At 40.6% G+C, this 72,089-nt stretch overlaps 4 protein-coding genes across 4 annotated transcripts; 3 read left to right on the top strand and 1 right to left on the bottom strand.

The window, feature by feature from the left end:
• The first annotated feature begins 25,976 nt into the window (after positions 1–25,976).
• LOC119652140 lies at positions 25,977–26,612 on the top strand. Its single transcript, XM_038056080.1, has one exon. The coding sequence runs from the start codon at positions 25,977–25,979 to the stop codon at positions 26,610–26,612; it is 636 nt and encodes a 211-aa protein (XP_037912008.1).
• A 25,509-nt stretch (positions 26,613–52,121) lies between these two features.
• Positions 52,122–52,562, bottom strand: LOC119652139 (the record flags this gene model as incomplete). The annotated part of the gene is made up of 1 exon (XM_038056079.1): positions 52,122–52,562. A coding segment is annotated over one exon (417 nt), but the record flags the coding sequence as incomplete, so codon positions are not given.
• A 12,133-nt stretch (positions 52,563–64,695) lies between these two features.
• LOC119652138 lies at positions 64,696–65,331 on the top strand. The gene has a single exon (XM_038056078.1). It carries the CDS (start codon positions 64,696–64,698, stop codon positions 65,329–65,331), a length of 636 nt encoding a protein of 211 aa, XP_037912006.1.
• A 3,691-nt stretch (positions 65,332–69,022) lies between these two features.
• On the top strand, positions 69,023–69,658 carry LOC119652137. The gene has a single exon (XM_038056077.1). It carries the CDS (start codon positions 69,023–69,025, stop codon positions 69,656–69,658), a length of 636 nt encoding a protein of 211 aa, XP_037912005.1.
• The last annotated feature ends 2,431 nt before the right edge of the window (positions 69,659–72,089 follow it).

The raw sequence follows: 72,089 nt of genomic DNA, 5'->3' as shown, positions 1-72,089 counted from the left end.
AATCTGATGATTTCGGGGAAACAAAATTCTAAAACTTTTTTTGAGTCTCAGGATAAATTATAGTGATATCCGAGAAGCAGCCAGCGGCCAACAGGCGACACCTCAAAACGGGCTTGGGGACAGGATATCCGTCAAAAACCAACAGTTGAAGGGGAACTCAGGCCTCCTATGCCAAATTCAAGACCAAAAGCCTTCATGGCTCACCAGCGTGAGCACCAGCAGGCACTCATCCTTCAACTTCAAAAGGAGTTACCAATCATCAGAGAAGAGAGGATTCAACCGGGGCAGCAATGCCACTAATATGAAGACCATTAGCAACTAGAACAAGAGAAGGATCTATAATAACATCAACATAGAGAAAGCAGCAACGGAAGATCTGTCCCTCGAAATAGTCCTAGACGTGGATGAAACAACTAATGAGGATTCATTGAACTTTATAGTAGTTCGCCGAAACAGAACTAAGGAGCAGGTTAATGTGTAAGTACTCCACAAGCATCCCCTTCCTAATCCAATTCGAAGTAGCCCTCTATTCCGAAACACAAAAACAAGATTCCTCCCATATACTCGATGTATTATTTGAATGTATCGCAACTTTTGCGGGATTTGAAGGAAAAATAGATTGAAAGTAACGCTTAAAAACACGAGAGCCGATAGAACTTCCATATTCGCGGAGTCTCTTACGCTCAAGTCGCCCATAAGACTTTCCGTCGTCTCTGTCTATATTAAATGTAGCTCTAGCACTGAGCAACTCGACCAAGACCTGAAAGTCTAGGGTAATCTTAAGTTAAAGTCTAAATACCTTATTTTCAGTGGAAATAAAGAAACCCTACTAAAATGGATCCACGACACTTTCGCACCAACCGACCTAGACCTCTAGTAAATTCTTCCTTGAGTACTTCACGCTATCTGAACAACCGAGACAAAGCTTTCATTTGATCTCCTGTAAAAATGTGCCAGGAATGTACGGCCACTATGTAATAGCACTCTGCACTACAAAAGCGAGTAATGACAACCGAAAGATCTTTCTCCCAAACGAATTGGGAGAAATTCAAGTCAGATTTAGTACCAAGGATGAATTTAAAGAAACACGCAACCATTTATCGGATAAAGGAATCGACGAAGTAATTATTTTGGGGACAGACGTCATTAATACGGTTACACGGAGAAATATGATGTTTGTTAAAATCGATTGTTGTTCCAATGAAACTCACTTCCCTATGACATAATGCTACACTTGAAGGTCAGACAGATTTCGCGCAGAAATCTCAAGTGAATGTTCCATAATTAGGAAAATAGAGTTAATGCTGAATATAAATCATTGCTCTCTTGGTTCAACTGCATTAGTACGCTAATCCGGGAAATGGTCACGAATTTACATAACAAAGAGCTTACTCACGAATTGTCAGACAGGAAGTCCCGGACCTATAGTAGAAAAAGAAGACGAGGCAGACCCTGCCTGAGATATAGCGATGGCGTAGGTCAGGATGCCAGACAGCCTTTAGGGATATCAAATTGGTGGACCTCGGCGCAAAACTGGGGTGTGTGGAGTTCCTTTTTAAGGCAGGCCTAGACCAGATACCGGTTGTTGCGCCTTTGATGATGATGATGAAGTCCGGGCCAAATATGTGTACTAAGGCTAACCGGGAAGCACGAATCCTGCAACTTCGGCCTGACTAAGAACAGAGAATCCATCTTCAGTAGTGCTGCAAAAGCAGCAGACGTTTCGGAACCTTTTGAGCGACAGCTCAAAATAACTTTCCCATTGAAACTCCCAACCCCGTGGAGAAATTGTTAAAAGCTCATCACTTCACCTAAACGACCGGACCATTCGTCAACCAAATCCACGGATACGCGAAATTTTCCGAATTTACCAAAACATATCTCCTTGGTGGAAAACCTAAACAGGAAAAAGCCAGCCGGGCCTAACGAAATTCCAAACTTCGTCCTAAGAAACCTCCCCGCGGTTTCAATCAAGTTCCTACTTTCAGTCTACAATAGCTGCGTAAATAACGGCTATTTCTCAGCCACCTACAAACTATACAAAGTTATTCGTCATTAGCGAACCAGAAAGTTATAGGCCCATTTCCTTGCTATCTAACTTGGGCAAACTATTTGAGAGAACATGGATTATTGAGTTGGTCTAGCATTGCAATCTCAATAGCGCAATTCTCAACCATCAGTTTGGATTCCGATTCGAACATTCTACCTAACACGCTCTAAAATACCTTCACAATATGGTGAATACGCAATTAAACGTCAATAACAAACCTACAGTAGCCTGCACTTTTGATTCCATGTGGGCAAACGGGCTCATTTACAAATTAATTGATCATAACAGTTACTATCAGCTTTTCAGCTTTTTAGAATGTAGGCACTTCTATGACAGAATTGGAAATGAAATTTCCGATCTCTTGTCGATGACATCTGGAATGAACATCTTCACGACTGACTTTCCGTCCCTTGAAAACGGTTCCTAACTGATACAGTTGGCCAAGTATTCTTCAGACTTCTGATCCAACAAGACAGTTATTGCGATAGAGAAGTACCTCGTACTTCTCTGCAAATACTATCAAAAATGGGGAATAAAAATAAACGAGGCAAAGGTGCAAGCCTGCATCCATCGGTGAAAATCTACCTACGCTAGTTCTAAATTCAGCCACAAGAATGCTAGACGGCTAAAGCTGAAAGTGGGGAATACCACAGTGAACAGGTTAGAATCATTTAAGTATTCAGGAATCCAACTCAATCAATTCCCAAAGCTCAATCGTCACCTTAAGCTCGTCATCAGTAAGGCATGCGGTGCATTGAGTAGAATCTATAATATTTTCTTGTTCGTAAAAAATTAGGTCTAAGCACAGAGTGGATCACATGCTCATTGGAAGCCATGGAAAAGTTTATGACCTTCGAAAGCCGGATATTACGACGCTGTACTGGAATGTCTCACAAATGGAAGACCAAAAAGTGTGACCGGAATATCGAAGTATATCGGCGAGCAAATATCAGACCACTTAAAGAATTCGTTCTCAATCCTATGGAAAGGTTTTTCGAAAGAACGGAAAACCATTCAAATCGTAACATTAGAAGACTGCATCAACAGGGTAAAATAACCCCGTTGGCCAGATTTCTTCGGTCCTGCCAAATGGAGAATTTCACCCTTAAATCCCCAACTCTCTTCCAATTTGCCACTCCTTGCCTGGTATTATAGCAGCATAGAGAATAAGCACAGTAAATGTAATATGATAATTATAGAAAATAGTTTTAATGTAGAGATCGATGTAATAAGCACGCAAAAAATAAGGTAAATTGCAGAGAAGGTTGGGTTAGCTAGGAATGTAATAGCCATCCACTTGAAACAAGTTAAGATGGTTTTCTTTAGCCAATCATAAGCTTAAGATAAATCAGGTCTAGATGTAAGTCTTGATGAGAAATCCCTAAAATATAAACCTCTTCTGTAAGCCATCCATGCTCCTGAACCAAATCCTATTGTAAATTTTCATCTTTCCCTCTTTAATTATAGCGGAAAATCCGCGGCGTCACACAGGTCTCTGGAAACTGTCTTGGCCTACTACCTAGGCAAATAAGGAATTCGGTCTAGACGAATCAAAACACAAATCCAAAACAATCCCACATCTCGAGCCGCTCGCATGACTCGGTGGCACGTCGATCGAAGGTTAAGCAATCAACTATTCCAGCCATGGGGGTCTTCTATTGAAGAATATAAACCTCCCTAAAATATACGCATCGGATGTTTTGGCTATACATGTGATTGTGGATGAAATACATAGCTACCGTAATGTACGTTGACGGGATGCTCTTGCAAATAGTAGAGAAATTACCACAGAAACGAAGCCGCTGGGTTTGATGACTGATAACTGCGTTGATGATATCTTCTGTTAATTGAGCGGCACGAAATTTGCACTGTTGATACGATATGCTTCCTGCTTGCTCTCAAATTGAAACCAGCTCATTGCATATAAAGCGACTGAAACTTTTCCATATTGTGCACCAAACAAATGTGGGGTATGGCTCACCAGGTTGTACTTTTCAGCACTAATACCAGCTCCTACTTCCTTCAATGACTCGGAAAGGTGGCCTCTTCGAAGAAGGTAAATGAACCATGCTGATTTTACCTTTATGACTGCCTTGTTATATTCTATGTTAGATATTCCATCTAGCCCAGTTGTTTTATTGGCCCTTAATTTGTTTTCTGTCTCAATTGCAATATTCTCTAGTAGATACTTCATAGTACGAGTACCTAGCCAAAAAGAGCCGTCACTGTAAAAAGGGAGGAGCTTGACGTGCGGGGTCTGGCTACTTTCCTCTTTCCCATTGTCACCTTAGCATGAGTTAATGTTGGCTTCTTCGTATAGTTCCTTGAAAGAACTTCATTCGCTCTGGCGGACTACTTTTCGTAATTGTCTCCAGCAAGCTTTTTATGTTACCTTTTTCTATGCGGCAAGCTGCTCAGACCTAGCACGTTTGTGATTCCTTCTTATTTGCAGGCACTAAACCCGCCATTGCCTAGTTTGGTCATTCTTTCAGCTTCGGCAGCCTATAGGCACTACGCTTTCACGCGGATTTTTCTTCTACCATACCTAACCGTGTCCGGATAGCTGAGTGGTTAGAGCGCAAGGCTGTCGTACGGAAGGTCGCGGTTCAAATCTCACTGGTGGCAGTGGAATTTGTATCGTGATTTGACGTCGGACACCAGTCGACTCAGCTGTGAATGAGTACCTGAGTCAAATCAGGGTAATAATCTCGGGCGAGCGCAATGCTGGCCACATTGGCTCTAACACACTTCAAGTCCCTGATCCAACATGGATTGTTGCGCCAACGATTATTATTATTTTACCTAACCGCGCAGAGTTTTCCTTAAATATGTTAGAGAACTTTTCTATATCAACCATCTTCCTCAAACCCGAACGTCAGCATGATTTTATATTCCCCGGATGCATCATTCTCGAACTCTCCATTACACGCTTTGTGTATTTCATTCACTAACTTTCCAAATTATTTCCTCCATCAATATACTACCTCCTGAGGTAATATCTATCCCGAAGGTTCTCCTGCTTTTGCTGAACGTGTACGTTATTATCAAGCGCAATGGTCAGAAATGAAAAAGCTCATTCAAACATCAGTCTTCTGTTGTTTGAAGCCCTACTTCCCCATTTGGTAAGCAACATATTGAAATCGTCGGAGATGACAATGGGCTATGCGCTAAAATCTCTCTTAACCAGAAAAATCATAGGTCCTTAGTTGACAATTAGCAACATCGTCAGCAAAACCAATTCAGTTTCGGAGGAAAGTAATGCTGTATGTTTGGTGGGACCAAAGATCTGTAATGTATCATGAGCTGCTGAAGTTTAAAGAAGCGGTAAATGCTGATCCTTACGAACTGCAAACGACCAACTTAAATCAAGCCTTGGTCCCTTCATATTCACCAGCTCCTTCCAACCACCATTTATTTTTTTCAATGGGGCATGCACAAATTTAACACAAACAAATCAGGAAGCTGCAAGCTGGATGCTTCAGGTATGAAAGGTTTTCTGTATTTCTTTTATAAAAATATTTGGGTGGATATTTGTTCCATTTGTACCAAATACGCAAAGTATATGCATATATTATGTTAGAAAGTCGTAGAATTTGCACTGAAGTGACAATTTTGACCTAGTATAACTTTACTAATAATAGCCCGATTTCCACCAAACTTGCTGCTTTATATTGTACGACTGTATTACTGCGAAACCTTATAGTTCTAAGATGAACTCAAACGGATTTTGCAATTAATTAATTGAAATTATAATACTTCAGTTGGAACCCGATAATTCGTATTGCCAAAGGACTGAAGATTTAGTACGAAATATCGGGATTACGAATTATCGGGAGTGCAAAATAAAGCAAATGACTCTGACTCTGGAGACCGGCAAAATTAGCGGAGTATACGAATAATTGATGTATTATCGGAATTCCACTGTATGTTATCGCATATTAACTTTATTTGTACAGATATCGGCATACAGGGTATTTCAGACCGGTATAATATCAGCTTCGTGCCCTCTTTCAGATTTTTGGTTGAGTAGGTTCTGAGAGTGGTTCCGTGAAAGAAATGCCCAATTTTCAGCCCCCGCTCTCCTCCCTTTAGCATCAAATGTTAGAGCTGTAGCGTTGAAAAGTACTAAGCGCGACCTTTAATTTGATACACCCATATGAATATATTTGGTGAAAAAAGTGTTACGCCCCCGTTTTCATGTATGGAAACCCCCTTAAGTTCTTCATAGAACGATGTAACTCACTACACTACACTATGTTCATAGTTCTTAAATTTGGTGCCAGTTGGGACAACCGTTCTCACAAACGATGCCTGTGGAAGACAGACAGACAGACGGACAGACAATAAACCGATTTTACCAAGGTTTTGTTTCATGTGCATATATCTTGCATGCGTTGTCTTTTTAAACTCCCTACTTACTTGATGGACTGTTTTTCCTCTACAAAGTCCCTTTTTCTACTATAATTTTGAGCCTATGCTACTTTTTCCTCTTAGGAATATAAATAAAAGAGTTCGTTACAAATTCCAGAAGCCGAAGATAGAATATACGTAGAAATGATGTTAAGAATGGAAATCCAAGTAAACGGGAATGAGAAATTACAGTGAGGCGAAAGAAGCTCCACCCGATTGATTTCATCATTATTCTGACGTAAGCTAATCTTTTCCCTTGAGGACCACCTTCAAATTTGGTACAAAGTTAAACTCTGCGATTTTCTCTCTTAATAACTACAACTCTTGAGGAGAAAATCGACTCCATCTGGATAATCGCCCATAAAAGTTATTTAACTTTTAGAGAGTGGCTTTCCCCTAAAAACACAGACACGGTAGCAGGTCCTGCTTCTCCACTAAAGTGTTTCTCTATTTCATAATAACCTTCATTTTATGTCACTTTAGGCAGCAATACCTTCTGCTTGCGGCCGACTACTTGCACCTACCTGCAAAAGTCTTCATTTCAGCAGTAATATGAACATCATCCAATGGCAGCATCAATATAGAATTCGTGATTGAAATAGACAAGTAAGGAAGCGACGGAATATGTCCTGCCCAAGCCACGTTCAATTTCTTTATTTAACGACCTGTCCTCTCTAATTCCACTTAATGTAAATATCCCATCATTTCTTAAAGCTTTTAAAGAGAAAGGTCTTCAAGCGTCATTCAAAAATACAAAGCCAGATGTGACCCTTTCCTTCCTGACAGAATCAAGAACATTGACGATGTACCGTGCTTTAACTGCCACTTCAGGCACATTGCCCACAAATGTTCAATCGTATACAGGTACGCTAAGTATGCGAAAAGTCATCCTCGTGCGAAATATCGAAGACCAAATTCAGAGACGACACACTACTAGAACTGCGATCAACTGGGATATCCCATTACCGCATTTGACCGGCATATAAAATCATGGTTGCCAGAAAGGAAGCCGGCAAAAAAAATAGGCCAAGGAAAGAGTTTCACCAAAAGCGGGTGTAAAACTAGAGAAAGCTTTTAGATGAAATCATACAAGCCGTTATCAGAAATGTCACAAATATGTTATAGTTGATGAGGGGCCAAACACATAAGTCGTAACAGAGAAGCAAAAATTCCTGAATTTCGTTCTCACAAAGAATCTTGTCCTGTGAGTTGGGGCTTAAGAGTTCCCTCCACCTCTTCCCCGTTTCTCGCACAAGGTAACTAATAGGGACAGAAATTTGTGGGCCAGTAATTTGCTATGACTACGATTGGTTACTGAAATGTGAGCACGCTCCTCGACAACCATATCGAGAGTCCCCGAAAATGAGCGAGAATTCCAACGATATAAGCTGAATATTCTAGGTCTAAGCGAAGTAAGATGGTACTGGGAAGAGTACTCCCCTCCCTCTTGCTACACTAATTGCAATGTGCTTGCACTCTGGAAAGCCAAGTGGCAGCAGACGTGAATTTGGTATCGGAATGTTTCTAATGGCTACTGCAATTCGCTCTCTCTTGAGCTGAGAGCTGTTTTCTGACAGACTGCGATTCCGGTCCAGGTTAAGGAGCACCACAATTATACAATGCACCAACAGAAACTTCCAATATAGTGGAAAATTAAAATGACATTGTAATCGTGATGGGTAATCCATGATGGGAATACCAAGGTGAGCTTTCATAACACCTTGCTTCCACCACCTCGTCAGTAGGGCACATAGTTTGAGCACAGAGCATGGCCTAAGGTCAGTTGTATTTCAACTAACCCTCACCATACGAGCAATCAAATTAACCACTTCGCGATCAGCAATCGATTTAGGAATTGTTTTTTTAGGATGTGCGTAACAAGTGAGGCGTGGACATCGACATTCAAAGGGATCATTGATGGACACTTATGTTTACTTGCGTGTTTCGCTCGCCACTTCTCAAAGGATTGGAGAGCTGCGACACCCCAAGTGTAACATCGACCGCTTGCATGATCCAGCCGTGACTCGACAGTGAAATAGCTATTTTGTTGATCTCACGGCAGATATGCTGAGTAACCCGCCTGAGAATATCGATGAACATTAGACAGATGCTGCGCATGTCGCTGGTTACCTCCCGAAGGGGCGTGATAAGATCTGGCTGAATGTGGAATCGTGGAAACGGATTGAAGAACGGAAGAGGATAGAGGCTCCAATGACCGCGATGGCGAGCGTGCCGCGTTCAAACTCCGAGTCCGAGTGAAATCCCGGAAAGTTCAACGTAGTGTGCGCCATAACAAACGGAATTTGTTATTGTACTGGTCATCGAAGCAAAAGATGCCACAGAACGTGCCACAGTGGTATATACAGCATGACGAAAATACTTATATGTAATCGCAAACCTTTCGATGATCCCGTGAAGGACGTTAACGGTCTACTCCCGGCGATCACAACCAGCTGAAGAGGGGGAAGGGAAACTTCATGAGGGTTCTTAACCATATCACATTCGGTTTCACCTCTTGTCGATGAAATGGCTAGTCACCACAACATGCGGGTACAGACTGATCGTCCAAACCAAAAGCACTGCGACCATTAGTGCACTCAAACGGAGTAAATCCGCTCATGTTATTCATGGCTACACCTGCAGTTTCCGCTGATCTGCTACTCTCAGTCGTACGGAAATTCAGGGAATCCGAGACCTTTCCCAGGGGTGGAAGCAAGGAATGATCGTTAAGATTGCAAGGAAGAGTACCCATTTTGAATACGATAATTGTAGGGGTATCTAAGTGCTCCTTGCCGTGGCAAAGATAATGGCTAAAATAATCCTGGAACAAATCGAGAGCTGGATCGACAGAAAGCAGGTTAGTTTCCGATCTGTATTCTCCTGCATCAATACCTTATAGATCATTTTGAAGCAGTGCGCGGAGTTTAACTCTTCGCAGCACATGCTCATCATTCATTTCCTGAAGGCTGTCAATAGCGTGAAAAGAAAGGGAATCTTGCGTGCTCCAAGCAGAAAGGGCATTCCGGAGGAGCAAATAGATATTATCAGAGCGATATTATCAGTGCGCAGCGAGGTAAAATCTCGGAGAAATTTGAAGTCGAAAGCGGAACCTGCCAGGGTTACATGTTCTCACTGATGTTATTTCCTGTTGTTATCGGTGACATTCTTTGCGCTGCTTGTCCTGATGAATTCAATGGACTATTACATCTTTCCTCAAATACCTCGACTACGCAGCAAATGTCTGTTTCCTCTAGCGGGTCATAGGCAAGTAGAGTCGGGCTGAAGATTAACTAAACCAAGGTTCTCAGTCTGACGAGTTTTCGCACTTTCCCTGTCTGCATTAATGGGCAGTGCATTCAAGGCATTGACCAATTTGTATATTCTCCGAAGCGTGGTTTTTGCAGATAGTGGTATGGAACTCGTTATCACTCGACACATTAACAGCGCTAGATCCGCTTTCACTGTGTTGCCTAAAATCTGGAAATTTGGTTATCTCAACACCAAGATCAAGTTGAAATTATTCTGTCCTAATTTTCTTGTCGACGAATAAGTCGCCAAGGAGAGAAGTTCTGGGGCGGAGTTAAGGCGATTCGCTTAGAATCGTTTCCAATGGCGTAGTTAACGCAGTGTTCCTTACCGAAGGGTGAATGGAAACTATATATGTATGACTGCAGTGATGCTAGAAAAGCGAAAGTCTTTAGGAATACGGAAAGTAATCATTAGGGAAAAAAGTCGAGAAAATGTTTAGAGAAAATATGAAGTATGGAGTGTCCAACACTGTGATCTCACCACCAGCTTAGATTCCGGTTTAAAATGAAACACAGCGCATTCTTATCTTATTTTGAGCCTCCGATTCAACATCAACAATAAATCAACGGTAGCATATGCCTTAGGCTTAAAAGAAGCCTTCGGCTAGCCATGGGTAAACAGTCTTACCTATAAATTAGGGGAAAACGAATTAAAGATAGGTACTTTTTTGCCAGCGTGGGAAATGAAATTTCCAATCTATGGTCACGTTTACGGTTACAGGACAAAGGCTGAAGAAAAAAAAGGTCAGTAACCTCGGGCGTACCGCATTGATCTGTTTTCGATCCAATTCCATATAACATTTTCACGACTAACATCCAGACTTCTTTTCGAACCTTAATCGAAATATGGCAGTTGAAACCATTCTTTTCGAGAACATGTTATCCACTATTGAAAGGTTTGCAAAGAACGGAAAACCATCCAAACTCTAATATTAGACGACTACACCAGCAGGGTAAAGCATCGTCGTTGGCCATATTCCCATAGGCAATGCCAAAGCAATGACCTGTAATCCTCTATCTGGTCTCTTTTCGGTACTCCTTGTCACAAATGTATTTGTTATTAAAAAGTAAAATCACTACTGTCAATGCTGTAATAAATTTTAAATGCGCTTTTCTCAAAACAACATTTTTTGGGTTAGCGAGGGGGATTAAAAAAAACACTTAATCATTCGCTTTGAAAGTTTAATATGTTATTCTACACATTCAAAGCAACAGAATGAACCTCGGAGACGGTGATAGGTGCTAAATATTTTGAATTATATGGAGAATTTTACGCTGATTAAAACCCCATTTTTTGTTTTCTTTTTTCTGGTGGTCTCAGTGACCCGAAATCACCCACACCGTGAATTTTGACATTTTATTAAAAAGTTTGTAGTAAACAAAAATCAGCCTGGAAAATTTGATAAACCCTTTTTTGAACTTTAGCATTATGACAATATATATGCAAAATTTCATCCAAATATCTGTCTTTTTTCTCAAAAAATAAACCGTTTGAAATCAAAAAATCAGAATGAAATAATTTTGACCCCCCGCCCCTTTTCGTCCTTGTAGAGCACACTCAATCTTTGTAATTGAAAATCGACGAATATATAATTATACCAACATAAAGTAAAATACTGGAAAGAGTGGGTAGGCCATTATAATTGATAGTAGACTGACATTTGTAGAGAACGGACGTAAAATTAATTCTAAAATTATTGACAACGATTTCAACGAGTGAGCCTTGGACAGGGGAATCCGGTTGAGGAACAACGACGAGCTAGACATCGCACCAGCTAACGTTGGATGCGTGCCACCTCCAGAGAGGGTTAGGTTCGATCGTCGATCTAGCTTAGCTCAGTAGGTCATTGGCATGAACACTACACCCAGAGTGACCACCAGGGCATATTTCTCTATTTTAGAAAAGAGGAAAGCGACAGTCGAATGCGCACTAGAAGTGGGAAAACCCCGGTTGACCTCCTGGTGCTTTCGAGGAGGAAACATTCGTGGGAGCTTTGGAAGGAGGTCACGGCCCAAAGGGTTGGCTGCTAAAATTAGGCTTTGGAACATAATATATGACGGAGTGTTTGGTCTTCGCGTACCAAAGGAGGCGACGTTAATTGATTCTGCAAACAACCTGATGGTGGTGATAGCTGTGAAGTACCTTAGCTTGGAATTTATGCAACTGATATCATTCACGAGGTCGTTCAAAATCGGTCATTAGATATCTGGGGGTAATGATCGATGTCAAGTCGAGCTTCAAGGGGCACTTGGGGGTAATGGTCGATGCCATGCCGGGTAATGATTGATGCCTGGGGGTAATGATCGATGCCATCTGGGCTGTGGGCCAGAAAAAGCAGCAAAGGCTAGTTCATCTCTATTAAGGATGATGCCTAACATCGGAGGGTCGAAATAAGGCCATCGGTTGCTTTTCGCAGGAGTCGTGGAATCCATCCAGCTATACGCCCCTACTATCTGGGCAGGATCTGGACAACACGGTGAACGAGAGAAAGGTGACGACACACCGGCCAATCGCGCTGAGGGTGTGCAGCGCATGTAGTACAGTATCGGGTGAGGTGTTGTATATTATCGCGAGTATGATTCCCTTGGATCTTCTAGCAAATTAGCAAAAACCACTAGAAAAGATGGCAGCACGGATGGGATAATTCCGGAAAAGGCTGTTGGACCTCAACACGAGTGAAAACGCGGAGAATTGAATTACCATCTAATAGAGTCCCTTACTTAAATGGTTAAACGCCACCCTCAAACTAGTTATCGGACCCCATAATCTCATGGAGGAGATACTGAAATAGGAACAAATTGGAGGACTTATTGGAATAACGGTCCAGGACAGTGTGATAGGGTGCGTGATTTAATGGAGGTTTTGGGCCAAGACCCTCTCCGCAAAGTATACTTCATAGTGTTCCCGCGCAATAATATAAGAATATTTATTGTTTATATATAAGTTATTATTACAAAAAAAAATTAAAATTGATATTTGACTTAAGCAGCATCACTCAAATTAGATTGCTCAGCATTCATTTTCCCAATATGCCTTCGGAAAGAATTACTGAATCGTCAGCTACCGGTCAAATGAAGCTCGGAAAAACGGCAATAAATAGGCAATATACTGGTACTGGTAGGGATTGATATACAGTAGTTGAGAAAGGAGACAAATGCTATGAACGTCATGGGAACAGTTGACAGATTTTGGTAAAGGTCAAACCCGATGGCATAATATGCTCCTCTTTGTGGTTTATTTCAAATGCCCTTTCGCTTAGGCATCACCAATGCACTGCAAAAGTAATTTGTGGCTACCGTTCTCTCGGATACTCCGGACACTCGGTTTGAAGTTGTATTCTATCTAATTAATTTCCGGTTTTTTTTTTTCGATAGATGGTGTTCTATGTTTTGTGTCGCTCTTGGTTGCACATACCTGTCATTTTGTTTAGTTGTTGGCGAGTGTCTAAACTGCGATGATGTTTCCCCAAAAAGTTCCTCCAGCAAATTTTGATTGCGCTTCAAAAATGTCGGCGTACGTACCGAATTATGAGCATATGCGCCATACATTGTTTTTCATATTCAATCAAGGAAAAAAGTGTTCGAGAGCCACTGTGCACTTGTGGAAGTTTATGGCGATCGGGCATTAACACTTCGAACATGTGAAACGTGGTTTCGACAATTCAAAAATGGAGATTTCGACCTAAACGATGCCGCACGCTCCGGCAAGCGAAAATCGTTTGATGAGGCCGAATTGCAAGCATTATTGGATGAAGACAACACGCAAATGCAACGACAGCTTGCAAATACGTTGGGAGTTCAATTTTGAACTGCTGAAACCCGGTGAAACTGTGAACGCCGTTCACTATTAACAACAAATGAAAGATTTGAGCCGAGCGATTGCGGAGAACCGACCAGAATATCAAGAAAGACAGAAGAAGGTGATTTTGCTCCACGACCATGCACGCAGTTTCTGAGAAGCGCTTCGACTCCTACGAAAATTTGTCGAAATGGTTCACTGAGTGGTTCACCTCCAAAGACAGTCAATTCTACTGGTGTGGTATTCACAAATTATCAGAAAGGTGGACACAATGTGTAGAAAGCGATGGAAAATATTTCCAATAAAATAACTGTTACGATTCCCTTGGAATTATGTGTTTTATTCACAAAAAAACCGGAAATTAATTAGGAATACACCTGGTAGATAGTATATATCATTTTTCGTCCTTTCAGGATTCAAAATCTGGAAATCTGCCCCTTTATATGGAGTAATAAAAAATTACGAAATCAAATATAACTGTCCGAATGGAATACAATGGTAAAACGCAGGATAAAGGGATTTTGTATTGAAAAATCCTCAGTCAAATTTTGAAATATGAAAAATTTGTGAAAGTAGGTTTTATCAAGTCATCTTTGAAAGGAATGTCATAAACCTCACGGTGAAGTTATCTGTACATCTATCAAAATCTCGTTGAAAATTTTTAGCAGTTGATTATTGAATTCCTCATCGTTATGGAAGTGAACAGTTTTATTTAACAATTGGGATGTGTTGCAAAATGAGAATATAATCAAAAGTATTAGTAAATCGCGGGCAGTCTATTAGCAAGTTGCCGAATGTTGAGCCTATCTAAAATTTACATTTGCCTGAGTTTTCACCTTGTGTTTTTGGAATGTGTCACTGGTGGTGCTTTGCTTGAAAACGTTAAAATCGACCCTAGTAGAATCTGTCGAATTCGAACGCATATCAACGGGCATTGGGAAGATTCATGCTTATGCGTTCGAATATTTACGCATAAAGTTCTTACGATAGAGAACTGCTACAACGCGACGCATTCTATACGCAAACAGGACTTGCTTGTTGTAAAGTGGAATAAACCTATCGTTGAGGGATCTAGATCCCAGAACCCGAAAAACTTCCTCAGCGTAGTTCACATTGAGACATTGGAGTTGACAAACGGTACAGTTCTTGCGATATTCACATTGGGCAAGCATGCGAAGCGTGTTAACTACTATCAGCTGGGTCATGTTGAACCACAAATAGGCGAGAAGTGCAATGGAATTGGCGTAGGAAGTTCAGATCCAAATAGATTTTTGTCTAATGTTTTGTACGTCACCGAGTTTGAAATAGTCCCTATAGCTATTTGTCGCAACAAATCCATTTTGGGGAACACATGTGGAAAAATGAATGGAGGACCGGAACCGGTTACGATATCCTCTGTATCTGGTCCATTAATATGTCACCGGAAATTTGCTGCTTTGGCAGTTTATGCGCCTAGGAAACCACGCGAAGGGCCGTTAATAGGATTTGAATCGTTCGCAAAGCCACTACCAGATATACTAGAACTGCTTTTAGAACATGGTTCCAGTGAAAATTACAGTAAATGTCCGTGGATTCTAATCATATCAATAATGATAGCCTGTAAACTATAAAATTTGTTTTAAAGTAGATTTTATTGTTTTCTTATAAGCAAATAGAATAGATAGTCGTATAAGTGAAGAGGTGGTTCCTAATTTTTTCTCCGAATATAACCGAACGTAATGTACTTTACAAAGCAGGTATCAGTTTCGAGGTGGGCGACCTATTAGCTTTATACAAAGATTGTTATGTAACGAAGCATCCTGGCATATGAAATAAACAAAGCCTTTACGATCTGAAGCACCAAGGCAGCCAAGAACGAGTTAACAGAACGAGCGAAAAGAAAGCGTCCCCAACTTCATTCGACGTAAACCAAGGAAAGTTCAAATAAGGTTATTGAAAGCAAGCGGCGGTACAATAGTAAATACCGAAACTGTTTTTTCCCATGATAGTCGGGAAACCGGAAGCTGGCCGCTTCAGGTATGAAAGGTTTTGTGTATTTCTTTTATAAAGACATTTGAATGTACATTTGTCCCATTAGTACTTAGCAAGTAATATATGCATATATTATGTGAGAATAACCGTTTTCAAGTGACATTGACACTCAAAGTCTGAAATTTGCAAGGAGGTGTCAACTTTGACCCATTATAACTTTGTTGGTAATAGCGCGATTTTTACAAACTTGATAGGATCATGCTCTATATCATAGCCTACATCACTGCAAAATATGCAGGTGCTAGGCCGAACTTAAAGGGGTTCTGCAGCCAATTACTGAAAATTATAGTAATGTATTATACTATTATTAACTTTATTTGAAAACACATAGGTATGGAGGGTATTTCGGTGCCTAGGCACCATATAGTGGCATCCTTTTGATTTTTTCAGACTTTTTGGTTGGGTAGTTTGAGATAATGGGTCCGTTAAAAAAATGATCACTTTTAATCACCCCACTCCCCACCTTCCCAATAAATGTCAAAATTAAGGCCGGCGTCGGAAAGTACTAACCGCGACATTTCATTTGATACCTCTCATGACTATATTTGGCAAAAAAAAATTTTGCAGACAGACAATAAACCGATTTTAATACGGTTTTGTTTAACACTGTTATTTTACACAAAACCTTGCAAGCCAAAACGAGCAACCTCTCTGTTTAGGGAGCTGATTTCACAATAATCCGCAGGCTCCATCAGGGAAACGGGTCCTGTTCACATGATGGGCGAGGAAGATCCCCAACCAAAAATGAAGTCAGTAGCCTATTTCGTGGCAAGTAAGAATAAGCCACTTCGCAAGGATATTCCATGCAACTAACGAATCCTCAATTGGGGCTATTTGGGACTATTGACCTTCGAGCTCCCAAAAGAGGCATTCAATGTAAGCTATATACTTCAACAGACATTTGCCCGTGAAAAAGTCAAGTTGGTGGAAGAAGAATAATGCTATAACTTCCAAAATTTTGCCACATCGCCTACATATCTCCAAGCGCACGAAAAAGTCATGTATAATCCACGCCCTCACTCTGTCCTTTTGGCTTCCGCTAGCATTAAGTAGTCCCCAACTGTCAGATTTTTAGTTTTTGACTTGAAGATTATGAGGTCAGTAACTACCTTAGGTGGAAGGTTGATAGATAGTTTTTGCGGATTATAAAAAACATCTGGCTCGAAATATCAAATGTGTCACCTTGTTAATGAGAAAGGGCTACACATTTGAAAAAATTGTCGTCGGAAATCTACTAGCCTATTCCCCTACAGCAGCATTAGGTAAAAGCTACGAACGCTGATAGTCTCCATCCATATCAAATTACAATCCCTATTTGAACAACTGAACAACCTAATTACCTCCACTTTAGTGGCAACTTTAACTCAATGCGGAAGTTAAATGGAAAGCCCTGGAAAATGGATTTCGAACTATAGTTCATTAAACTTAGAATGGTCGCATGAAACGAAGCTAAACTCAAATTGCAGGTGTTAATGGGCAAAAGTTGACCAAGTATATCCAACTATTTTGCTGCTTGTTGATATCTGCTTGCAACTGGGAGAAAAAAGGAAACAATAAGATCATAACAATAAGATATCCAGTTGTGACATATTTCGGTTAGATTTAACACTAAAGCTAAGCCAGGAAAAATCGACGAGACTATAATATTGGCTATCCATGCCACCAAGACTGTTATATGTAGAGGCACAAAGCTCGGATAAGTCGTTGCCATGCATATAGGAAATTGCGCTGAAAATCATGAAACACCTGAGAATCAGACATACGAGCATTTGGTGCACCGAACTGATGATACGCAAAGTATTAATTTTCCGGACAAACTGCCTGAACAAATGGTTAAACAATTCCGTAACAAAGAATTCACCGACAAGTCAGCAGACATGAAGCACGGACCCAATGTATTTCAGCGCATGAATAGACAGATGGCTCAGTGGTTGTCAGTGGCACCAGGTTGTTGTGCTGAGGATTGCGACACCGGATACCACTCGACTCAGCTGTGAATGAGCACCTGACTCAAACCAGAGCACCGCAAATCCAATAGCGAGGTCACTGAAGAAGCTTCCAAGAGAAAGACGTCCAAAGCGCCTCAAAAACTCTCATGGAAGCTACCTCAAGCAGGACCAGTCGTCGTCGAATTGAAAGCTGACAAGAAATTAGAGGAACCAACTTGGACGAGAGTTGAAAACAAGAAAAGGTTTGAAAAGAAGGCCTGACCCGACGCACTCAGAAAAGCTTAGGAGGTACTCAAATTGCGACGATATACTTACCATTCGAAGCAGCGAAAAAGCCACCTCCGTGGGTAAAGTACGACTTGGTTACGCAGCGAAGAACTGCGCCAGCATACATGACATATCTGACCGATTTCGAAATTTTGGAGGGAAAGGATATTTTGCCAACGATAACAAAGGGAAGACCAATTGTCTTCTCTGTAGAAGCTAGAATCGTAATGACTGTGCTCGCGTCACAGGACGCGTCTAGTATCCAATGTTTAAGAAGGCGCTATATGCAATGCGGGAACAAGCTTCATACAATTTAACCTTAACCATTGCCAAGCGGCACAGAATTCGTTTAGCCAGAGCATATATGAAGACAAGATCGACGCTGCCATTGTTTGTGGACAATATAAGGACCTGCGATTCGGCGTATGGACAAGTGATCAGAGTATAAAAGCTACAATTTACAACACAGAATCACACACACAGGATGAACTTTCAAGGTACAAATTTGTCAGGGAATGCAATGGATATGACTTAACAGATTCTAGAACGAATACAGCCCCATGCCATGACAAATGGGATCCTTGACGTGAAGACCATATTTCTGGTGGAATGCTTAAATCGATGAACATCATAAAGTATACTTAAATGTGAGAAGGCGATGTCAACGCCGCAGAAACAGGCCACAATATGAAGAACTAAACCAACCAAACCATGCATTTCAAGCAGCTCTGCAGGGAAGCTGAAGAAATGACGCTGGGACTCATAGGATCGAACATCGAATGCTGAACTAAACGGAGGCATGTAACGCTGTTACTAGGGCGGAGATGACGGTTACCTTCACCGATTTGGTCATGAGTATGTAACGGAGGATGCAGAATACTCTTCCACTGCCCAAGATTCTCATCATACAGAACGGAAATGGAAGCCAGTGTCCTCTTATCAGCTTCTCCAGGATAAGTTTAATACGAAGATAGAGAGGGGGAGAGGATCACCATCACGAATAACAATTAAATACCAATCCAGTCCCGCGACGTGTTACGTGTTATGGGGAGAACGAGATGGTTTTAGTGGGTAAAAGTCGCGAAGCTTCTCGTTTATATAATATGGCAGGTTCATAATGATATTGTAGTTAGGGGATCGTGGAAAGGTAGCTTCAGATTGTGCAGAGTAGCTTCGGACAAATGAACACTAAAACATACGCACTTGAATATCTCATATTATTAGTAAGTAAGTAATGTGGATCAAATTAAACGTGGAAAATTAAACGTATTTGTGTCACAGATATCGTGCATTTATTACACCTATTTTCACCCATGATTCACGTAGAAGGATAACGTGCAAAATTAGGAAATTTAGTAGACAGTCTCACTTTGAATGTGAATTTTTTAGAGGGATACGAAGAGTTGACATTGGGAATACAAGAAGTTAAAGTTTAACGCTATACATCGATAGTTACAACCACTTTGGATATTATCGTCAACTTACAAAAATTAAATCATTTAATGCAAAACACACTGCGATTTACAGGGGATGTCCGTTATACGTTCAAGTGAATCAAAGATCCCAACTACCAACCAAACGACCTTTAAAAGGTGATTTAAATTCAAACACTGTTTTCTACGTTCGGAACAGAATTGTGTCTACTAAAACCCAGTCGAGCTTATTTTATGCAGATGCTGTGAAATTCAATCGTCCCGAATCAACACAGCGTACCGAATCCGCAACAACTGATGCGGAACTCGACTCTGATTCCCCAAACCCTTCACGCAAAAGAATGAGGTCTGCTACAATCTATAGTACTTGTCAACATAAAATGGAATTACACGTACTCCTTGTCAACATTGCCATCGAAATCCTCCTTATATCGGAAACGCATCTCACAGGGCTTGAAGTTTATTAAAGCACTACACATAAGATTGTAACGGTACACGACAGTAACACTGTGGGAGGGAAAACGGTGAGATTATTACCGTGATTTAACTCAGGTATTCATTCACAGCTGAGTTTACATCTATTCGCATAGTAGAATAAGGGGATCCGGTTACAACTTCTTGCTGTATACTACCCTCTGAGGTCGGTTGGAATTGTAACTGGCAACTTCAATGTCAAACACACGTGTTTGAGTTCGAGATAGGCAAAACTCTTCGGGCTGCCATATCGACGAACTGGTAAATCAATGTATTATCGAGCGGCCATCAAACTGGCCAACTAATCGCCGTAAAATACCTTATGTTCTCGACTTTGGTATAACAACAAAAATAAAAATTATTTATTTTAATATAGGCCGAGAGGCCTGCTTCCCTCACTCGAGAGTCACATGAAAGAGATTGATCAATGCTTGGCCCACTATAGAATCAGAGTAAATAAAACAAAATGTAGTCATGCCATTTTCACATTGAAGAAATGAACATGTCTCCCAGTTAAGTTTAACGGCGTATCCATTCCTCAGTCTAAGGAGGTAAAATACTAAGGAATACACCTAGACAGAAGGCTTACTTGGAAAAAACATATTGAGGCCAAAAAACTCAGGTCAACCTAAAATTCAACAAATTTTCGAAGCTGCCCTTTGAATTCAAAATCCTGATATACAAAGCAGTTATAAAGCCAATCTCGCACATTTAACATCGAAATCCTTCAAAGGATGCAGTCTAAAATATTGAGAACGATTACTGGCGCACCGTAGTATATCAGAAACTAAAATATCCACAGTAACTTGGGGATCTTACAAATAAAGGAAGAAATTAATCAGCTGAAGTTAACATACTTTGATAATCTTGTTTCACATAAAGTAGCTTAGCCAGGAACTTATCGCATAAAATTCATTACCATCACCTAACGACGAAAAATTTTGTGCCTTCATGATTTATTTATTAATATATAAAAACTAAAATAATTAGGTGCCAACTATTTTATATTCCCGAACGTTGGTGAAGGATCTAGAGGTGAAGGATCTATTTAAGATTTGATCAATTTTGGTTATTTTCTATGCAGTAGAAAAGTCCAAAAATGAATGTAATGCAATAAAAAAAAAATAATGGATAGAATAAACTATGGTTACATTGTATTCTTTTATAATTTTATGCGGAAAAAATACAGTAACATTGAACGCACTGAAACTGTAGTGCCTTTACAGAACTTGCTGTGTAAAATTACGATGGTTTTGGTTTATTGGTGTAGTCCGGAGTTATACGAAATTTTATGAAATATTACTCAAAAAGTTATCAATTCCCAATAAAACAGTAATTTTGCTTTCGTACCTAGCCACTCACATCTTTATAAAGTTTTTTTTTATAGTTCTTTTTAGAGTGTACGCATGTAAATTGCCGTTTTGTTGTGATTGGTCGTAAAAGTCACGTCATTTTAACGCAAATGTCACTTAGCATGAAAGTTAAAATATTGCAAGGTATTGCAATGAAGAAAGCAACAAGTTGTTCCCGAAATACTAGCATATACAATTATAAAAGGCTTTACTTACGAGAGACACGCCACGTATAATTAAATTTCTTTACTTTCTTCGCTAATCTAAATTTATCTTCGGAAAAATTAAACGCTCGGCTTGGAGTCTTACACTTGCAGCAGTAATTATCATCTAAGCGTAATTTTGCGGTGTCTCTAGCAATTAAATTATTAATTAAGATTGCTTTTTTCAATTCGCTAGTGTTATTTACTGGTTTTACAAATCCCGACATTTTGGGAACCACTGGTTCCCTTATCAGTACTAACAAGTCTAGTTAAGACTTGACCATTTGTTCCCTTCATCAGTGCTAACAAGTCTAGTTAACACTTGTTAACACTGATGAAAGGAACAAGCAGTTCCCGAAATATCGGGATTTGTAAGACCAATAAATAACACTAGTGAATAGAAAAAGCAAGTCTTAATTATTTCAAGATCAATTCGCGAACAATAAGGTAATTTGTAGTCCATTTTCGTGAACGTTTAAGATTCGTGGTGCAGCAGATAGTATCCTCTTTATTCTTTGTAAAACAGTGGGACTAAAAGACTGAAACTTAGGTGACTCTGCACAATGTCGCTATAAGCTCCTTTTTAAGTTAGGGAGCCTCTATATGGAACATTCGATTCACAAGAGCCATAAAAGTTCGAGCTTCGAATCTTTTCTAGAATTCGCTGTCGACCTGATAAGGAGATTCTTTGAAAAAATTATCCCGACGCACATGTAAAGCATTGTACTCGCCGTCGATACCTTATCACCCTTAGACATTATTCACCTTATCTGTTGTTTGAAAACTTGTCTGGCCTCAGCAAAATTTTAGTATATTTTACGCGCTATAACCACGAAAGTATATTATTTTGTATATTTTACATGTTTGCAATGTTTTGAGCTTAAAATACATTCGAATTTTCGAACACTCATGAATTCAATTAGTATGAAAAAAATATCGAAATTGTTCCTCCGGGGTATAATTAGTCGATAAGGTAGTTCACATGATTGCATACTATCAGGCGTTTCAGTTACGAAGTGCCATCTATTGTACAACACTTCTTAACTTTTTCGATTTACTGAACTTAAACATCTTGGAACCGGTAAAGTAACATGTTCTGAAAATTTGCACAGTAGAGTTATGATTACATTGCACTATTCTTTCAAGACAAGGTATTGAATGAAGTGCTCTAACACACTTCAAGGCCCTGATCCAATATGGACTCTTGTGCCAACGATTATTATTATTATTCCTTCAATACCTGGGGAGGGTTCAATAACTTATTGAAATAAGGCTACATGCCCTACATTTGGCAAAATTTACGTCAATAGGCAGGACATTTTGTTTTCATTTGGAGACTATGAAATTCCAGGTAGGCAGCAAATCGAAAAAGGTAACAACCATGAGCATTATGCGACAGTTGTAAACGAGTCAGAAAACCGGAAGTTAAACGCTTCGGGTATGAAACGTTTTGTGTATTGCTTGTATACAATTTTTACCTATTATAACTCCATTAGTAATAGTGCAATTTCCACCAAACTTGGCAGTATTATGCTCTATAATACAGTCTTCATTACTGCAATGGATGACTGTAGGGCAGGTTCCAAGTCTATTTAAAAAAAATACACCCATAATAAATATGGTAATATGTAATTATTAACTTTATTTAAACAGGTATCGATATTTAAAGTAATTTGAGACCTGGATACCATGTGCATGGACCACCATATTTCTTTTCAAATATTGGGGATGAGAAGAGAGAACGGGTGCTTGACGTAACTAGCAAATTTCGGGTACCTACAATTCTCTCCTTCTCCCCAATGTCAACACTAATATTACTTTCGGAAAGTACTAATTGAGACCTTTCATTTGATATTCCACAAAGTGCACTGCATGCAACGGAATTCGCAGGCTCCACCTTTCTACCAAATTTCATATCAAAAGAAGTAACCATTTCTGAAATTGTAGATATGACAGAGAAACGGACAGACGGACGGACAGACAGAAAACCGATTTTAATGGGGTTTTTGGTTTTCACAAAATCTTAAAAATGGCTGCCCAAATATTCCCCACTTTATCTAGATAAAATTAATGACAAAAAATCGATTCCTCACACCCGACACATGATATGATCCATTAAATCAATATTTAGTTTCAATATATTTGCCGCTTCTGGCTCCACGTGTGGATATTTCGCAACGAAACGTAGAAATGCATATATACACCTGAAGCAAGGGATGGGTATTTTCTTCAATTCCCCAGTTTGAGTGTTTAAAGCATTCAAACATATTCACTCATTCTGCTTCTAGTTCAGAGAATACTCAGTATTCATTATATATATATATTGTATTCGAAAATTAGAATTCCACTCTTGAGTACAATGAATATAATAATTTTGGAGTATATTTATGCAGCCCTCCAATAACTAATATTTAAAATTAATAAAATTAGAGAGTGCTGGGAATTTAATTTCAAAACTGTATGAATATTTTTTCGTGAATTTCAGAATTGTATGAATATTTTTGGTGGGTTCTACACTTACGGTTTTTCAAGGTATGCATTGAGTTGTTTAGAATGATGTTGTCCTTTGTTATGTTCGACCTGTTTTACCTTTCCGTTAGTTTATTTGCAATTTTTGATAGTAGATGCATACCATCTAATGTGTTGACATATCATATGTGATGGTTATTTTCTCAAATGTCCTATCTCTGCCGTTACGGATGTTTCTGATCGCATTTGTGTTTGTCTTCTTGCTCTAAGCTTATCATTTGCATCTTATGTACTGAATCATAGTCTCAATGAAAACAGAATAGGGACAAAGTACTAATATCAATGAAGAAACTGTGTATATGACCTATGCTTCACAAAGGAGTGAACAGGAGACATACATAAGTCATCCATTACATATATTTTTGCTTACTTAATCCAAGCCGTCTGTACTATTTTCCTCCTATGAGTTAATAGCTATTTTTATGTATGAAGTGGGCAGAGGCCTAGCTTCTGAGCACTCAGATCGCCGTGGCCAATTGTACTTGACTCTTTAGTCTAACGAAATTTCCCAAATTCGTTTATGTTTTGCAGGACCTCCAGTAAAAGACAAACAACTGGAGCACATTGATTTTTCGATGTGATCAAAGGACTGCCCAACCATATCAATACAGCTTGAATATCGTTATATAATACGGTGCACTTGTCCGTTAGCCGTTCATCCATCGATCCTAAGGATCATATACATTTCAGGCGGAAGAACCGATGCATACTGTTCCAAGGAAAATCCGTTCTAATCCGAAAAGCTCCTGACCCAGAACCCTGTTCTGCTTTCGAGTCATCGATCTAGAAGACTTGAGTATATTCTTCGGGCAATCTACTGGTTTACCTAGTTTTTATCTCTTCTCAGCATAACTTCATATTTTGTACCAAACCGATGTATGGGGATCGGAGAATCGAAGACATTAGAAGATCTAGATTTTGTTCTGTTTGTTCTGAGTAATGATAGGTGTTTATTTGTAAACTATACGAAGCCTCCTTTGTAATTTTTACTTTCCTAATTGTCCATGGTCAGCAGCAGGGATAAAGAATCTAGATGATCGCTGCTCGGTGTTGCATTCTTTTGACTATCATACCGTATACGCAGTCTTTGCATTTAATGAAATTATGGAAATTACCTATTTAAATTTCTTTGGAAAGCTTACTTGAAGAAAATTCCTCATTCCGAGATCCCGTATTTACATGGAATAGCTTAATTCTTCCACCCCGGTGCATCTGTAGATGCATGATATCATCTTTACTTCAATATTTTCCATCCAAAATTATTCTGTAAACAGAGTAAATAATGCAAAAGCGAGTTTACTCAGAAGATAGTCTAATGAGCCACCCGAATTAGACGAAGATTTTTATAACAAAAGAGCGATTCAAGGACCGCGAAGGACCATTGTGTAAAATAGAATAAATTCATATACACTCGTAAAGTTGCATCAATGAACATATTACTACCTGGAACCTAACAAGTTGTCTTATTTCTAAGCTAGACCTTCTGACCAACTTGGGCTGCCAGAGCCGCAATAACCTTAGGAGCATCCGAATACGATTAGAAAGTCTCTTCCGCCTAGAAAAAAATACATTTGAATTTTTAACGCCATTCACTGGATATCAATATTACCACTATTGTCATATGGAAATTTATAGTTTCTTTAAGAACAATATGTTTCTACTTTGACAACAGAAAAGAAATAATTCCCTAAAAGTATAGTAAGAAAATTGGATATTTTAAAAAAGTCATATTTCAACTGATTATTTCGTTAAAAATTTTAGCAGAATAGCTCATTCCAGTGGGATAGGGACATTGAATGCAACTTCTTTCTTTAATTACTTCATCAACAAACGAACAACCTCTAATGTTCGTTGCGCATTGATCTATCAATTACTTTAAATCTTCAGTTACCGAAGTCATAAAGCCCCCACATCCGCTTATAAATTAAATACTAATACTCATATATAAAATTGGTTGGGGACAGACAATCGATTCAAATCTATTTCTTGAAAATACAGCTAATCGAATCTGCATTAATTGTTCAAAGTGCGAAGAAATCAACAGCTGCGTTTATCAAAATAATCTTTTTATCGCATGCACAGACCTGCCACTTGATTTCATATAAAAGTCAGATCATTACGGAACAAATATCACACTCAGTTTTTGATTGCCTTACAAGAAGTAGTAAAAAATGAAAGTTTTTGTTTTCCTAACTCTCTTGGCTTGTGGTGCCTTCGCCCAACAAGGACCTCAATGTAAGGCTCCAAATGGAGGAGGACTTCAACCGGTGTTGGAGGAGTTCGTTGCTTTGATTCCAACTGACAAAGTTTTGGAACTCGTGTTGACTGCCATGACTTCCGATCCAGAAACACAAGCCGTCATGGAATTCTTGTCATCATCTGAGTTCTATGAAGTTGTCGCCTTGGTTCAGAGTCAACCAGCTTTCAAATCACTTTTGGAATTCGCCTGCAGTGATTTATATCTCGATGCTGCCTACTACTTCAATATCCTGGCCGGTATCTTTGGATTCCCAGAAGTTCACAATCAAGCTCGTGTCGCCGCTCGTACCGCTGGATTCCGTGGTCTCTTGCTGGACATCCTTGAGCTTATTCCAGTTGATGAACTTAAGGCTCTTTTGGACCAGAAGTTGAAAAGCGATTACTATCTGCAAGTGGCTTTCCAGAAAATCAACTCAGATGAATTCGGTAGTATAATTGAAGCACTTCAGGGAGATGCTGCTTATAACAACATGAAGAATCGCCTCCGTGGATTGGGTGTTGACGTTGACCTGATCATTGATACTATCAGCAAAATATTTAAACCCTAAATTTTTGTAGTAAAATAATAAAGTATTGCATCTGACTAAAATGATTTTGAGTAATTTTTGGCTATATTCAACAAGATTTACTTTGTTGCAATTTTGGGGCTAATTCGCGAATGCAGCACCTATAAGCTACGTCGTCCCTCCTTTTGATAGCGACTATGAACATGAAATTATAAATATTGAGCAAGAATTGAGATGTTCCATCATAAATGGTTAAGATAGGGAAACGTAAAAACTTTACTGAATCAGCATCTAGGGGACCTAACTTAGTTTCCAGCAAAAGCTTAAAAAATTCAAACATCGAAACGCGATCTTTATATGAAGCGCGGGTGCATATGTGTGGAGAATGCTTGAGACACCTGGTTGGGGCAAGCGAGGAGAGAAGGGAACCATGAGGACAAATGGCATCACTGGGTCCTTAGGATCCTAGCAAGATACCGATAAGTGAAAAGTAGCTGAGCCAGCGAAAATACCAGCCACTGTAGCGGCGTTGCCAAATGGTGATAATGGATAACATGTTGGAATACCGGAAGCTTGACGCTTCGTGTATACAGATTTTGTATTCATCTTGAGTGAGAAGCTCACCCAAACTCAAACTAACAAAAGTTTTCCATTCCTTCATAGCTTAGAATGCAAGATATTCTTCATATATTGCCAAACTCTAAGATGTAAATATGTACATACATATTAAAAGAAACAGGCATTGCTTATTGCCGTATACTACTACATATATATATATACGAGAGAGGCGTCTTCGATGGTATGGTCACGTAATTCACGCTAATGAGAACTCACTTGCCAAGATTGGTCTGGACATCGAAGTCGATGGTAAACGACCAAAAGGCCGGCCAAAACAACGCTGATACGCTGGATGAGGATTTAAAAGCCTCAAGATTGCATCCAGATCAGGCTTTCGATAGAGCCAAATGGCGAAATCGATCACGACGAGTCGACCCCGCTTGTCAACGGGAAAAGGGCCGAAAAAAAAAGAAAACGCATTTAAATTGATCTAACGCATCTCCGCAGATTTCTACTTCTCCCCTTCCTCAAAAGCATACATTTGTACGTAAATTAAATACCGCTGGTACTAACATACAAACATGTCAATCTTATTGTACACTAACCGTAAACTTCATTAGCACATACATATGCATACATATGTCTGTTTCCAATAATTGATACTGAAAAACAAAAGCTAAAAACATGGAACTCGCTTTCCATATAAAATCACTTTTATGTTATTATGACGTCACACACGTCTTAGAGAGCAATAAATTCACTTGGAAAGCTAAACTTTGACCTTTTATAACTTTGTTAATAATACAGGGTGCGGCAACATAACTTCCTTTTTTAAAATGCGCGCCACTCAGTTAGTTGATGTCACAGCGGAGCGCCCTCTCGTTCAAGAGGGGATACTGTAAAGTTTTGTCCCGACACGGTTCAGTCGCCATCATGCGTTGGAATAGTGAGGAGCGTGCCTTTGCCGTTGAGGTTTACTTTTCAAGCGGATGTTCGGTTATTGCAATACAGCGTGCATTTCGGAATCGCTTTAATTTAGCCCCGTTGGCTCCCGTCCCAGACCGCAAATCAATTGTTACATGGGTCACTACATTCAGACAAACTGCAAGTGCGACAAAATGAAGAACTGGAGTCCCTCGGCCCGTTAGATCACCTGAGAACATTGAAGCAGTGAGAGCGTCAATGTTGCGATCGCCACGGCATTCTGCGCGCAAACACGTATCTGCTCTTGGACTATCCGATCGTTCTGTGAGAAGAATTCTTCGTGATGATCTTCATTTTCATCCCTATAAGATGGCGATAGTGCAGGAACTTTCAGAACGTGACTTCAATTCTCGGATGAATTAGAGGCGATTTGGAATGGCCGGCACGCTCTCCCGATCTGTCCCCTTGTGATTTTTTCCTATGGGGTTTTTTGAAATCCCGTGTTTTTGTGAACCGTCCAAGAACCCTACAAGATTTGAAGACTAACATCCAAGAAGAAATTGCCAACATAACACCTGCTATGCTAACAAGACATGACAAACGCCAGAAATCGGTTTACGCAATGTATGGAGAATGGGGGACGTCACTTAACAGATTTGATCTTCAAAACAATGTAAATGAAAACTTTAGACATGTACCTACATTATAAAAAATAAATAAATATTTTCCGATGCATACAATAGTTTTTATTGAGTTTTGAAAAAAGGAAGTTATGCTGCCGCACCCTGTAGTTAGATCGAGTTCAAATTTCCAGGGATTGTCTTCTATTTTATCGCATATACTGCTTTGCATTTCCAGGACGAACTTAAGGGGATTTTCTGTCAAACTAAAATAAAATATGGTAGTATAATATTATTAAGTTTATCTGTGCAGATATCGGAACAAGATGTATTTTGAAGCCAAGATTTCGTATAAATGCACCAATTTTTTCAGCTTTTGCGTTTGAATAGTTTCTGAGAACGAGACCTGTTTCCCTTTCTGACAGACATTTTGCGCCTTCACTCTTCTATGTTACACCCAATTCAAAAATGAGATCAGCCCTTTCATTTGATACCCCACATGACTGAAATGAATGAAATGAATGAAAATAAAAATAACGTCCCCCTTTCGCATATATAAGGAGCTTCCTCTTAATACCAACGCAAAATGACAATAAAGGGACACATAGACCACATGCTCTCACCAAATTCCATGACAATCTGTTCAGCTGTTCCCGAGTAAATCGGATGTCAAAAACAGACAGACAGGCAGACCAGCGGACAGACTGAAACACTGAATTGCTTATTTCATACAAAATCTTCAAAAATAAATTTTGTATAACGTACCTGGACTCCTCGAAATTCCCATTGAGCATCTATAGGGAGATCTAAAACAATAAATGAGTAAAATTAAAACTTCAAAATAAGAACAATATGCGTAAATTCATATTGGCAGAATGGAATAACTAAATAATTATGTGTTTTTTATTTGTGTTTACTAATATAGATTTTGAAATATATGCAGTGGCTCACACCTTATTTAAAGCGGCACTTACTCAAAAATTTAAGTAATTAAATCTTTTAAACAAACAGAGGTATTAACAAAATTGAAAGTATCAACAAAAATAAATAATTATTTTATGGAATAAGCTTTCATTTTGCAAGCTAAAATCTTAAAATATTGGAAAATAACAAATCACAGCTTGAGCTTTTTCCTTGTTACAACAGTTTTTCAAGCTGAAATATATGCGCTACTAAGGACGGCATCCTGGAATATTGACGAATGATTAAAAGGCAGATACATTGCAATCTGCAGCAATAGTCAAACTGCACTGAACGCGATGAGTAGTATTTTAATCACATCGAAGCTCGTTGAGGAATATAGAAACCGATTGAACTCTATTTTTAGGTTCAATACGATAAAATTACCCTGGGGATGGAAGGGAGCGTAATTTCAGATCTTTAGTAAAAGAAGGGTAATTTCTCCCACGCCGGGACGGAACAAGCAATTTTAGTATCAGAAGCATCGAACAAAGCTGCTATCAAAAACTGGGAGCAAGCTTTTCATAAGGAAAGGTAAAGCTAAAATTGTGCAAGGCAGATCAAAATTTTTCTATCAGCCACAAGTAGACACTGCTATTAAGTTCCTCTTGTCAAAAGCATTAAGATTTGCAGAAATATTGTGGAGATTTCCACTGGCTATAATTCATTAGCCGATTATATATTCAGAATAGATAGATGATACGTGTCTATCCTATAATGAGGCAGCAGCAGACAACAGACAGCAGCAGACAGCAAAGTTTTGATGCCGATGTGCTCTATCTGCAGAGAGTACCATAACATCCGCTGGCGGAAATCCTGCGTAACATAAACGAACCTAGAAATCGATAAGATCTGCATTTAGCCGGCTTTAGGACTAAATCGTTTGGTTTATGAACAGAACTTATAAGAGCAGCTAGAAGTATATTATATATGGTTGCCCTTCACTCTTAATAAGACAACCCTGCCTACGCGCCATCGTGTAAAGTTCGCTAAAATGCGTTTCAGCTCTCCTCAAGGCTTGCCCGGTGGTCCGTTGCCCTCCGCCTTTTGTTCCTGGGGCGACGCACTCATCGCTGTCTTGGTATAGTGGATCCCACTGCCTCGTGTGGCCAACAATGGGATTGTTGCCCTTACTTAATACCTAATTTAATATATCTATGATCACTTCCGCCTTCTCATCAGCAAACCCACGGACAACTGGTGTATGCATCATCGAAGCTCTCCGTTCGAAATTTTACCAGGCAAACGTACCCCAATGACACGTTGGAAACAAGTGTCCAGGAAGTCTTGGAGCTTTCGGGTGACAGTGGTGGTCCCTTTCCATGTACTACTATCATATAGCGACAAAGCAAAGTACAAATTTTAGCGCTGCTAACGCGTCGAGTGACAACAAGGAAGAAAGCCAGGGCGCGACAGATGAACTGACTTTGTTGGTATTTATCTTTAGTCCAAATGTACTTGCCTCTCATTCCAAATACAGGGCCATTTGTCCAAGATCTATAACCCGGAGAGGGCAAACGAATGTCGTCAGCGCAGTCGAGGTGTTTGAGGAAAAAATATCATATTCAGTAGAAGTATGAAGTCGCTCTAATACTAGCTTTTATTTTCTCGGGAATGCTACTCCTGCATAGAGCATTCCAAATACACTCCCTGTTCACGTTGCCGAAAGCCTTCTAAAAATAGATGAACAAGGAAAGCGAAGATCTGAACCCCGCTCACTGTTCCAAAATAATATGAAGGATGTTGATGTGGTTAGCGCAGCAGGATACAGAGCAGAAACCAGCTGGTTCTCTGTCGATCAAACCTTCGAGATGTCTCTTGATACATCCCTTGATTATCTTAACGATGACAGTTCTCTAATCTTCTCTAATCGCTATAGTAAGAAGGATTCCATTTTTCCGAATTTTAACAATCTTTCATTCTTGTTCCCACTCGGAAAGGTCTCGCGGACTTCCGCGCGGGTGGAATTAGTAGTTCTGCACAAACTGCAGCAGCTGCGATGAGTATGTTGCAACACCGCATTTATCCACAAAGGTCTGAAATTTAGCAAATGTGAACTTTGCCGGATGTGGATGAGGAGTCGACCTTTAACGTCCCTCACAAAACCAACGAAAGTTTTGTAACCACAAACACGTGCTTTCATCATTTTGAGGGCATTGGTATCTGTAGCAATTTCTGCTTAACTGATTTCACAATAGAGCTTTCAATCACTTACGTTCCTTGATGCGTTTCCCTGACTCCGCTAGATTTTGTGTCGTGAGTATCGAAAGTGGAAAGTGAACCTCATAAATATTCAAGGACGGATTATTTAAGATCGTGTTTCCTCTTCACATGTCCAAGCAAGGTGTTGCCAGAGAGATGTGCTCCGTGGAGTTCCACCATCTAATTTCACTCAATCCCAGAATGTCCAGCTTGTTACGCTCGAACTCACGCTCAACTTGAAGAAGGCGAGCATTCTGGGGGCCCTCGATACCATTTGCAAGGAGAGTATGCAATTTCCAGAAACTAGCTCGTGTTCTAATATGATTGTTGAAAGTTGCTATCAGTAGGTTCGTCCTTATCCGAGGCATTGATAGCATTAACAATAACGAATTTATATACGGTTAATGTTGCCTTGGTTTATGGCAGATTTTACACAATATAAGTTTCTTACTGCCGATCATGTCGAGCATCTCCGCCAGTTTCATATTGCTAACTGAGATAACATGTTCAACACCTACCAATGTACGAATCTGAATATCTCCGTTTTACTTTCGTACGCGAGAGCCAATATCGCTCACACTGGAAACATACATACTTATGGATATCTACTGGAATCGTCAACTTTATACGCATATATATATGTATATTGCGTTCAAGATCTGTTTCAGTTTTTTTAGTGTACATTTTAAGTGCTCCCTCCTCTGTATTTCTCCTGATATTAAAAATAAGATCAGTTTCGAAAAGTACTTATTTGAAACCACAACCACCTTTTGCAACACCACAAATTATACCACTCATTGCATGTACAGGATAAATTTTAAAACCTGTAATGTGGGGCGAACACAGGAACAAAGGTTATAAACTACTTTACTTTGGCCACCAATTAAATCAATAGAAGTTATCAGATTCGATGAGCGCCTGATTGGATAGACAGATGCGGAATACAGCCCTCTGGGAGCCAACTTATCTCCCTCTGTGGTTGATGTCTGGCACTCCAGGAGCCAAATCTCTCGTGTCTATCAAGACCACCAGTGGGTGGTGGTAGCCAAACCCTGAACGAGGTAACCCTACTATTGATAAAATGCTATGTATCTAGATTGAGGAACCGAAAAACACCTCCCCAAAGCCAGGGTGTTCTGCGAACCGTGCTGATTGGATAGTTTGCAGTCAAGATTAACTGAATATATTCGCATGGAACCGTACTGATACGTGGTCGCTTCAGTGAGTAAACATACCGGACTTCCTATGAATATATAACTATGCGAGTACCATAATAAAACAAATCAACAAATCAAACAATAGGCGGGACCTCGTACCACACACAAATTGGCCCATCAAGCTGAAACTCATCTCCGCGTCACTGAAAACTAGATGACTACACCCAAGAAGGGAGAAATTGGGAAGTCAAGCAGTGGAGTCAAAGTCAACATTGGCCTATTGCAAAGACCGCAACAAGCAAAGGTCTCCGCTCAAAAACCAAAGATGAGCATGTTTACATCTGAGGATAGCATATGAGACATCAGGAAGGTGACAGGTTTCTACTTGCCAAATGGTGTCTGAAGGAAGGCCAGTAACCAGATGAGGGCTGACATAAGGCATCAGCATCAGACAAAAAAGTAAAGTAAAGCAGAGGAGATCAGCCCGCAGGAAGGCGGCCAAAAGAAACCAGACCCGAAGCCAAGAGAAGGAAAATGCCGGGGAGGCAAATTAAGTCGGATAGCGAAATGCAAGGAAGTGTCATATCAAAGGAAGAGGATAATACTGCAGTGTGCTGCAACCAGCCTAGGTAAACCTCCACCATGAAAAAGCTACATTTTCAGTAATTGTAAGGGCAAGCTCCAAGGATAATATTGGAATAGTATTGGTGTACCGGACCCAGATTTGCGGTCTGTAATTAGGAATTATGCATGTAATTTGTCGAAAAACCAAGAATTTTCATCATTCTCAAAAGAAACTTAAAATACATGCTTTTCATAGTTTCTAACTGGAGACCTCCTGGCTTTTCAAGTCTTACTGGAAGCTAGGGGAGAAAATTAAGAGGCAGTCTCGGCATAAGGACGCTTTACAGGAGAGGACACCCAAATGATATTGGAATTAGTCGTTAGATTGGCAAAATTCTGCGAGAGGAAGGCGCTGCCACTTCTTTTCGGCTGCGATGCCAACCCCGACCATAAGTCCTGGGCAAACGGCGCATTGATCGAAGAGGTGAGAACCTTCGGGAATCCATTCTTAGTAACAAGTTACGGATACAGCATCAGGCAACATGTACTAGACATAACTCTACGGAAAAGTTTGCTTGGTCAAGAATTGGAAGGTGTCGGATGAGCTTTCTTTGTCGGATCGCAGAATAATCAGATTCGATATTGAGGATAATTTGGAAGTAGATATAATATAATAATAAGAAATCTCAGGAGAGAAGAAGGGGACTCCTACACAAGACACCTGAGTGATAATAGATGAACGGTGATATCAAGACCGAAATATATTCGGAAGCAGTAGTGAAAGAGCATATGGGGCCAGTTCTTCGGCTGAGGCAGTCAAGTCCTCGTGGAACAGGAAACTAGCCAGACTGAGAAAGGATGTGTGGCGCGGCAGGATTCGCGGCATTTGAAATTTATTTCGAATGTCGCGAATACCAGCGGACAGATGACGTCACCGGCGCTCTACTCAGTTCAGAACTCGCTACAAGAGTGAAGAACAGAGTTGGTGACGAAAAACGTCAGATAGGAAAAATAATAGTTGGTTGGCAGTCACGGTGAAAGGAAAGATTTTCGTGCAGAAAGAAAACAGTTACATACGGAAATCAGTATTATTTCTAATATCTCGGAGTTATAATAAGACTAATTTCTTGAAATTGTGTATTGAACTTTGGAACATACGAAAAATATGTCAAAAACCTATTTCGAATAATAATAGAATAAAAGGTTAAATGCAAGCTCCTAAATTTGACTGAGAACTCTTATAGATGTACGAAATCTCGTCAACCAGGCGAAACAAGCCGGGGACTGGCAGATGTACAAAAAGGTACTGACGGCCAATAGCAACGCGATCAGGGAAGCAAAACGAAACAGCTCCAGGGAATTATGCGAAAGGACAGAACAAACCGCACGAGCATTCGGGTTCCACACACTATAGCCAAAGACAAGGCAATATCTTTTGCCTGTCTGAAGAAGGAAGATGGGACATTTACAGAGAATCAGAAGAACAGTGTACAATTGCTTCCCAGAACTCATTTCCTGGGGTCCTATCCTAAAGCGGAAGGCAACATCATGTAAAATACTGTAAACTTATCCACATTATCATTGCCTACTATGTAATATTTTCTCTAAAATACTGTAAATTCATATGTACCGGCCTACTAAGTATAAGTAAAAATTGTATAAAATAGGAAATATGAATTAAAAATACTTAGTTCGTTAGAACTATCGAACATAAGCCCAACGTGTTTTATTCTGTGGAGCCCAGCCAATTTACTGCTCCCAAAATTTACACTACTTGGCTAAATTATTGTGGAGTTCAGGCAATTGCTGAAAAAAAAAAAAGTGAAGTGACGGCGGCTTTACGGTTTCTTACCAGGACAGAGGCAAATCGTCAGACGCTGCCTCACCTCTGCCCTGGGAGCAGCGTGACCGTAGCGGCTCGCAGATGTTGAATGCTCATTTATATAATTCGTAAAACACGACATGCCTACGAATTATATTGAGCGCAAATCCGCCTTGCTGACCAAAGCTGGCCATGGCTGAAATATTCGTTTTGAGAATGAAGAGGGGTCCTAAGTCCGCATCAACTTAATGCAGGACCGGACCAATTGAGGAGCAACTTACTCCTTCTTTTCTGGTCCACGGACCCCTCGCTGGGCCTGCACCCAAACTTTTTTAAAAAAAGTGAAGTGACGGCGGCTTTACGGTTTCTTACCAGGACAGAGGCAAATCGTCAGACGCTGCCTCACCTCTGCCCTGGGAGCAGCGTGACCGTAGCGGCTCGCAGATGTTGAATGCTCATTTATATAATTCGTAAAACACGACATGCCTACGAATTATATTGAGCGCAAATCCGCCTTGCTGACCAAAGCTGGCCATGGCTGAAATATTCGTTTTGAGAATGAAGAGGGGTCCTAAGTCCGCATCAACTTAATGCAGGACCGGACCAATTGAGGAGCAACTTACTCCTTCTTTTCTGGTCCACGGACCCCTCGCTGGGCCTGCACCCAAACTTTTTTAAAAAAAGTGAAGTGACGGCGGCTTTACGGTTTCTTACCAGGACAGAGGCAAATCGTCAGACGCTGCCTCACCTCTGCCCTGGGAGCAGCGTGACCGTAGCGGCTCGCAGATGTTGAATGCTCATTTATATAATTCGTAAAACATGACATGCCTACGAATTATATTGAGCGCAAATCCGCCTTGCTGACCAAAGCTGGCCATGGCTGAAATATTCGTTTTGAGAATGAAGAGGGGTCCTAAGTCCGCATCAACTTAATGCAGGACCGGACCAATTGAGGAGCAACTTACTCCTTCTTTTCTGGTCCACGGACCCCTCGCTGGGCCTGCGCCCAAACTTTTTTAAAAAAAGTGAAGTGACGGCGGCTTTACGGTTTCTTACCAGGACAGAGGCAAATCGTCAGACGCTGCCTCACCTCTGCCCTGGGAGCAGCGTGACCGTAGCGGCTCGCAGATGTTGAATGCTCATTTATATAATTCGTAAAACACGACATGCCTACGAATTATATTGAGCGCAAATCCGCCTTGCTGACCAAAGCTGGCCATGGCTGAAATATTCGTTTTGAGAATGAAGAGGGGTCCTAAGTCCGCATCAACTTAATGCAGGACCGGACCAATTGAGGAGCAACTTACTCCTTCTTTTCTGGTCCACGGACCCCTCGCTGGGCCTGCACCCAAACTTTTTTAAAAAAAAGTGAAGTGACGGCGGCTTTACGGTTTCTTACCAGGACAGAGGCAAATCGTCAGACGCTGCCTCACCTCTGCCCTGGGAGCAGCGTGACCGTAGCGGCTCGCAGATGTTGAATGCTCATTTATATAATTCGTAAAACACGACATGCCTACGAATTATATTGAGCGCAAATCCGCCTTGCTGACCAAAGCTGGCCATGGCTGAAATATTCGTTTTGAGAATGAAGAGGGGTCCTAAGTCCGCATCAACTTAATGCAGGACCGGACCAATTGAGGAGCAACTTACTCCTTCTTTTCTGGTCCACGGACCCCTCGCTGGGCCTGCACCCAAACTTTTTTAAAAAAAGTGAAGTGACGGCGGCTTTACGGTTTCTTACCAGGACAGAGGCAAATCGTCAGACGCTGCCTCACCTCTTGCTGCTCCCATAGCTGGTTAGTCTGGAGTTTGGCATTTAGCTGCTCCGACTAACCATAAACTCATTTACAAAGAAAGAAGAGTAAGGGATTGCCAAGTGGACTGGCAACATCCACATAAGGTGGCACATCACAATCATTCTGCCTGACACCTCAACAACGGACAGAAGGGACAAAAGGTGAATGGAAACTATCGAAAAAGCTCGGAAGCCAGAGTAAGATGGGCAGTGGGAACCCTTAAACTACTGAAATCACCCGACACTACTAGATAGCGCTTTCTCGGCACCACTCCAAAGAACCCTAGAAGTAATCTCAGGATCTCTGCTAAGAGTGGTAAGGGCCGACATAGCCTTGCAATATATACCAAAGGCATGGAAGGGGCAAGAGTGGTCTTCATTCCAAAAGCGGGTATCAAGGATCCTTTCCAATATAAATCTTTCGGATCAATCTGTCTGCCATCATTGGTAGTTAAAACGGTGCAGGAGATCATCGATAATAACGTAATCTCCTACATCCATTGCAGCACGGTTACCGGCAAGATGGTCAACTGAAACTGCCCTGGATCAGCTGATCGAAGTGGTACAGGAAGTCATTGAAACCAAGCAAAGCGCTTCCGAAAATCGAAGAAGCGTTCGATAACACATCGCACACAAAGATACGAGATGTCTTAACGCACCCTGGTTTTCTGGATGAGTATTATGTTAGAGAGTGTAGAAATACAACAGCTACAAATTCTACTGCATGACGACAGGTACAAATTCTTTTGTATTAATAAGGGTTACGCTGATGACATTGTTTTAATCCTACAGTCCAATATAAGGACAGCCAAAGTGACAGAATGCAAATTGGAGTACAAATCATTAGCAAATGTGAGGAAGGAAGGAAGGAAGGCGGGGCTGAGCATGAATCCAGCCAAGGTCAATGAAGTACCATTGAATATGAAACACAAGCTTGATCACCGGAGAACCATTCTATTATATGGCATGGCGGTGAAACCAGCAAAAGAGGTCAAATATTAGGGAATCACACTACGGACCGGAAGGCCACAAGGGCTCTGATGACTTCCAGGTCCATAGTGGAAAAAAAATGGGAATGAACCCAAAATGTTGCACGGAATAAGCACTGCAATTGAAAGACCCATGATTACCTATGGGGCGGTAATCTGGGTAGCCAGAACGAAACTAAGCACAGAACGCAGGGAGTTATACAAATCTCAATCACTGGTCTGCGTGTGTATCAGTGGGGCAACGAGAACTTGCCCACCGGTTACCATAGAGGTTCTTCTAGGATCGAATATTCTCCATCCACAAATGCAGGCAAGGAGGACGATCTTCAGAATGTTCCTGAAGTAGGGAGCAGCCTAAATCGAAAGAAGATGGATATTCGCTCTAGGCGGTATCCTACATTACTCATATCAAGGGATAATATCATAATGAAGTTGTGTTTCGATAGAAAGTTTCAACCAGGTTGGAATAATAGGACAAACTTGGAGAGTATGATATTGGCATTCGTAAAGAAACTTCTACTGTATCAGTGAAGTTTTGGGCATGTTATGGGTTACTTGTATGCCAATCTTGCTATTTCAAGAATAGTTGTCCTCATTACCGAGAATGCCCTGCCTACTTAAGCTACAACATCGGCAATTACATGAAAATCAGGATTTGAGTCTAAGCATATTTATTCGGTTGTAAAAACAAACTTAGACCACCAACCATAATGATCCAAAAGAATTCATAGCTAAGAGTAAACTTGCCTTAGTCTAAAATCTAACAGCCTTCAATTTAAACTTTGTCAGACCCCCTTCGTCGCAGTACGGAACACCAGTGGCTTACCAATTTATATGAAAAGTTGTCAATATTTCAAAACTTGAAAACGAGCCGAAGAACTCTACCAAAGTTGGTTGGTTTTTCAGTCGTTTGGAGTCTTGAAATGTAATCCTTTTTCATTATCAATGTTATTTTACTGGCCGCTGTAGTAATCAGCTGAATTTGATTTTTATTAGAAGCGTATCTTTTTATGGGGTATTAAATCTAATAGTGATTGAAAGATTGAGATAATGAAGTTTGCTGATAAATGCAGTATCTGATTCACTTCACATAGTTGTGGTTTCTGCCAGGTGCAGCGAATCAACTTCAAAGAACAAAGTCCGCATATATCAGTGAATGGCTGTTAACTGGAACTAATTGTCTAGTTTAATCAGTTTTTGATAGGGGGTATTTAGAATTCATTCATAACAGGATATTATAATCTCGTATATACCTCAAAGTAGGCTTGAAAAATGAAGTCCAAAGTTTCTTAAATATTATCAGCGTTTTGTGATATTTTCAGACGGTTAGAGACTGATCGATTTATTTCTTTTTGAAGCGCCTCGTTGGCTCGCGTCAATGTAGCTATTTCACAGTTAAACCTATTTAAAAAAAAAAAAAAACTGCAGAGTAATGATAAATTGAGCAAATGATTTGGAAAGTGTTACAAAATGTAGTACCTCTTTTGAAGATTTTTCATATACGGCTGAAGCTGGAGTTCCATGAAATTATTTTCTGAGAGATTGGATAAACACCGATGAAAATGAACTTAATTGGGGCCTGACGGATAGATCTTATAGTCGACCCTAATTGGCAGTATTTTTAAATTTTGCCTGAAGTTCCGGAGGAATTTCAGCTTCCTCTTAACTATTCTGCGACATGGTGGTACAAAAAGACGAAAAAAGCGAGCATGAATTGAATTTCCTTAACTACGGAGGCAGACATTGATATTTTTATGGACTCTTTACCTGTCGCTTTGGTAACTATAAACGGAAAAGGAAATAGGATATAGGAGTTTGTTGACCTGAGGTAATAACAAATATGCGCAAATGGCAAAACAAAATGTTAGAGGCTAGATACATTGCAGGACAGCCCGCCGGCCTCGCCGATCAATGTAATTAGCTCCACGTTCACTGTTCATCGGTTTTACCAAAATGTTAGAAGTTTGAGAATCAAGCTGGGGTTTTTCGATTTATCAGCAAAGGCTCAGCAATATCATGCCATTTGCATCTCTATAACCTGACTTGGCGATAATATATTAAACACCGAGCTCTCCGAAGGGTACTTCATTTTCCGCTAGGATTGCAATAAAACGAATACGTCTTCTTCTCTTAGGGTTTCCTTACGATTGTGTGACCTACGTGTCTTCTCGGTCAGGTCTCGGCCATTATTGTATCTTGTATGTGCGTCCCTTGTGCTTGCCCCTCTCGCCTGCATTAAGAACCGTTTGACAGTTTTTTTAACTCCATGCTGTCAGATTCCCTTTCCTCCCTTTCTTTCTTTGCGGAGATTTTAACTTCCCTATGCTCAACTCGCCTAAGCACCCTAGCTCTCCAATTCCTTCTAACAACCTCTTCACCCTTCCCTTTTACTTTCCTCTTTTATAAATACTTGTTCTGCCCTGCAACCCAACGCTACCAAAAAGGCATGGAGCTGCCCTCTTGCTCCCTTATTTTCCAATATTTTCGGCCACCACCTCTCCTTACTTCCTTGCATATCCCCAAATGTCAAAATTAACGTCCACCATCTCCTACTTGAATTCGAAGCGAAGCTCTTTCGTTCAAATTCCAAAACGACGCGTAAATCAGCCGAGTTCAACTGTAATGGTCGCACTTCAGCCTTAGTTTCTTCAATCGGTATCACCAATTATCTAAGTCAACTCTTAGTAATTTTTATAATATCCTGCCCCATTTTCTGTCCAATTGAGTCCTTTCTTCTTCTACACTCTCACCAATCCTCTTCTTATCCGTTCCTTAGTTGAGTTCCTCATTGGTAATCTTGACACTAATATCGGACCTGGTCCTGATGGGCTTCTTAAAATCTTCCTTGTTAGCAATACGTTTCCCTTCGTCTTTGTACAATCTACGACGAAAGTCTCGAAGAATGCCACTTTCTTCATCTTTGGAATTAGGCCCTTATTATTACTATCCTTAAAAGCGGAGACCCTATTCTAGCTGTGAACTATCGTCCCATCTCTCTTCTTCTCAACGATTGCTGACTGCGCACTTCGATCACCTCATAGTGAAAGAGCAGCATGTTTTCGTGAAACATCGATTTACTGCTTCAAACCTTCTGATCTTTATCGACTACGAGTTAAATCATTTAACTCACGAAAGGGAGGTATACGCAATTTACACCGATTTCTCCAAAACCTTTGACATCGTTGACAACAATAAACTCTTTTGGTAGGAGGAAATCCTTCCTGTAGAATTTCTTTTCATAGTCACTCATTTCGTTTTTCTCTTCTTCCTCTGGTGTTACTCGAGGCTTCATTCTTGGTCTTCTACCATTGCGGTGTTTTATTGAAGACCTCCCCTCCATCCTCACCTGCATGTGTTTGCTTTACGCAGATGACCTTAAATTATTGGTCTGCTCACCCTTACGGCACCGTGACTGTCGTGCTCTTGAAGCTGCGCAACGTAAATTTACCCGGAACATCTTTTTCAAAAAGACCCTCCCCCGTGTAGACTATTCTCTCCGGCTCCCTATCCCAATCTCCCCTCCCGGCAACAACAGCGCATCTTCCTTCATATACGAGTATGTAATGTATGTAATTGTCTGATAGACTGCTCTTGCCATCTCTAACGTTATATTGAAGTTCCCTTTATGGAGCTTCACTGCAACTTTCACTCCCCTATAGCTTGCGTCTGTTGGTTCTGTTTCATTTCTTAGTTTTAAGCATAAATTGTTCTCATAGGTTCTAGGTGAATCGAACTTACCCACTGCTCAGATAGGTTTCGATTAGATACCCGAGATTGTTAGGGAAAAAGGCACAAAGAAAATTGCCGCAAAGAAAATTTTGGGCAAGACAATTTCTTATTCCGAAGTCAAATAAGCCTCTGGCGGCATTTTATACACAGCACCGGCAAACTTTTCAAACGGCGGATCTACAATAGATTTATCACGATCAAAGAAGGGTAAAATCGGCAGCTAATATTCCGAAAGGCAAGACCTACGGTCAATATGATCAATATGAAGGCCAACAAATGTTGCGCCGTTGTTTCGCTTGGTCTAGTTCTAATCACCAAACGAACAAAGGGAATATCGATAAATATTAGGATTGGTCACGTACGTGTTTAACACTAGACTAACCCCTTAATGTAATATTTCCACTTAATATACATATATATATTAATCATATATATATATATATATATATGAACCTGGAAGGCAAGACTTTGATCTACCATAACATTGTCAGTAAAAGCAGGACTTTCTTCAAACTTTTGGGCATCATGCTTCCTATAATGACTTACCATACATTATTTTGTGATCGGTTTACTTACTGTCCCTTTTTTTTTTTTTTTTGTGCGTACACGGAGGTGGAAAATCTTAGAAAGACACGTCCGCCGCAGCTCCGCCGCCCGAACGGCGGAACAACAGCGGGCGCGTGTGGGATTCACACCCACTAAAAACCATCCCCGGTCTCTCCAGCCCCAGCCCCGCGGGACCACCATTGAGGTATTACTTCGCGGGGTAGGTTTGCTCTTAGGCACTCATCCTTCTTCTATTTGCAGCTTTCCTCCTTCTTTGTTCTTTCAGCAACTCCTCCTGCATTTGGATGATTGCGGAGCTAACCGCAAGCCACTTCTCCTCGGACTCCAGCATCTCAGTAACCAAGCTCTCCGGGGTCCCGCTCCTGCCCAGCACCTGGTTTAAGCTCCTTCTCTCCATCGCAAATCATGGGCAGTGAAACATCACATGCTCTGGATCCTCCGGTATGCCATCGCATCTGGGACAGTTCGGAAAATCATCCAACCCAAAGCGGTGCAGATACTGCCTGTAGCAACCACCGTGTCCCGTGAGGAACTGGGTAATGTGGTAGTTGGTATCCCCATGTTTTCGCTCAAGCCATACCCTAATGTTGGGAATGAGCCTGTGCGTCCACCGACCTTTCGCAGACTCGTCCCATCTGCGTTGCCAGAGATCAAGCGATTCTGACCTTGCCGCATTTCCACGCTGTGCATGCCCCTCCATATGTCTTGCATTGTACAGGACACTCATTTCTTTGGCCAGAATGTCAACCGGGATCATGCCTGCCACCACCAATACTGCCTCATCTGATGTGGTTCTAAAAGCACTGCAAACCCTCAAAGCCATCCGCCGGTAAACCGAGTTCACCTGCTTCCGTCCCTGAGAGTTTGCAAGCGCCTCTGCCCACACAGGCGACGAGTAGAGCAGGATGGAGCGCACCACTCCGGCTAGCACCAACCTCCGGCAATGTTTCGGCCCACCAATATTTGGTAACATTTTTGCAAGTGCCGTGGTGGCACTGGCTGCCTTTTGGCATGCATACTCTAGGTGCTCCCTAAAACTCAATTTGGTATCAATTATTACCCCCAGGTATTTGATAGCCGGCTTTGATACGACCGTATGTCCACCGACCTCCACTTTTACAGTATTATTTTTCCTGCGTTTCGTTATCAAGACCGCTTCCGTTTTCGCGTCCGCCGAGGTCAGCCCGGCCTTTTCTAGCCAGGACTTTACCGCTCTCACTGTTTCCGTTGCGTAAACCTCCACATCTTCTGGGTGTTTTGCTGCAACAACCACAGCTAGGTCATCAGCAAAGCCGACAATCGTAGTCCCCTCTGGGACGGGAAGAGCAAGCACCCCATTATACATGATATTCCACAACAGGGGACCAAGTACCGATCCCTGTGGTACCCCGGCTGTGACAATGTACTCTTTGGGACCCTCATCCGTCCCGTACCGGAGAGTCCTCTCTGAGAGGTAGTTTTCCACCAAATTCGCTAAGTATCCGGGGACACCTATGTCAGCCAACGCCCGTTTAATTCTATTCCAGTTGGCCGAGTTGAATGCGTTTTTGACATCCAACGCCACCACGGCACAGCAGCCGCCAGAAATCAGTGCACCTTTTGCCAGGTTTACCACCATGCCAATTGCGTCCACCGTAGAGTGGGCGCGTCGGAAACCAAACTGGCGTTCCGACAAACCATTGCTGGCTTCGACGATGGGCAGGAGTCTGTTGTAGATGACTCTCTCCATCATCTTCCCCATTGTATCCAACAGGCAGATAGGACGATACGACGCTGGGTTTCCAGGTTGCTTGCCAGGCTTCGGAAGCAACACCAACTTTTGCTTTTTCCACTGGGCAGGGAATATTCCTTCTTTTAGGCACGCCTCGAAGGTGTTGGCGAAAAGGTCGGGCCTAGTCTTCACTGCCAGTTTCAAAGCTCGGTTGGGGATGCCATCCAAACCTGGGGCCTTGTTATCACCGAACCTACCACATATTTCCCGCAGTTCCTCCACAGTTACAAGCGGTATTATTCCGTCATTTGGCTGGACAAAAACTTGCCTTCCCCTATTTTCATGGTGAGGGAACAGAGTGGTAACAATCTGTTTCAGGAGGCGCGGACAGGTCACCTGGGGTGATTTCCGCAGCCTTTTCATCACCACTCTGTAAGCCTCGCCCCAAGGGTTTATGTCGGCATGGTCGCACAACTGTTTGAAACAGTTCTTTTTGCTCCTCCGAATGGCTTCCTTTAGGCGGCCACGCAATTGCTTGTGTGCCTCCTCTCGACCGTCGCCACCGGGTTTTCCCCTGAGCCTCTGGCAAAGCCTCCTTGCCCGAAAACATGCGGCTCGCAAACTTGCAATTTCATTGTTCCACCAGTAGTTGGGTTGCCTACTGGGGAGCAATCGCCTTCTGGGCATAGTAGCATCGCATGCTTCCGTCACCCATCGAGTGATCTGGGTGGCTTTCTCTCCAGCCGTGCCATTCAGGGATATGTCGGATTTGAGCACCGGAAAACGTGTCCCCCTCGAACGCTTTCACTGTCCAGCCAAGCATACCACCCGGCATTCTGCGAAAACTCTTTTTCGAGCTCGATCCGCCCTTGATCTCTATGCAGATTGCCTGGTGGTCGCTGTGAGTATAGTCCTCACTGACATGCCAAGCGATTTTACTGGCTAAAGTGGCACTCACGTATGTCAGGTCCACTATAGACCCCAGGCCCCTTCCCCGGAAAGTGTACGAAGACCCAACATTCGCCAGTACCACGTCCAGCTCCGCGAATGCTTCGAGGAGAATACGTCCCCTCACATTAGTTACCCGGCTGCCCCATTCAAGAGCCCACGCATTGAAATCGCCTCCTATTATGATCGGCCAACGTCCTCTTGCATCCAAAACAAGAGCAGCAAGCATCCGCTCATACTCGACGAGTGTAGCGCTGGGTGGAGCATAGCAGCTGTAGATGTGGATGCCATTCACCTTCGCTCTAATGAAGCCCTCCTCCGGGTGCTCCATTATTTCCTTGAAGGCTTGTTCTCCACAAGTCCACAGCGCTGCTTGGCCCGTTTGGTCTTTGACCCAAACGCTACCACCGCGGTTTCGGTATGGTTCACTTAGCATGGCCACATCGACGTTTTTCTCGCGGATGGTTTGCGCGAGTAGATCCTGCGCCGCCTCGCAGTGGTTGAGGTTGATTTGTATTAACCTCATCTGCGATTTGTGCTAAGGGCTCTCCTGTATTCCGGGCACCTGCTGCTGCCTGCAATGTGCCGATGGTCCACACCCTCCTTTCCTTTGCACAGTAGACAATTTGGGTCAGCTCCGCAGTCCTTGCTGATGTGGCCTTCCACTCCGCATCTCCTGCATTGCTTTGACCTATCATTTGGGTTAGTGCATGACTTCGCAATGTGACCAAAGCCAAGGCATCTAAAGCACCGTTTTAACGCCACCTGTTCCCTAAGGCGACACATTACCCAGCCTATTCTCACTCTCCCTGCTGCTAACAGTTTGAGTGCGTTCTCCACTGGTAGGTTGATGATGGCGGTTTGTGTTCCCCCATAGGCTTTCCTTAGCGTTTTCATCGCTGACTCTTGTAGTCCGGCAAGATCGAACTGTTTCTCCAACGCTTCGCGAACCTCCTCCTTCGTTGTGATTTCATCTATATCTTTGCAGATTATAGTGATCTCCGGCCTGCTAGCTCTTATGTCGGCTTCCTGTCCTAAAGTCTTCCCAATTTGGCTCAGGAATTTGTCCGCGATTACATCCTTGGATTTCTTAAGTTCCAACATAAGATCTCCCTTCTGGGACCGTCTAATGCGGCTGACGCTGTCTCCCAAATTGGTGAGTTCGGGGTCTGCCTTCACTTTCCTGAGAATGTCGGCGTATGACCCTACGCCCCGTTTGGAAATGAAAATCACCTCCGGTCTAATCATCCTCCGATAACTTTTTTTCCGCGGTTCTACCTTCCTCCAAGCTTCCGCATCCGCCTTTGAAGGTTCGATCCCTTTTCTCGAGGTAGCCACTACAGTATTTTCCCTGGTAGCTTCAGACGTACTTTTCATGAACTCCGCCTTTTTGGAAGTTGAGTCCTTTTTTCTTTTCGGGGTTTGCTGGCCTGTTGAGTCATTCAGCTTCTCGCGCAGCCTCTTCCCCGGTTTCTCCCCTTTTGTGTTTTGAACCGGCGTTACTTGAGTTGCCTGGTTCACTTTTCCAATCGGCGACTTCCCTACTCGTTCATCCTGGGCCTTGCCGTACGTCAAACGGATGCCTCTTATCATGGCCCTTATATTTTGGTGGATGTTCCTGCGCTCCTTTATAAACTCACACAGCTCCATGATCTTTCTACCGAGGGCAGTAAAGGCAGCTCCAGACTGATCATTGCCCAAAACATCGCTCGGGTGAATCGGCGTCAGCGATTCTTCCTCATCGAAGACTCCCGCTATACGCTTCCTACTGGGGGTAGCGATCGTGGGGGCTTGTGCCCGTGTGGGAGGGGATCTGCGAAAAATCGAGCTCCTTCTGAACGGATCCATCACTGGAGCCAGTTCAAGTTCCTCCCGTACGCTTGTAACATTAGATGCCACAATAGCCAAGGTTCCCACTACTGAGGCACTGCGGTCGTTGGATATCGACGGCCGGGAGCCCGCTTGCTCACTCCCAAAAACCGCCGGCAGTGGGTTTCCGAAGCCCTGCACCGTAACTTCATTCTTCTTCTGCTCCTCCATGTTTGGGTTTATTTCTGGGTATCCTTCCCATAGCCAATTTTTATCCACGGGTGGGCGTTTACTTCCCATCTACCCGGCCTGCGCATAAACATGCCCATACACGCACATCTCCGGATGCGTGCATGTGCATGGCCATGACACATTCGCCGAGCATTCTCTTATCCGCACGAAGGGACGCGCCTGATGGGAGATTTGGTAACTCCACACTTACTGTCCCTAAAAGTGTGCCTGAGAGTTTCCCACTTCTTCACCGCAGCTTCGACAATGCGATTTGAAATATATGTCGCGCAAATGCTTGTAACATATGCGTTTGCAAGCGTCTGGCACAAGAGCTCTCGCTATCCCGTTTTGTTATAGGCGGACCAAATCATCCTTGACCTGGCACCGGTGTGAGCCTTCACCATCTAAGGTCTGTGGCTACTAAATAGTACGAATCGATAGTTGCCAGCGTCGCACAGACTGTACCCACTGAAGGACTAGCAAGTGGAGAGCCCCGCTTGGCCAGTTCATCAGCCCGGTTATTCAACTCTACGTTCCTAATGACCGTGCATCCAGAAGACGGTGATGCTGAATGTTTCGCCCAGACTGTCTAGTGCGTTTCTGCGCTGCCCCACCACCCTGAAGGATGTTACCATTGAGTAAAAGGGCTTAATGGCTGCCTGGCTGTCGGTCAGAATGCTTACGCTTGGGACTCACATCATACCCCCGCAATGATAGGCTTCCAGCATCGTCAGTACTACTACTCGGAATACATTGGTGAAACTTGGGAGATCATACGATTGGGGTACAATGTGCGTATCCGAGAAAACTTTCGTACCGACTCCACATACCATCTTTGATCCGTCGGTGAAGAATGTTGTGTGATAGACTTGCAACAGGCCGCCGGTCTTCTACTCTGCCTTGGTTTGAAAGGGAAAAGCAAATTTCTCGCACAGTTCGGCTTGAGTGTGGCATAGTCCGTGGGGAATAACCAGAGTCCCCAAGGTACTTCATTTACCATGTTACTATGGCCGTAGGGCTTCGCTGTCGTGCATCTCGACTCACATACTGTGGCAGCACTGCCCGCTACAACGCATTTAATGTTGAGGTGTAGGGGAGGAGTACATTTGCCAGGCAACATTGCAGATTCCTCGTAGCACCTGCACACATGGTTCTTTGAGTCGCACAAAGCTTCGTTCTACTGTACTTGATTGGCACCCATGCTAGAGCATAAAACCTGGGAAAAACCTACCACCAAAAAAAGAAATCTGTTATTATCGACTTTGAAACATAGGTGAACGATATTGCACAATGCGCTTGGGAGAAAAATTTCTAATTATAAGCTTGAATGGCAAAAAGCATTATCTGTCTCATACAAAAAAGGGGGGAAATCACGCAACGTAGCAGTCAGAGATCTATCACGTTGCTGAGTATAATTTATAAGATATTCTCCGCTAAATTGCTATACCCAGAACATCATCGGACTATAACAAAGAGGCTTTACTTCGAACAAAATTTCTCTGCGGAAAATGAAGGAGAAACTGTTGGAATGTACTCATTAGTTGCACTATCTTTTCATCGACGTTTAGGCCGCCTATGATAACATAGCCAAGGAAAAACTGTACACGATCATGAGAGAATTCGGTATTCCAACGAAATTCAGAAGACTGTCTAGGCTGATCTTGACTAATGTGCCAGGCCAGATAAAAGCAGCAGGATCCATTGCATTGCCCTATCGTGCATCCTTTTTAATGTATCACTGGAAAAGTGGTCCGTAATGGATATGTCAGTGGCAACTTCCAATTCCATCCAACTACAGGCCTATGTTGACGACATCGACTTCATGAAAAGAACAACAAGTGATGTACAAACTGGCTTCATCCAGGTCTAGCAGGCGGCCATGGGCACAAAATCTTCGGCTTCACAATAATGAACGCAACACGAAATATATGGTCGTCTGCATCAAAAACGAAACAAGCAACAACAAACAGCACTGGTCCACTGAGAACGACACAAATAGAAGAATATGTTACAACTCTGAAACCGTTGATGATTTCTTCTATCTATGGTCGAAAATCGCAACCGGTAACAGCTATGAAGATGAAACCCGCGCACGGTCAACAAAGCTTATTCCAGCTCACAAATGCTGCTTAGCTTGTTATGTTTCACCAGAAAGTCAAAGCTCGCTGTGTAAGAAAATGATCTTGCTAGTGGGCGTGTATTTCTCTCCAATCGTGCGGAAATCTTAGGAATTCGAGGCCTTTCCCAGAGAGTGGAAGAAGGGGATGACCGCTAAGATTCCACAAAAGGACACCCGTTTTGAATGTAATAATTAGAGGGGTATCTGCTTGCCTGCCGTCCCAAAGATGATAGCTAAAATAATCCCGGAACATCTCAAAAGCTGTCGTTCAAGAGCAGGCTGATTTGCGCTCCGGATCCTTCGGCATTGACCACATCTAAACCCCATGGATTATTCTGCAACAGTACGCTGAGTGCTCTACGTAGGAAGGGTATTCCGGGGAAGCTAATATTATCAGAGCGCATCTGCATCTGCAGACCACTGAAGACGTCAATCGATCTGTATATCTAGGATACGTGGTTTCTGTTGACGGTGGCACTGAATTGGATGTTGCCTGAGGCATTAACAGCGGCAGATTTATTTTTACTGCGTTGTCTAAAATCTGGAAATGCATTTACCTGATCAAGTTGAGACTGTTCTGTGCTAGTGTCCTTTCTGTGTTGCTATATGGGAGTAGTCATTGGAAAGTGACTCCTTTTGTTACTAATCAACTTCAAGCTTTCGTTGACACCTATCTGTGTCGTATCTTTGGGATATGCTGGCCTGACAGTGTCTCAAATGACGAACTTGATCGGCGCACAGGCCTGACGCTCGTACACACAGTGACCGGAAGCCAGACGTGGCAGTGGATAGGTTACCCATTAAGTTGTGGTCAACAATTCCATTGCTGGCTACACCATGAAGTGGAATTCACTCTCCTGAGATGGACAACGAGTGGGTTACCTAAAGGGTAGGATAGAAGTGCAGGCGTCTCAGGAAATCGTGGGGGAGCTGCAGTGCATTTCAGGTAACTGTGAACGATGGCGCACTATACCCCAGGAAAGGGTAAGTGCCAACCGTATATACAAGAGGGTAAACGACTTCGTAGCTTATATAATGACCAGATCTACGAGGAATACCATGACCACATACGGAACGATGGCGTAGGCCAGGACGCCAGCTTTTAGGGTCATCGAAGTGGTGAATGTCGGCGCAAAATTGGAATGTCTGGAGTTCCTTATTAATTCGGGCCTGGATCGCATACCGGTTGTTGCTCCGTTGAGGACGATGATGATGTTGCAAACAGGAAAAAACTCAAAGCAGTGTCTCTTTTAATGAAAATAATTTTATGATAAATGGATAAATAAATCAAATGAGTATGATAACAGATTTTCCCGAAGCAATGGAAAAATCAGTACTGTTTTCAAATATTTACTATTTACCCCGATAGCCGATAATATTATTTTGTAGGTTCGCTGCTGCAGCGACAATAGCGAGAAAATCAGAACGTGTCTATAAGGATATTTTTATGATTATAGAAGAAATATATAGATCATTAAGAGATTTTATGACCATCATGGTTCAAGAGATTTTACAGATTAGGGAGAATAATATTGTGATTAGAAAACCACTTTCGAAATCAAACAGCCTCCTAAATAGAATCTTCCAGGCTCACTTGGTTACTATTATATGTTGGCGCAGGTGCTCATAAGATCGGTTGTATTTGTATTTGTATTCAAAACTCTAGAGGAAGGTTGCGTATCTACAGTCATTTGTCATAGCGTTCTATACAGGCTTTGTTGACACTTTTCCCTGCCATGTCATCGGTGCAACTGCACACGCGGCGCAATTTCTAACGAAAAACTGCGCCGGCATGCAGACAAGGGTCCGATAAGGGTTAGAAATTGGAAGAGACAATAGGTAGGTAACACTTTCAGAAAGAGTGCTTATTATTGCAATAGAATACATTGTCTTAGAGTGAGCATCGAGTACGTCAAAGGTATATTTACGCTATGCATCTATGTATGTTATATTAAAAAACTCATTGATAAAGCTAGTAGATTTTGCTGACGAAACATCGGTTGCAATTTGGATCTTTTAATTTTTATCAAGTACGTCACATACCTGCTCTTCAGTGGCAACTTCATGAAATCTACATCTACATATATGTATAACTATTATAGTTCAACAAATGAAATGTTAGAATAAAACCAAGTAAGAGGGCGGAATAGAATCGAATACTTGTTTACAAGTATTTGTATCATTTGCGAACATTGAATACAGAATTCAACTCATTTGAAAGGTTTTGCTGAAAACAAAGGAGGACGACCCAATACACGTAAAAGACAAATGCAAATTTTTTACCGAATGTATGGAATCAAATGAAAGGTTTGGATTAGTACTTTCCGAAGCATATATTAATTTTGACACACACAATCCAGAAATCTGAAAAAAATTATGGTGATCCATACACTTGGTATTTAATTAAAATACGACATCTGCTCTTTAAGTTCGTCCCAGATCCATAAGATTTTACAGCAGCGTAGCTTCTAGTGGTGATCCATACCATACCGCAAAGTATGGTGGAAACCGTACTATTATCAACAAAGTTATAGTTCCTCTTTTGTGTGAAATAACACTCTCCAAGAAATAAAATGCCCATATTAAATCAAATTGAATATGGAATATATCCAACGTATATTCATTACGAGCTATGTATAAATGGGATCATCGTGTACCCAAATATTCTTACATAACAAAACCTTTCATACCTGAAACGATCAGCTTCCTGTTTCCGGCTTATTTTGTCTAATTGCTTTATAATATTAGATGGAAGAACGCTGTTGCTGATGCACGCACACCAGGACTTCTCAAATAACAGGGAATTTTCATTAAACTAACTAATAAACAGTTTGAAGAAGCTAGTATATATTTTTCTTCAACGAAAAAGACTAAGGCTTAAATATCTTACTGATTGTCTCAATAATGAAATCAACATCAACACCCAATCCACGGAGGCGATTCTTCATGTTGTTATAAGCAGCATCTCCCTGAAGAGCTTCAATTATACTACCAAATTCATCCGAATTGATTTTCTGGAAAGCCACTTGGAGATAGTAATCGGTTTTCAACTTCTGGTCTAAAAGAGCCTTAAGTTCATCAGTTGGAAGAAGCTCAAGGATGTCGAGCAAGAGACCACGGAATCCAGCGGTACGAGCAGCGACATGAGTTTCATTGTGAACTTCTGAGAATCCAAAGATACCGGCCAATAAATTGAAGTAGTAGGCAGCATCGAGATATAAATCATTGCAGGCGAATTCCAAAAGTGATTTGAAAGCTGGTTGACTCTGAACCAAGGCGACAACTTGTTAGAACTCAGATGATGACAAGAATTCCATGACGGCTTGTGTTTCTGGATCGGAGGTCATGGCAGTCAACACGAGTTCCAGAACTTTGTCAGTTGGAACCAAAGCAACGAACTCCTCTAATACTGGTTGAAGTCCTCCACCATTTGGAGCCTTACACTGAGGTCCCTGTTGAGCAAAGGCACTACAAGCCAAGAAAACAACAAACGCTAACACTTTCATTATTGATATTATATTTTTCTGTTGGCAGTAAGCAACTGAATCTGGTTTCAATTCCAAGCGTATCGTATTTTTATATCAAATCAAATCAAAGTGGTTAAACAATCGAGCTAATGAAGTCTACCGATAATTGTGTTATGTGCCTGTCTATGATTTATTGCAGGTGTAATGAATCAATTTCAGGGAGAAAAATCTAAAGTTCATTGATTGGTTGTCAGCTGGAGCTAATTGTCTATGTTAATCAGTGGTTGATACCAGGTTTTAAAATTTATTTATGATAGGATGTTGGGGTTTATAAAAGATTTATAGTAAGACTAAATATTTATGTAGGTTTAAAGTTTATCGAGCGTTATTTGTTATAACAGAATTATTTTCGTTTGCCAGTAGAATGTGGATACCCAAAAGAGTTAAACTCTTTTGGGTATCCAAGTAGGAAAGGTGAAAATGCGAATGTTGTGGAAAGGTACCAACCTAATTACATTTCCTAGCTAATCAAACTGAACTGAACTAGACTCAGTGAATTCAAATATGACCCTTGAACTTATATTCTCTTTTTTATTAGCATTGGTCTCGTTCGGTCGCAATGTCGTCTCATGTGGATGAAGTTTGTCACTTTTTCTGGGTGTCTATAGGCTAGCGTTATCAAGTCAACGTTATTTCAGTTATTTCCCAGCGATTAGGACAGAAACTACCCAACTCAATTCGGGAAAAAACTGGATAATATCTTAGTTTGCTGCTTTTGATATCTTAACAAATAAAGTTAATCATTATTAGAAACCCACCCTTAAGGGGGGAATTAGCAGCTTTCCAAAATTGTCTTTTTAGATAAATCGTTAATTATCCCAGAATACGCTGTAAAAATTTCAAGTGGTATTCGTGTTTCTTTAGATTTTATGATGGTAGAACTGAGCGATTATCGGGTTCAGGCTCGAACGCCCAAAAGATAGATATATATAAAGCGTATTTATAATTACTTGGCATCAGTCCATTCTACAAGTGCATTTGCATTTGTGATAACTGTATTTTGTCTGTAATAAGGCTGAGAAACGTTTTTATATCCAAAAGTCAGCTTTACAAACATTTTTTTTTTCAAACGCGATTTTCTCAAAACGACGTCTTTCATTTTTGCGGGAATTCTAACTCAAAAAATAATAGACCGATCATTATGAAATTAGAAAGAATGATTTTTTATAAACTTACTAAGAATATGAACCAACATTTGAGATGATATCATATTCTTAAGGTTGTTCCTTCTTGCATAATTAATGAAAAAAAGATGAATGTTGCCAAATTTTTAATTTTGACTTTCAACTGCATTGAGGTTCATATTTTTAAAAAATAATTGAGTATTGTAAAATTTAAAGCGTTTTGATTTGAAATCAAAATTGGAGTGGCTATACGCAATCCCAATCCCCCCGTGAAAATAAGCTATCTAATGTATCTCATACAAAAATAGTATGTATGGAAACATATTATTTTTAGTTAATTATAAATCAGGCTGGCAACAAATACTTGTATGTATATTGTAAAAAGGAGTCGAATTCTTCCTTTATTTTCGCATATTGTTTATGAAGTACCAAAATTAATATTTCGCAAATACATATACATGTAACAATTACTAAGAGTCAATTAGAGGCACTTTTCAAAACCCAGAGCGCAATTAGTAGAGTATTTTTCAAATTGTGATTTTTCAGAAATGAAACAGCATACACTAGTTTACACTGAAAACTGCAACCGAAAGCTTCGATTAGTTTTAGTTTTCTGATAGGCAAAAAATATTTTTTTTTCTTTTGTGCAATTTTTTTTCAAATAGTAAATTTATGTTTATGTCCGGATAGCTGAGTGGTTAGAGCGCAAGGCTGTCGTGCGGAAGGTCGCGGTTCAAATCTCACTGGTGGCAGTGGAATTTGTATCGTGATTTGACGTCGGATACCAGTCGACTCAGCTGTGAATGAGTACCTGAGTCAAATCAGGGTTATAATCTCGGGCGAGCGCAATGCTGACCACATTGCCTCCTAGTGTACCGTTACGGTCTTGAATGAAGTGCTCTAACACACTTGAAGACCCTGATCCAACATGGATTGTTGCGCCAACGATTATTATTATTATAAATTTATGTTTGTTAAGATACTGTAACGAAAATCACGTTGCAAAATTATGTGTGACGTCAATGTGAATCGTAGTTATGACAATTAGCCAAGACACCAAAATTATATAGCAGTAGGCCAGTAGAAAGATGCTGTTAGAAAATAGTTTTCTATTAAAGTGTTTACATGGCTTTCTGGAATGTTCTGCGGGGTATAAAAGGGCCGGAAATCCGCCCACAAAGTCAGTCTGGTTCTAGAATTAGAACAGATGGCGTCGGGTATGAATACGCCTCGAATTGTACTAGTTAAATAATTGTTCTATAATTAATTATACAGTAAGGTTGTTTAAAAAACGCTTGTATTAAAGTTATAGAACGGGTTTTTGGTTAAGCGCTACGCAATCCAGTGATACGAGCCTACGCAAAGCAAGTAAAATAATTAGTGAAGTACGTAAAAGCAAATTCATAACAATACGATTTCACCTAAAGAGATCTGCAGGGGGAATACAGCATCCAATTTCGAAAATTAACGTTCATTAAACTGTGGCTGAATAATAGAGGATCAAAGATCAAATTTTATGCAAATTTCGGTAGTTTTTGGGTACCTGCTCCACTTCGAGATTTTTTTTTCGGACCAAGGAAAACCAAAAAAAGTTTTATTTTTTGTATGAATAGTAGACAAAATTACAAAAATGTTGAGCCTAGTCGGACGAAAATGGGATAAAAAATGGCAACTTTTTGCGATTTTTTCTTAAATAATTTAAATAAATTTATTGAAACCTGTAGTACTTAATTAAGTATGCTTTTAAAAACATTCTGCAAAAAAAAACACTTGAATTTAGACAAAATATTAATGAATGTACCCCCCCCAACAGTCTAAGGTTTTTGTTTCTTCCTTTTAAAAATTTTAGGCGGCCATTTAAAGTGAAAAGTTCTGCCACTTTGTAAGTAAAATAAAAAAAAAAGGAAAACTCAGCGTTGGGGGAAGGTAATTTATATGCAAGATATGTGTACCAAATTTGAAACGAATCGGTCAAGTAGTTTTAAAATGGAAGTTACCTTGAAAAAGTGGTGAATGAGAAAAACGCATTTTTAAAAGTTTCCGAAGGAGTGGAAACTCACTGCTCGATAAATTTGAGAATTTTGCTCGGATCGAGTTGAAATGTGCGGAATATATTCCACATAATAAAATGTTTGACTACAAGAAAAGACAACAAGAACAAAATGAATTTTCTGAAAGTGCAAAACATTACCCCTCCCTTAAGTACACGAACTTATTTTTGAATTTTTATTTCAAAATTTTCCTCCTTGCTTGTTATATAGTTTCATAAACGCAGTTTTTGCTTTCTTAATGGTAATAAATTTGGTTTGGTAAATCGCTTCACTTGTATTGTCTGTATTGTCGGTCCCGGTATTTTACAAGGAACTTGGACTTGAACTTCTCAGCTTATTTCCGTTTTTCATCTTCATGTGTGAGGAACCAACAGTAATCCGCCATCATGCCTTCATACCAGAAGCTTCTGTATCGATCCGCCTTATCTCGATGGAAGCGCTCCCCTTGCTCATCACTCTCAGCACCTAGGTTCTCAGGAAAAAAAAAACAAGTGACTGAAGAGAAAATGCATCTTGATGGTCATATTCGCACCGGAAAATCGAGATTGAATATATCTAAGAGAGGTGTTACTTCTTAAAATTGATATCTGTAACTTATGCTTACCAACTGCTTTATATTTCTCATCCAGTGCTTCGACTTTTTCCAAGTAACCCGAGCTTCTGTTGTTGGCTAAAATGTTATGAACAACATCAGTAGATGCTTCCCGTGCTTTTAATTCAAGGTGAGACAAACAACCACTGAATGTTTTGTCCTCATACAGGGCTCTGATTTGAGGCTCATCGAAAATGCAAGATTCAACTTAGGTAGGTGAAATCTTGAATTCCTGCTTTAGATATAACATCGGTGGCCCACGAGCGCGCAATGCTGAAAACATTGCCTCCTAGTGTACCGTTACGGTCTTGAATGAAGTGCTCTAACACACTTCAAGGCTCTGATCCAACATGGATTGTTGCGCCAACCATTATTATCGGTGGCCCAACAGTTGGCAACTTTTTACCGAAATTCGTCTTAAGGTTGAGCTTAATATGCAAAAGCGGAGGAATTATTTTTTCGCATGCAATAAGAGGAGCATTCATGATGTTGAACCCATGAGGCGTACTTTCATCTCGTAGGGTCAAGTATGTCAATTGACAATCTCATAAATATTGGAAGTGTGGATACATTGCATTGCTGCCTTGCAGCTCTAATAGTATGGATGCTATTTTGAGATCTCCGCAAATTTTCTAATCGTGTTGGTCGTAATTTATGTACTTAAGCATGGTTTCCATCGATTCGTAACTTTCCTTCACATTCCTTGCATATCCAACTGGAATTGAAAGTTTAATGCTCCCTTTATATAGTAAGACTTCAACTATTTTTGCCTTGATCAATAAAAAGGCGCCATTTAACTGAAGTATATTGTTGCTGGAGTGCAGAAAAAAGACCGGGGATGTCAGAACAGTAGTAGGAATTTGGTACTGCAACATAAAGCTATTCCTGTTCTTTGTTTCGCTTCCGATAGTACCCAACTTTGGACTCCGAGGCTAAATACCCACAATATTGCAGTTTAGATGCAAGGACCTCTTCTTGCGATTTCGACAAAAAAAAGAGGTGGATCAAATCATTCAGTTCGGTCTAACTCACCAACTGCGGTTTACCCGTTTCGGATTCTCCCCTCCATTGGCTCTCACTTTCCGACGTTTTTACTGCTTCATTCCAGAAGAAGGACCTGACTGCACCTCTGGATAGATTGTTGATCGTTGGCGTAATGTTGCGGGCTGCGTCAAATCGAAATAACAATCAGTCTCATGACTTATCGGCTTTTTCCACAGCATTTATTTTCCAAATGAGAAATATTTCTCTTCGCCTTTAGAGATGTAGGATAAAACGCATTGGGAAGTACCGAAAATACTATTTGGGGTCCACGATTTGTTCAGATGTACAGTGCCGAAAAAAGCGTGCTTAAAGTTTTTAGAGATATTTTTCGTTCAAGAACAAAGATATTTTTAGTATTTATATTACATGTTTATGTGTGATTTTATAGCATATTTTATATGAATAGGATGTGTAATTTCAATTTTTGAAAAGAGTTGTTATTAAGTAACACCTTTCATATTTGCCGTTTTCGTCCTTTTTTTTGGGTGGAATAAGTAAAATATTGCTCAAAGTATTTTTTCCAATTTTTGGTTTATTTATCAGACAAAAAATGTGCTAAAATGAATTTTTTTTAGTTTATTATTGACTTATTGAGTTGTTAGGAAACAATTGCCCTAGAAGCTGAAGCTCTTTATCGTTAAAATAACATGAAAGGCGTTAGTCAGAGAGTTGTAGTAGTGAAGTTGTAGCTCGTGGAAATTGGGAGTCCCGACAGTTACGGCTAGAAATATTTTGCGTTGACCAATGAAATTAGCTTTTTTAAGTGTTATTTATGTTTAATTATGTTGTTGGATGTGTAGGTGTGCAAAACCGATTGGTTTCGGATGCACTCTAAAGCCATTAACATTGGAAAAACTGTTGCGTAAAATTGTGACTTGGTATGTTGAAAGACAAATGTTTGACCGTTGTATCTTATGATACAACTAATTAAAATTATGCTCTTTTCAACAAAAGAGGATCGTCATATTCGACTACTTTTTGGAAAACGTTTGGACGTGAAATATCAAAAGGCGGTGGTCAACCATGGTGGCGGGTCCATGATGGTATGGTCTATTTTTTCCAGTGAGCAGTTATCCCAATATTTATGGCTAGGCTTAATGACTGCAGCCAAATACTGTAGTTTATTGTCGGGATCTATGCTACTTCATTCTTGCGACTAATTGGGCATGGATTGGATTTTTATGCAGTACAATAATCTGCAGCTTTTCACTCTAATGACAAAAAGTTGGCTAGCGGACAAACACGTCAACGTTTTTCAATGACCAATGACAAAAAGGAGAATTTCACATAAATAACTGACCAATACACCGCCAATGGTTAAGAGTGGGCGAGAATTCCAATGCCCCTGTTTTTTTTTTGTTTGTTGATCCATTTTTTTAGCGTTGTCATGCAATTACCATTGCGAGACGAAACGCTATAAATGATTGAACTTTTAATTCGCGAACTTGTCAATTTTCTTGATTTTTTCCCGCCGAAAATATCGAGGATAATGGCAAGAATGAAAACGGATACTTTATGACAACGTCATTCAAAAATTTAATTTCATATCTTATTCTATATAAAATATGCTACAAAATAATATACAAACATATAAAATAAAGATTAAAAATATATTAGTTCTCGAACGAACAATTTTGCACATATTTTTTTTCCGCCACTATATAGGCGCAAGTGTGAAATATTGTTTCAACTCTTCCAACACTCATTCATCATTTATCAGATTTTAGAGATTTAAACAAATAGTACATGGTGTGAAATATAATTTAGCTTTCTTTCTAATGAAAGGCTAACTATTGAAATTGGAATCGGTGTTCCTCCTACAGACCTTTTCAAGTGAAATCGTACCCCGAAAAACATAAGTTTACTATTTTTGGTACGAGTACCGTGAAAAAGTTCTGAAAAATCGGTTTTTTAATTTCATTTTGTTCGATCCCAAATACTTTCAGAAATCTTATCTTATATTTTGATAAAGAAATTGAAAAAAATATGAAAGGTACAGTAGATTTAGTCTACGCGTGCGCATTTTCGTCTTCGTGTATGTGTCATCAGGGTGTATCGCAATACGAAAACTGTAATCTAGAGTGGTGTAAGTACTTGCAGATGGAGAAGGAGATACACAAGCCAGTTCCTAGTCTAAAGGAGTATGCTCAACCTGCTTTAGGCTCCGATATACCTTGTTCAGGACCTCCAGCATCTCCTCCACTTTATCTTCATGGACAATGGTGAAAATGGCTGCTACATACCTTGACCATATCTTTTGGAGCAGGCCTTTGTGATGTAGATCATTCTCAATCTTGTCCATGGACAAGACGTGGAAAAGATGCTGGAGGTCCTGAATAAGATACATCGGAACCTAAGATTCACAATGGAGATAGAACGTTTCTTGATTTAAAGATCATTGGAGAGGTAAAGAGGATCTATTTTAGAAAGTCAACACAGGCGCAGCCAACGATACCAGATAATTCGAACCACATCATCACATCACATAAAGTGATCCCTATCCATGTCATGATGCACGGATTGTTCCCCGCGCCCCTCAGTGCTGAAAGAGTTAGGAAAGAAAAGGAGTAGATAGTCGACACTGGAGTGAAAAGCGGCCTTCAGCCGTCGATTATTAAAAGCCCCATTTGGAAAAAAGCGAAACGGCAAGAAATAAGGGAAATGACGTCCATTGTTAATAACTTGCGAAGGCAACAAAGAATTGGGGTCACATTCTGCGACTTCGTCAAAACTTATATAACCGATGGAAAGGTTAAACATTGGCATGGTACCATTGAGCAGGATTTGCCAGCTAAAAAGCACGAATCGAACGGGATGTATAAAGCGCCATGCCCAGATTGTGAGAACTGCTACAAAGGACAAACAAAAAGACTGATTTTGGTACGCTGAGGAGAGCACAAGAGAGAAGCGGAAACGGCCAGGAGAAAGAATAAGAAGGGCACAATGCTGAAATCAATGATAGCATGGCACATTATTGAAGAAGTCATCAAGGAATGCGAGAACCGAAGGAAGTTTGATGCGTAAGAGAGCTTAGCGATCCTAACGGAACCAGAAGGTGCAATCCAAGCTTCTGAGAGAGGTGGCAAGTGACACACCGGGCAACATTAGTGTCACCACGATCTCTAATTAAGTTACCTGCTATAATATCCCAATGTTAAAGTTAATATCTATAGAGCAGAATAGGAGTTAATACCTGATGCTAATAACTGATGCCCGAAATACGTATATACAAATAAATAATTTAACCCCTTTCAATTGTATTTTAATTAGATCCAATAGTAAATTTTAAAACTTAATTATCTATATAAATATTGAAAGAAGTTTAACCGCGTTTTTTCGAATTTACATTTTCTCACATTGCGGACAGTTATTCTTAGAATTCACTAGATTGATTTTAATAAATCTTGCTGGATGTGAAAATTGCGACAATTTACCACAATATCACCAAAAATATAAAAAAAATGTTAACGAGAAGACTGGTAAAAAAAATTACAGATTTTTCGATATTTTTTTAATTATTCGTCATTTGTTATATTTCATTGATTTTTTAGAGGAAGTAGTAAATTGTCATGTAAAAAACCTTCCGTTTTGGCATACTCTTTGTTTTGATTATTCCAGATATGCAATTTTAGAGATTGACTGTCTGCAATCTGATGAGGATCTTTTGGAGTATTTACCTTCCAGCGTCCTCTGTAATTTTCCAAAAAATGATAAAACAGCAAAGAATTTCTTTGGTACTATCAAAATTTATCCGATTAGTACTTAGCACGTAATGTATTATGTCAGAATATTCACTTTCGCGTCCAACAGACATTCAAACTCTTAGAATTTACACTGAAGCGATAACTTTGATCTACTATAACTTTGTTAGTAATAGTGCGATTTCCATCAAACTTTGCAAGATCATGCTTGATATTGCAGCCTATATTACTGCTATTTTCATAATTCTAGGATAAACTCAAGGCGGTTCTACAGTAAATAACTAAAAATTATAGTAATACACAGCATTATTAACTTTATTTGAGCAGATATCGGTTAATTTCCGAAAATGAGTCCCGTCTCACATTAGGTGTGCACATTTTACTTCTTACTCGCGCATTTTGCAATACAGCTCAAAATTGCTTGCACAAGCACCAATTGGCACCTTGGAGTAAATACTCCATACCGGTACATTAGGATAAAGAAAAATTACATCCGCTTTGTGTGTTTCGAGGCCTTTCTTTAAGCTTGACACAAAGTTGTGTCACTCACTCTATGTGCGGATTTCAAAGTTCTCATGTAGTCACCAAATTCCGTTTGAATGGGTGTAGCTGTTTTGGAGATAAGTGCGTGTGACAGACCGACAACAAACTGATTTTAATAAAATAATCATTTAATTAAAATGAGACTTGCTGATTACTACTAGGACGATATAGATGGTGTATCTAGTAGGGAGTTTTCTTTCATAATCAAAAGAACTAGCGAGCTTCCGGCTCATATCGATTAACCGAACAGGTTCCAGTGATCAGCCTTTGTATGTATGCAAGGTTTTAATGGATGACGTTACGCGCAGTATTATGCCTTGCCGTGTATTATACCGGCGCCATAATTGTGTAGCAGAAATCAGATGGTACTACAGCTCTAACGCTGAACCACACATTCTGCACTAGTCGTTCTTCACCCACTCTATCATTATAGGCTTTTTATAAGGTGGGGTGGCGATCACAACATCTTGGATGCCACATGCCAACCGAACGTTGGTGTGTAAGGTTGGCTTAGTGGCTAGAAAGCTAGGCTGTCGTAGGATTTGTATCTGAGTGAAATCCTGGTAATAATTACAAGCGAGCGCAATGCTGACCTCACTGCTTCCTGCAGAATTACCATAGTCCTGTAGAATACCATCACAGTCTTGAAAGAGGTATTCTAACAGATTCGAGGAAGATGACGGTTTAAATCAGACTACAAACTGTTATGGAATTTCTTATGCCTGTCTTAGACCTTACTGAATGGTATCAAAAAATACCTGCTGCTGGACAGGAGAAATGGATACAGAAAAACTTTAGAAATGGTATGGTTTAATGAACTGATTTTACTTAAATTTATGCCGATCCATGCCACGAGTTGCAGAGATGATTAAGACGAAAGGCGGTTATACGAAAAACTTCACTTAGCACTTGTCTTGTTCACAAGCCGATTCGAATCGTCGCGATCGGTTGCGCCATTTTTATTCCATCGAAAGCCTGATTTTTCAAATCCCCATCTAGCATATCAAGCCACCGTTGTTTCGGCCGGCCTTTTGATAGCTTGCCATTGACCCGAGATGTTTCAATCGCTCAGTTCTGCCACTGTCAGTGGAAGTGCCTGTCTGTTGGGGGCTCCCAGAAAGTCAGTTTTATTCAGATTTAATCTGAGACCGTGTTGCATGAGGCGATCATTCCATTTTTGGACATATTGCTCGAGATCATTTTTGTTATTAGACGCTAGGAAAACATAATCTGCATAAAGCAGTGTATGTATATATCTATGTTATAGTGTTTATAACAAAAAGAAAAACGAGTAGCGACAGCGCGTCCTTAATAAACACTGATAATGCGGGTTTGATACACCCACCACACTTTGAAATTCACTTTTCGGATCCTGCTATAGCAAGTGAAAAAGCGCAGAAGTCAGGTGTTGTCGTACAGCATACCAGATGAGTTCATGTGGCACACGGTGAAACGCTTTCTCCAGATCCAGAAATGCAATGCAATCTCACGGTGTTTCTCTGTGAGGCGCTTGATTCACGCTTATTTGAATGCTTTCCCGAATAGGGTTGTCAAGAATGCCTTCAAAACTCCGTATGGTTGGGGGCAGCAACCGGATCTGACGATAATTTGAACATTCTGCAGGACTACCTTTCTTTTTACATATACACTCTGGCACTTGCTTGCCAGTCAGATGGTGTTCTACTCTCCTCAATAACTGATCGAAGAATTACCAGAATTTCCAGAGCTCAGATGCAATGTCGTCAGGTTTTGTTGCTCTCGCCAATTTCATTCATTCATTTCTCCAAATTCAGTTGCACTGACAGGTAGAATTGCTCCAAATGTCGGCAATACTTGTCGAAGTGAAGGATGAACAAATTTCTCGATTGAAATCCGCTCGAAATACTCTTGCCATTTATTCGTCGCGGTTCGACGGTCGACAAACAAAGTACCATTTCTGTCATTAACGCAATAGTAAGGTTCGATATTCTGCGTGCGTTGGTGTCGGCTTCTGGCAAGTCGGTACAGATCTTTCTCGCAATCCCGAGTGTCCAGTCCAGTAAAGACCTTTATAATCGATCTTTATAATCGGGTCGCAGTGATAGCTTTTTTTGCTGCCCAGTTGGTATCCTTGTAAATTTGCTAATTGACCAGCCTTTTATCGTCGTGGAACCAGTGGTTGAGGACCCTTTATTTATAAGCTAGGCTACTTCAATAACCTTAAAGGACCTGGAGATACAAATACATTTGAATTCCAAACGGGCTTTTGTTCATCGTATGCCAATACAACCATCATCATGTCCCATTTCTACATATATGGAAATTTATAATTTCTTTGAGAATATAAAGAAATAAACCCATGAAAGGATAGTAAAAAAATTTGTGGATATTTGAAAAAAGTCATATTTGAATCAAGTAACTAAGTATCTATAGATTCAGGTGAAAAGCATCATTTCAGAGGCATTGAATGTAACTTCTCGATTTGTAGTTATCATGTTCATCAAGAAACGAAGCGACTCATGAAACTGATAATGTTCGATGCGCACTTATTTTTCACTTACTTTAAATTCTCTGTTACCTGCAGCCATTTAGCCCTCGTGTCCACCCATAAATTAACTACTAATACTCGTATATAAAATTTGTTGGGACAAACAATGGGCCGAATATTCTTTCTCGGAAATACGGCTAATCAAATCTGCAACAAATTGTTCAAAGCTCGGAAAAATCGGCAGCTGCGTTTATCAAAATAATCTGTTTATCGCGTGCACACATCTGCCACTTGATTTCATATAAAAGTCAGATCATTACGGAACAAATATCACATTCAGTTTTGGATTGCCAAACCAGAAGTAGTAAAAAATGAAAGTTTTTGTTTTCCTAACTCTCTTGGCTTGTGGTACCTTCGCCCAACAAGGACCTCAATGTAAGGCTCCAAATGGAGGAGGACTTCAACCGGTGTTGGAGGAGTTCGTTGCTTTGATTCCAACTGACAAAGTTTTGGAACTCGTGTTGACTGCCATGACCTCCGATCCAGAAACACAAGCCGTCATGGAATTCTTATCATCGTCTGAGTTCTATCAAGTTGTCGCCTTGGTTCAGAGTCAACCAGCTTTCAAATCACTTTTGGAATTCGCCTGCAGTGATCTGTATCTCGACGCTGCCTACTACTTCAATATCTTGGCCGGTATCTTGGGATTCCCAGAAGTTCACAATCAAACTCGTGTCGCCGCTCGTACTGCTGGATTCCGTGGTCTCTTGCTGGACATCCTTGAGCTCATTCCAGTTGATGAACTTAAGGCTCTTTTGGACCAAAAGTTGAAAAGCGATTACTACGTCCAAGTGGCTTTCCAGAAAATCAACTCTGATGAATTCGGTAGTATAATTGAAGCTCTTCAGGGAGATGCTGCTTATAACAACATGAAGAATCGCCTCCGTGGATTGGGTGTTGATGTTGACCTCATCATTGATACCATCAGCAAAATATTTAAACCATAATTGTTTGTAGTAACAATAATATGAGCTTAATAAAATATTGCATCAAACTAAAATGATTTTGAGTAATTTTTGACTATATTCAACAAGATTTACTTTGTTGTGATTTGGGGGGGGATGCAGCACCTATAAACTAGGTCAGCCGTCCTTTTGACAGCGACCAGTTACAATGTGCATGAAATTATAGAGATGGAACAAAAATTGAGATTTTCTATTTTAAAGGGTGATGTCATAGTGACTAAGATATGGAGACATAAGAACTTTAGTGAATCACCATCTAAGGGACTTAACCTAGTTGCCAGCAATAATTTAAAATATACCAAAATCGAAACACCCTTGAGAAACATGCGATATTTTTACGGAAGTATGAATGCATATTTGTGGGGAATACATGAGGCACCGACCTATAGTATCACTGAGCTCCTAGGATCCTGCCAGGGTACCGAGTGGTTTGTTAGTGAACACTATCAGATTATTCTTCTTCAATTTAAAAATGGGTCATGCAACGATGTGTCCTCCCAATGAGCTAAAAATCATGGGTGTTCCGTCAAAATAGAGATTTAATGGTAAGTAAGTTTTCTTTGAGCTAGCCTTAAGCAGCACCGGCAGGCCAGAATTCCGCGAAATCAGGCCGAAACTCCACATAAAGAGAGCACAAAAAGTATAAACAGGCGTTGGACGTCTACAACATACCTGGTGTAAATGAAAAGGAACCTGCCTGAATTTGCTAGAGAATCACAGCTAATGAAATTCTCGATTTAAATGGTGTTCCCAATAGAGTTCTTAAATGTTAATACCAGACCCGACTGGCTTATCCGCGCATTGGAGACATGCATGGCGGAAGGAGTTTATCGGCCCGCCAGTTTTACCTTGTAGACACAGTGAGAAAAATGCTCAAAACGGTAGTTTATAAATGGACTTTTCTTTATCTTAAAATATAGGGATGGCCTATCGGGACAACAGTTTTCGTCAAGCTCAATCCATTATCGACGCCGTTAAACATGGTTTCGAATCTGAGTCAGGATGAGATGTCCTCCAATAAATGTTGTGGTAACGTTGGATTTCAACGCAATGGGTGTCGCTAGTTACTTGGCTAGGAAATCATTTGAAAACAACATTGTTATTCATAAATGGACATTGCATCTTTAAAAGAAACTTAACCTAAGAAACTTTAGCAGCTAATTTATATATAAAGTTGCAACTATAGAGCTTAAACTAATAAAATTTCATTTTGTTTGCAAATCATGAGGAGCATCTGGAGGAAAGATTACAAAAATTCTAACCGATGTAGTTGGTTTGAGAGGGAGGGGGCTTGAGAATCTGGAAGGAAAGAAATGGGATAGGATTTGGGGAAGGAAAGTGGATTAAGAACGGCATGAGCCATTCTGCTTGGGGGAGGCACGTATTGCGAATGAGAGTGGCGAGTAGTGTAGAGAACTACTCTAACCTCTCAGTCGAACAGACGGTTATCACTGTTATAGGAAATGAGGATTTGAGGAAATTGATCCTTGTGGAGAAAATTTTTCTTGCTGATTTCAATGCCTAGGCATTCAGTCAGCGGGCTGGGACCCGTCTAGGGGATATATCCTTCCAGAAGATGAATCCGAATGTGATCAAAGATCTAATCAACTGTTTGTAGTTGAAAAGGAGAGAATGTAGGTATTTGAAGGCACCATTTAGACGGGTTGGTACTTTGGATACAAGAGGGATGTTTACCCAGAGAGCGATGGCTACCCAGATAGACGACAGGTTCTTTATATCGGAAGTTATTTTCAGAGTCATCCTTAATCTATTCCCCCGGAAGACAATTGTTTGGAACTCTTGCGGATCGCGGACCAGTTTCCAGTTTGTAAAGTATCGGTAAAACTCGTCCAAAAATGAATTCAGACGAGCTTGCCCGCATACTATGTTCTTCGGGTAAGTGTAAAACGTGAAGTCATCGTCATTTTGGAGGATTTAGATGAGATTACGACTAGGAGTGGATGGACATTCTGTCAAGTGAAAACGCTATCTATATGAGAAAAGGAAAATGAATTTACTTGGAAAAGGTACGGAATACCAATGGCCAGCAAAACGATAATCGCTGGAAAAGTGCCAGCAGCGGTCACATAACTTGTAGAGAAGTTAGGAAGTTAAGAAAGAAAGGGAAAGTAGTGGTAATTTTACTAGGAAGGAATTCTACACACTGTTGACCCCCCAAAGGCCGCTATCCATATGAAGATTCGAAACTTCTAAGGAGAATTCTCAGATGCCTACTCAAAGGTAAGGTGGAATGTAAAAAAACCAGAAAAACTCCAATGTAGATGGGAGGACTCAGTGGGTAAAATAGGCCACACGGCGCTCAGTATCCGATATTGCAGGAAGCGGTTGCTGGACCGAAAAGAATGGAGACGAAGACTTTAACCGACCAAGCGCCGACTTCAGAATGAACCGCGAATCAATAGTTTTGGTGATTGGTAGGTATACAGCCGATCGATAGGATTTTGCAAGGTCTGCATTGATTTGTTTAGAATGCTGTAGTTCTTTGTAATGTTCGATCTATCTTATCTTTCCATAATTCTGTGCCCTTTTTCTCCTGTGGGATGATAGGTTTTCTTGCCTCCCTACTTGACCCAGGGCCGGTAGTAAGTCTGAGAAAATCTAAATAAACGCATTTTATGGTCCAATGCTTACCCTTTGCTGTTCCATACTTTTGTTCAAATTATTCTATGCATTATGATTCTTTATCCGCAGTCCTAATGCGTCAGGTTATTATGAAAGGCTCTGTAAGGACAAAATTTATGGTTGATGCCAATAGGTTACGGTGGATGGGTCACCTAATCCGTAAGGGCGATTTAATCAGGAAGGTCAGGATGCTCAACGGCTTTTAGGGAAATCGAATTGATGGACCACAGTGCAAAGCCTGGATGTCTAGACTTTCCTACTAATGTAGGATCTCGGACTTACATACATAGAATAACTTAATTCCTTCAAAAAATTCCACTTTCAGACGGAACTACCTATGCCATCCCCCCTTCAAATTAAATTAGTTCACGAGAATTTCCATCCAAAGAGCATATCATGTCATCGTTATTATAGGATCGCGAGTGACCGTTATATTAACTAATATACACTTGCATAGTTGTTTTATTGTTCATATTATAACCTACAACCAGACAGGATGCTTTGCTTTTAAGGTAGACATTCTGAACAACTTGGAAAAATAAACTTAAGAGTATTTGAAGATATTGAACCGTATAAAAATGTATAATAATTTCTTTCAGAATACTATGCTTCTATTTTGATAGTAGGAAAGAAGTGATTATATGAAGGCATGGTAAAAAAAAATCATATGTAAACTGACTATTTCGTTATAATTTCAGAAGAAAAGCCTCATCCTTTAATCATTTCATTAAGAAACGAAAAATCTTTTATCATACTGATAATGGTTAGTGAACATTGATCAATTACTTACTCCTCATATCCACCCATAAATTAACTACTAATACTCGTATATAAAATTTTTTGAGACAGACAATGGGCCGAATCAAATGCATCAAATTGTTCAAAGCTCGGAAAAATCAGCAGCTGGGTTTATCAAAATAATCTGTTTATCGCGTGCACACATCTGCCACTTGATTTCATATAAAAGTCAGATCATTACGGAACAAATATCACATTCAGTTTTGGATTGCCAAACCAGAAGTAGTAAAAAATGAAAGTTTTTGTTTTCCTAACTCTCTTGGCTTGTGGTGCCTTCGCCCAACAAGGACCTCAATGTAAGGCTCCAAATGGAGGAGGACTTCAACCGGTGTTGGAGGAGTTCGTTGCTTTGATTCCAACTGACAAAGTTTTGGAACTCGTGTTGACTGCCATGACCTCCGATCCAGAAACACAAGCCGTCATGGAATTCTTGTCATCATCTGAGTTCTATCAAGTTGTCGCCTTGGTTCAGAGTCAACCAGCTTTCAAATCACTTTTGGAATTCGCCTGCAGTGATTTATATCTCGATGCTGCCTACTATTTCAATATCTTGGCCGGTATCTTGGGATTCCCAGAAGTTCGCAATCAAACTCGTGCCGCCGCTCGTACCGCTGGATTCCGTGGTCTCTTACTGGACATCCTTGAGCTTATTCCCGTTGATGAACTTAAGGCTCTTTTGGACCAAAAGTTGAAAAGTGATTACTACGTCCAAGTGGCTTTCCAGAAAATCAACTCTGATGAATTCGGTAGTATAATTGAAGCTCTACAGGGAGATGCTGCTTATAACAACATGAAGAATCGCCTCCGTGGATTGGGTGTTGATGTTGACCTCATCATTGATACCATCAGCAAAATATTTAAACCATAAATGTTTGTAGTAACAATAATATGAGCTTAATAAAATATTGCATCAAATTAAAATGATTTTGAGTAATTTTTGACTATATTCAACAAGATTTACTTTGTTGTGATTTGGGGGGGGATGCAGCACCTATAAACTAGGTCGGCCGTCCTTTTGACAGCGACCAGTTACAATGTGCATGAAATTGTAGATATTGAACAAAAATTGAGATTTTCTATTTTAAAGGGTGATGTCATAGTGACTAAGATATGGAGACATAAGAGCTTTAGTGGATCGCCATCTAAGGGACTTAACTTAGTTGCCAGCAATAATTTAAAATATACCAAAATCGAAACACCCCTTGAGAAACATGCGATATTTTTACGGAAGTATGAATGCATATTTGTGGGGAATACATGAGGCACCGACCTATAGTATCACTGAGCTCCTAGGATCCTGCCAGGGTACCGAGTGGTGAAGAGTGCCGAAAAATAGCTGAACCAGCGAAAACACCCGCTTCTGTAGCGGCGTTAGTGACTGAAGATGTAAAAGAATCCAGCACTCGAGTGCTCGAATAATGAATAGAAGTGACGGAATCTCGGCATTTCGCCAAAGGCAAAACCAAATAGAAGACGGTCAAAATTTCTTATCTCTTGCCTTTAGCAAGGATAGTAAAAGGTGCCAAAATATTTTGTATTATACGAAAACTCACTACACGACAATATTAGTTGATAAGATCAACAAAAAAGGCAAAAAAATTTACACACAAGAGGCAACTTTGACCAACTATAACTTCATCAGGTTTTCAGCGAAACTTGGTAGTATCATGATTTACATTATACGCTATATTACCGTCCATTTGAACTTAAGAAGGCTTTTCAGTCAATTTTCAAAAAACTATAGTAACATACTGCTATTAACTCTATTTGGCAAATATCATTGTCAGCATTATTTTTAGACCTAGTTTTAGTAAAGCCCTAAAACGGAACTGGGAAAGCATGGTCCAAGGTTGGTGGAAAGAAAAACGCGGCACCAAAAAGAAGATTACACGCGAATTGATCATCTCTCTAGAAGGTGAAATGACATATGATTCTCAGTAAGATCAAATACGATCCAGAACTCTTGGAGGTTGGAGGAAGCGTCAGCCGAATCAGACGTTCCTGAAAAGGAGATTTGATACTGGGGCTGAAGAAGTCGCTAGGCAAGATCGCTGAAAATAGCCTCTGCAGGGTAGAGAAGTCTTTAGGGGAAGAGGCACAAGTATGGGATAAAAACAATAGAGGTTGTTAGAAAACGTAAAGACATTGATGTTGATTGGCGACCAAGGAGTATAGCTGCGAGGCCCTCTAAAACCAATTTGCACCACTTAGTTTGCAAGAATCATCAATCGGGAGACTCAGGAAGGTGTACACAGGTACGCAACTATCAGCTTACCGACTAAAGTGTGCTACTATAAGATTAAACCCGAAAATAATAGCGAATAATTTCACCGTGTGGGCTGTAAGCTGAGACAGCTGAACTACAAACATCAGGACCCGTAATTTGCTCGAGATTTCGTGGAGCTAGATTTGCTGCTTGCAAACACTTGAAATGTATCCAGTTTCCGAGGGATAGGCTCGTGCTCAATAGCGGATTTAGCATATGTGTGACTACAGTGACGATGAGATTGGTCTGGTTTGTTATTGAACACTATACCCTTTGCAACCATCAGATTATTCTTCTTTAATTTAAAAATGGGCCATGCAACGACGTGTATTCCCATCGAGGTAAAAATCATGGCTGCTCCGTCAAAATAGAGACGCTATTGGGAAACCATGATCCCCACGGTTTGGTTTCAGTAAAGCACACAACAAATGGGATGCATAACGAGAGGATGCGATGCTACCAGGCCGAAGTGACGAGTCCTCGCCAATAGTTGATCGAACAATCTGTGGAATGAAGAAATCTTGCTGCATGCATTTGAGCAAGAAGGATTTGTCAACGAACTAGAGGGAAAGAGCTAGCCTTAACCGACAAGCCAGAATTTTTAAAGAAAGAAAGAAAGAAAGCAGGCCGACACTCCACATTAAGAGAGCACAAAAAGTATAAACAACACACACAACACAACACAACATGATCAAAACGTTAGTTTACAAATTAACTTTTTTTTATCTTAGAATATAGGGATGGCCTATCGTGACAACAGTTTTCGTTAAGCTCAATCCATTATCGACGCCGTTAGACATGGTTTCGAATCTGAGTCAGGATGAGATGTCCTCCAATAAATGTTGTGGTAACATTGGATTTCAACGCAATGGGTGTCGCTAGTTACTTGGCTAGGAAATCATTTGAAAACAATACTGTTATTCATAAACGGACATTACATCTTTAAAAGAAACTCAACCTAAAAACTTAACTTTAGCAGCTAATTTACATATAAAGTTCCAACTATAGAGCTTAAACTAATAAAATTTCATTT

This window comes from Hermetia illucens, chromosome 3 (assembly GCF_905115235.1).
Source record: "Hermetia illucens chromosome 3, iHerIll2.2.curated.20191125, whole genome shotgun sequence".
Taxonomy (NCBI): Eukaryota; Metazoa; Arthropoda; class Insecta; order Diptera; family Stratiomyidae; genus Hermetia; species Hermetia illucens.
The sequence above is the reverse complement of the archived record's forward strand: the minus strand, read 5'-3'. Positions and strand labels throughout refer to the sequence as shown.

Excerpts from the sequence above, each read along its gene's own strand:
- LOC119652140 (XM_038056080.1), top strand. The coding sequence starts at position 25,977 with ATGAAAGTTTTTGTTTTCCTAACTCTCTTGGCTTGTGGTGCCTTCGCC.
- LOC119652138 (XM_038056078.1), top strand. The coding sequence starts at position 64,696 with ATGAAAGTTTTTGTTTTCCTAACTCTCTTGGCTTGTGGTACCTTCGCC.
- LOC119652137 (XM_038056077.1), top strand. The coding sequence starts at position 69,023 with ATGAAAGTTTTTGTTTTCCTAACTCTCTTGGCTTGTGGTGCCTTCGCC.